The sequence below is a fragment of the Saccostrea cucullata genome, unplaced genomic scaffold (genome assembly GCF_032062105.1).
Source record: "Saccostrea cucullata isolate Sc308-1 unplaced genomic scaffold, CSIRO_AGI_Scuc_v1 ctg919, whole genome shotgun sequence".
Lineage (NCBI taxonomy): Eukaryota > Metazoa > Mollusca > Bivalvia > Ostreida > Ostreidae > Saccostrea > Saccostrea cuccullata.
In genome coordinates this window covers 124,933-196,294 of record NW_026922267.1, presented here as the reverse complement: position 1 = coordinate 196,294, position 71,362 = coordinate 124,933, and the positions used below count along the sequence as shown (strand labels likewise).

General features: G+C 32.6%; 5 protein-coding genes and 1 long non-coding RNA gene across 6 annotated transcripts; 5 read left to right on the top strand and 1 right to left on the bottom strand.

The window, feature by feature from the left end:
- Positions 1–6,555: 6,555 nt before the first annotated feature.
- Positions 6,556–9,224, bottom strand: LOC134261496 (uncharacterized). The gene is made up of 3 exons (XR_009990827.1): positions 9,183–9,224; positions 8,925–8,988; positions 6,556–6,796 (listed from the first exon to the last, which is right to left on the bottom strand). It is a non-coding gene; the product is annotated as an uncharacterized LOC134261496 (long non-coding RNA).
- Positions 9,225–10,625: 1,401 nt separating this feature from the next.
- LOC134261495 (uncharacterized) lies at positions 10,626–52,364 on the top strand. The gene is made up of 2 exons (XM_062743931.1): positions 10,626–10,678; positions 49,959–52,364. Exon 2 carries the CDS (start codon positions 50,261–50,263, stop codon positions 51,890–51,892), a length of 1,632 nt encoding a protein of 543 aa, XP_062599915.1. The 5' UTR covers positions 10,626–10,678; positions 49,959–50,260; the 3' UTR covers positions 51,893–52,364.
- Positions 13,396–14,304, top strand: LOC134261502 (putative ankyrin repeat protein RF_0381). The gene has a single exon (XM_062743938.1). The coding sequence runs from the start codon at positions 13,396–13,398 to the stop codon at positions 14,302–14,304; it is 909 nt and encodes a 302-aa protein (XP_062599922.1).
- LOC134261501 (uncharacterized) lies at positions 45,307–49,345 on the top strand. The gene is made up of 4 exons (XM_062743937.1): positions 45,307–45,517; positions 48,320–48,427; positions 48,952–49,027; positions 49,156–49,345. The coding sequence occupies exons 1-4, from the start codon at positions 45,316–45,318 to the stop codon at positions 49,343–49,345; spliced, it is 576 nt and encodes a 191-aa protein (XP_062599921.1). The 5' UTR covers positions 45,307–45,315.
- Positions 52,124–53,215, top strand: LOC134261500 (putative ankyrin repeat protein RF_0381). The gene has a single exon (XM_062743936.1). The coding sequence runs from the start codon at positions 52,124–52,126 to the stop codon at positions 53,213–53,215; it is 1,092 nt and encodes a 363-aa protein (XP_062599920.1).
- Positions 53,216–62,242: 9,027 nt separating this feature from the next.
- On the top strand, positions 62,243–62,755 carry LOC134261499 (putative ankyrin repeat protein RF_0381). Its single transcript, XM_062743935.1, has one exon. It carries the CDS (start codon positions 62,243–62,245, stop codon positions 62,753–62,755), a length of 513 nt encoding a protein of 170 aa, XP_062599919.1.
- Positions 62,756–71,362: the final 8,607 nt, after the last annotated feature.

Sequence of the window (71,362 nt, the reverse complement as noted above, 5' to 3'; positions counted from 1 at the left end):
TCACCACATAGCACTTGGACACACGTGGTCCACGACGATAGTCTATTTGGTCAGGGGAAATTTCAAAGGTGGAAAGCTTACTGGTATTTTGGTGGACTGAAAAAGTGCTTTTTTTCAAAAATAAATATTACTCTTGTCTGTATATGTAAATGTAAACAAAATTTTTAGACATGGCTTAATAAATTAAATTTATTTTACAGCATGCAAAATTACGAATCATTCATCCTTTGACGAGATTCTCCCGTTAAAGGGGGGGGGGGTTTAAAAAAAATGCATAACGTTCTCTGAAAAAGATCGGATTTTTTTTACGATCAAATATTTTCATTATGAATAATGTGTATTGGCTTTATTTATTTATTTTTTTAAATAAAGACCTCATATAACTTGATTTAAACTTATTTTCATAATTTTATACACAATAAACGAGTTTGATTCTATGGTACATGAATAATCAAAATAGAATTCATTGGCGGATCCAGAGGTGGAGTGGGGTTCCAGGGATTTGAACCCCCGGCCTTTAGTTTTGTACACACATAGAGAGAGAGAGAGAATGTTTTTTTTTCTGTAATATAGAGTATAGATATTTATACGTCTAATAATATGAATAATTTGAAAAAATAAAAAAAAATCTCTGTCCTTTCAGTTCTCTAGATCTGTAGATTTTCGCGGATTTGCTTTCCTCCGCGTACCTTCAATCATTTTTCTAATCAACTATTTGAATCTCTTCACCATTTTACAACAGTATACAAAAATCAAAAAATATATAGGTGATTTTATACATAACAGTAGATCTATAAAGCATGCGTGAATAAGAAACTAATCAAAAAAATTGTACGTTGCTATAAATGTGAAGTATGGGAATTTAGGCGGGGGGCATATTTTTTTTCTTTATAAACGAGCACAATTTTCTCAGGAAACAGTGTTTATTGTTATTCATAATGTGTTTAAAATTAATCACATTCTGAAATTTTATGCTTTTTTTCTGTTAAGCATAGCATTCTTTCTGAAAGTAGCGAGCTGCACTTTAGTATGTAATGAAACTCACCTCTGAGTTCTTTTAAATTACAGTGGGGACAGATTCTATCTTGTCTTGGTAACCCTGTCTAAGGGCTTCGACCACCCACAAGTAACATGCAAGGAAGATTCCAGCTAACTTTTTTTTTTTACCATTTTTGGACCATTTTCAGAAGTAACTAACTTTAAGAAGTATGCCTGAAATATTTCGATTCGGTAAAGATAAAGGTTTAAAATGTTCCCGTAGTATGCAGATGGAGGGGGGGGGGGCTCACTTTTTCTGAGGGTAATCTTTGCTGCAGTTTTAAATAAATTAAAATTTTGATTTGGAAGCTCCCTCCACATCTTTTGTTTGCAGGAAAATACGCAGATTCAAGCATTCAAAAGTAATGTACTGAACAGAAAAGTTACAGGAAGCCTACCCCTTTATCCCCTACCAAAAAGGATTGTATAGAGTGTGGTGCTTAGGTTTTTTTTGTTTTGGGGGGGGTGTTTGTTTTGTTTTGTTTTTTGTTTGTTTTTTTTTGCTTGTCAACTGATTTTGGAGGTCCCCCATCAATATAAATTGAAGTGGCTGTGTTGTGATTCTATGCATGAGTGCCATGCGCGGATCTAGAGGGGGTTAGGACCCCTCACCCCTCCCCTGGGATTTGCAAAGTTATTAAATTTATTTACTAAAGCAAGAAAAAAAGTTACGTAGGAACCCCCTCGGAAAACGCAGACTCCCTGGTAAACGCGAATTTGTGTTAAATTGGTATGAAAAGGCTAAGGTTTGAAGCATTAGAAGTCATCGGCTAACCCCCCCCCCTCCCCCGAAATAGGTTTTGAAGTTTGGGCGAGTTTACGGGGTTTTTTTTTTGCATGTCAAGAAATATCTGGGTTGAATATAAATTATTAATAGTCGAAGCATATAGGAAGGGAAAGCAACCTGCCGATGAGAGTTCCACATTCTACCAAAAATTAGCTTTTTTATACCTCTTGTCTAAACAATTTTTGTCCAGATCCCTTACCTGAGAAGGTACATGTATTTGAGAAAGTTCCCAATGTTCCCATTCCTATGATGTAGACTTCACGTTTACATGTATTTTCCTTTCAATTTCGGCGTTTAGGTTTATTTTCTTTTCAAAAGTAAAATTATTATTTAAATTTTTGAACAAGTTTCGACATCCCCGCCTGACAAAAAAATCTTTGATCTGTCCCAAGATCTAATAAATGGTACAGCACAAAATACATATGATTTTATATCTATTATTGCGCTTACAGATGGTTACAGGAGGAGAGAGAGCGAGAGAGTTCAATGAACAAGAGGCCCATGGGCCTTATAGGTCACCTGAGCATTATGCAACAACTTTCCTGCAGTGATTGAATCTGATCCATGTTTTAAGCCAGATGCTATTATAATAGCATTTACAATTTTGATCATCATAACTATACACTTAGCAGTTGCTTAGTTTGGTTACTTAATACCCATAGGCAGGGTAAGGGAACAAAAAATGCATTTCAACAAATCAGTAATACTCAGCAATAATCAGTAGTGACTCTACCACACATGAACCCTTGAATCTTGCACAATTTTTAAAAAGGCATCCTTGCTTTTCAAAAATATTTGATTAATACCAAGGAGCAGATTTCAAACAATTCATTCATTTTCAGTATATAAGTACAGCCCCCCCCCCCTCTATGGTACTGCTGACCCTGGGGCCTTGAAATTCACAATTCTTGAAGATAAGGGCCTTTGCTCATAACTATATAGGTAGTTCATCTGCTTAATACACAGCACAAGAAGAAAAATTCAAAGATTTAATGTTTTTTCACTATACATGTGTAATCAATAGAGCCCCGCCCTAACACCAGAACCCCTGACCCTTGGGCCATAAAATTCACAATTTGGTAGAGGTACTCTTGCTCATCATAACTATGTTCTTAGTTAGTTTATATAAAACATAGGAGCAGAGAAGAAGATTTTCAAAGAATTCATGTATTTTCACTATATGATCAATAGAGCCCAGCCCTAACACCAGAACCCCTGACCCTAGGGCCCTAAAATTCACAATTTTGGTAGAGGCACTCTTGCTCATCATAACTATGTACTTAGGTAGTTTATTTAATACCTAGGAGCAGAGAAGAAGATTTTCAAAGAATTCATGTATTTTCACTAGATAATCAATAGAGCCCCGCCCTAACAGCAGAACCCCTGACCCTGGGGCCATAAAATTCACAATTTTGGTAGAGGTACTCTTGCTCATCATAACTATGTTCTTAGTTAGTTTATTTAAAACATAGGAGCAGAGAAGAAGATTTTCAAAGAATTCATGTATTTTCACTATATAATCAATAGAGCCCAGCCCTAACACTAGAAACCCTGACCCTGGGGCCCTAAAATTCACAATTTTGGTAGAGGCACTCTTGCTCATCATAACTATGTACTTAGTTAGTTTATTTAATACACAGGAGCAGAGAAGAAGATTTTCAAAGAAATAATGCTTTTTCACTATATACTTATTTAGCCCCGCCCTAGCAAAAGAACCCCTGACCCCAGGGCCATGAATTTCACAATTTTGGTAGAGGACTCAATGCTAATTACAATCATGCAAACAGTTTGACTGCTTGATGTCCAGGAGTAAAGAAGAAGATTTTTAAAGATTGCATTAATTTTACTGGTTTTGGCCCCACCCCCCAGGCCCCAGGGGGGCAGGGATCATGAAATTCACAATTTTTGTTCCCCCTCACCCATAGATGCTTTGTGCCAAATTTGATTGAAATTGGTTCAGTGGTTGCAGAGAAGAAGCTGAAAATGTTCAAAAGTTTACGACCGATTGACGACGAACGACGTACGACGAACGACGTACGACGGACGACGACGGACGAAAACAGATAGCAATAGGTCACCTGAGTGACTCAGGTGACCTAATAAAAGAGTAATTAAAAATTATCTGTATTCCACCAGGTTTCAAGTTTCCCTACCAAGGTTTTTAAAAGTATCTCCCAAATATTGCAACAGAAATTATTTTTATTTTTAATAAAACTAGACTGTCAGACAGGGATACTGAAATCTCGAAAGACTTCCTGTAATAATTCTAAAACAGCCACATTCCGCAAAAATGTTTATACTTTGTGGTCGGAGTGAGACAATAAAAAATCTTCAAAAATGGAATTGGCAGAAATGTCTGTCTTCCAAGAATATTTAGGTAACGGCCATGTCAATTATTTCTGCCCCCCTCCCCACCCTTAAAATACAAATGCCTCAATATCAGTCCAAACGGGGGATGTTTTTTCCGCGTGTGTGTTAAAGAACGTACAGATGCACACATAAACTTTTGTATTCTGGTTAAATGTTTTTAAGTCTTGAACTAAATATTACCGTATATCAAATTACTTGGTTAAGATTTGAGATTAGTACTAAAATAATCAGTTGTAATTGACAAATGAATTTTGCGATGCAAAACAACTGCAGGTTTATTAAAACTAGACAGACAATTTTCAGTTATACCTTATGAAGCCGTTATAATTATACTTTAGACCCCCCCCCCCATTTCAGCCGCGCAAATACCACTCTTTACCACTTGTGATATTTTCCCTGACCAAAATCTGATCAGCACGGACTAAGTGTATCGACGCTCTAGACTGTACGGAGTAGATACAGTGTGTTTATTGAGTTTTTATGGAGTTTATTTCTTTTTGTGATGCATATTTCAATAAATGGAATTCAGGGTGTATATCACTTGACTTGTGCACATCTTCGAACCGATGCAGTGATCTTATTACCAGGTATGGGTGCGTTTACAGCGTTCGACGCGTTTTCTCGACATGCATCAAGGTCTGCATAAAACCTGCAAATCAAAGACGCTGATTGTTTTGTTCCATTCAAATAATAATAATTTCAAAGTGTGTTTACGGGTTTTAGTGCTTTTTATTTCATGTTTATTCTGCATAAATTGGCGCAGTGTAAAAATGCGTACTCGTGCAACTAAATCTTTCTTTCAAATTTGCATTTTCTTTCTTTTTTTATTACATTTGATTCAAATCTATAATTATTCAGAAATATGATTATTATGTTGTGTGGTTTTGAAATGTCTTGATCAACCCATGTGTTTTCAAATGTTTTACCATCGCAGATGTGCACAAGTCGATAGCCAAGCCAAAAAATCATTCAAGTGTAACGAGGGCATTCGGGTATATATCGTTACAATAAGACAAGGTATCTGAAAGAAATATGGCGGAATACGGCTATAGTTGGTATGAAACAAGTCGTACATAGATGAAAAAGTTGCGTTTTTAAGAATTCATGTCAGCTTTAACTTGTAATACTTTTCATTGGTGACTTGTGGGGAATATTTATCACTGCTGACTTGTGGGGAATATTTATCACTGTTAACTTGTAATACTTTTCATTGGTGACTTGTGGGGAATATTTATCACTGCTGACTTGTGGGGAATATTTCTCACGTAGGTTATATTTATCATTGCTGACTTGTGGGGAATATTTCTCACAGTTAACAATTTTAGGTAATATTTATCACTGCTGACTTGTGGGGAATATTTCTCACTGTTCACTTGTGAGGAATACACATGTATTGACCATTGCTTTACCCTTAAAACTTTGTTTCCATATAAATGTTGCCTTTGAACCCAACCAATAAATGTACACTTCAGTGTATATTGCTGACTTGTGGGAAACATTTATCACTTATTGGGAAATGCATTATTTTATTATACATGAACATTACAGATAAAAATTATTTTTCAACAAATAAAATAACTATCAAATCTTAAAAAAAAATCAATCATCAATATTAATAATTGTATTGAAACTACATGTATTACTAATCTAATGTTTACAAGTCTTTTAAATCAAAGCACATTAATTTTAAAAACATTTGTTTTCCTTCACTAGATTTAAAACAAATTGCAAATTTTAATTTTCTCAGGTAAAAAAAATGTTTTCAATTCAAAAATAATAAGTATGTTGAAAAGGATAAAAAGTCATAAAATAAGGAGACAGTATATATAAGTACTAATTTAATCATTGATGGATTTAATTGGCCAATGACTAATTATTATTAACCAAATTTTGATTATATTTTGTAAAATTTTCTGATTATTGTTACACAGTTAGCATGGTTAGCACACATGTATATTTTCTGACAACTTCTCAGCATGTTCATGAGGCTTTTTACCTACTTTGAAATCATGAACAAGGACCAAATTTTTTTTTTTATTTTAGATATAACGGTTTATATACTTCTATGTACATGTATTAGGCTTCATAACATACATGCTTTTTTTTTATTATTTCTGTTTTTAGAGCAACGGAAGTACTGTAAACCAACTTTTATTTGAGTGCAAGAAATATTTGCCAGTTTCATGACCTAGATTTACTAGTGAATAGTAAATTATTAATTGCCCTGAACTATTAATTTTGCTTTATATTTGTAGAGAATGTTTCCTTTCATTAGTCACAGAAATTAATCAACACAGATTAGATATGCAAATAAAAGATGACACAAATAGGGTACATGTGTACTACCTGGTAGTTGGTTTACAGTACTGCTCACATATAGAGTTCAAAATGAGATTTTACAGCTATCTTGACTTACCAATACTAAATCCTTCTGTTTCCATACACAAATCCAGACAAAATGCTTTCAGTTATAATACTCTAGTTCTTTACATCCTTCATGTCCATGCAAGCGTGTCTGTTGACTTTGACTCCAAGTCTCAGTCTCTAACATTTTCAAGAATAAAGTTGTATAATTTGCTCTTGTGGTGAAAACCCGAAAACCTGCAATGATAATTTTAAGTTCAGTTCAAAGATTTCATTGTATATATTTTTTAAAGTGTTCATATCTTTACCTATAATTACAAGACAGGTATATCTCCACATCACTCAATAGTAATTTTTGACCCCATGCGGCATGCCAAAATTAAGACTTAATGTATGCCCTTTCCTGAACCATATTGTTAACAGTGGGTAGGTAGGTATGAAAAATATTTTACTTTTTTCCTTCTTGTGACACAGAGAGCTTTCCCTTTTAAATCAACCGTACAATAACTGCGAAACAGAACACTTTCTCGTGGATGTTTGATGAGCAGAAACTGTTTTATATGCAAAAAATCAACGATACAGTACAACTTATTTTTAGGAATGACAGAAAACTGAATCAATACCTTAAATGATAGTCATTGAAATTGCATGATAGTGCTGTTAGTATTTATTTAAATTTAATTAAAATGAGAATAGAAATTTACAGCGTAAAGTTACCAGAGGCAGATTAAAAATTTTTAGAAAGGAGGAGTGGGTGCAGAAATCATGGTTTTCTCAAAAAAAAAATAAAAGACCAAAATCAGGAAGCATTATCAGACCCAAAACTTTGAGCGCGATCGTTATATGTAAATAAATTTAAAAAGGTATAAATTCAGTTAAGCAAATATAAATAATTATGAATAATAGATATTGAATCTTAAAATCTCAACATTACCTTTCAATTTTATAACCAATTTTAAATTTTAAATATGCTCGCTATCATAAAAGCTGATCTAATTGTTATTACTATGTTTCTCCATTTCCTCCAATTCGCATTATTTTGTATACCACGCCAAATCATAATTCAATAGTAATTGTGGTTTTGAAAAGGATTTTTAGTTATTTTTTACATATGATTTTGTTTCTTATTTATTCCATCAGCATCTAAACCCCAAGGCCAAGGTTTGAATTGTAACAAATTTTAAAAATAAAAGGTGATCTTTAATTAACAATAAGTATTTAATTAAAATGAATTTATTAGACATTTTAATTGGGCCTAAATAAATAAGTAGTGTGTTTTCAGCATGTTTAGTTCCCCGCCTAACTCTAAGAAGTATAGGAGCCGACCCTCAATATTTTTTCTGCTAATATCTTTCCATGAGTAAACTACTGTATGTATACTTTAAAATGCAGGCTTCATATTTTAGCGGCTTTGGTGCAGACAACAATGCACTAATTCATGAATACTGCTAAGAAATCATTTACATATTGATATATACAATACACCGCACATACATGTGTAGCGCTAATTTATGATTATGCCAACCCAGTGATTATGCTAAATTTTGAAAGCACCAAATTATATACACATATTACAGTATTCGGAATTCCAGTTTACAATTAGAAATGAAATCCCAATCTTGATCACTTCCATGTTTGAGAAATGCATATCAGATTATCTTACACATATTAATCAGAAATATTTTGACAGTGAAATCCTGGGGGAAAGTGGCAGCGTGCCTGCCAATAAAATGTTAAAATAAAATAAAAATGTTTTTCCTACCTACCTACCCTATCTTTTCTAAGGTTAAAATAGGAAACACTATCTATTTATCTTGGCCTTAGCAAAATAAAAAAAGATACTTATGATACATCGATAATGATGGTCTAAAATCATGAAAATATTTTCAGTAGGGCAATCAGGATGAATGTAGAACAGGGTGCAGGTGAAAGATAATGAAGGCAAATGGACACTATGCAAACCAACGCATGCGAAGTAATATATACAAGTAGGAAGAATGACTTGATAAAAAAACGATAACTAAATCAAGCTTTTTTTGGAAGAATTAAACATGTTAAATAATCTAACCAAGCTAAGAAATTTTAGCTACGTAAATCTATAAATGTACTGATTTCAATGGACCTTTTGAAAAGGTGGAGTTCTCTGTGATACATTTCTGACACTGAGTCAGTGTGTGACTGACATCGTTTATAAATACACGTACAGTTTAAGTCAGATTAACTTTTACAATTAATTCGCCCACACAGGCCTCACTAAACAGCTAAAGACCAGACAGTCGCACCGTCTAGCATAATTTGTATGGGCATGAGGAGGATAGTCGCGTTTCACTTTCACAAAAAAGGGGGACAAGCCTTAAACGCTTACCATATCCCGGGGGTGCTGAATTCATATAAATCCGTAGTTTGTTCTTACAGGATAGCCATTAGGCCTATAAACATGATACAATTAAAAAAAAATAACCGAGGTCTAGGTCGGGTCAAACTTTCCCAAAGTTTTACGTGCATTCATTATTAAATGTTACTTTACGAACGTCTGTAAGAAATAACTGCATGCATGATTTACGTAGTTAAATTAAGTTTTCAGCCTATAATATCTTTAAAATATGATAAAAAATCTACTTACCACATATTCTCGGAGCAGCCATTGCCCGCAATAAATTGGTATCATATGGCATGTATGGGGACCAGTTTAAATTCCGCAGCGTTCCGAATGAACATTTCCCAGCATCCTCAAACATTCGTTTTACGGTGCAGTGAGAAAATTACTGCGAGTCAATTTTACGGACTTATGGGGATTTTTTCAAAAATGACCACAAATCGAACAAGTTTGGCTTTCCAGAAAGCCTGAAATGTCATCTCTTTGGTATCAATAATGTCAAAGAAATAAAACAGAAAGGGATATATTTTAATGCAATGAATATATGGATTATTACACTTGAAGTTCCCAAATGACTTATATTCAGCAAACTCCACAGTAAAGTACGCAGTTTCTTTTGGCCGCAGTATATATATGGAAAGCATGGACGTCTGCGAGAGCACCCAAGGCGATTTTTAGTGAAATTTCATTCTACTTTCTAGCGGTCTTTGTGCTTCTGGGTGTTTACAATTTACTTAAATTATAATACTTTCCTTGAACTATATTTTCTTAACACAATACGGAATTATCAACAATAATTATCATTCATTTAAAAGCAGCTAATCATTAAAGTTTGACAGGAATTAATTTAATAAATCCAATTACAGACTAAAAAATTAACATAAAATTAGTGTTGACCACTCTTCGTTAATTTTTTGCAGAATCTAATTGTAAACTTGTTCTTTTGTGCGAGAACCAGTTTTCCCTTCGCGTCAACAAATCTATATATAGAAATCACGTCATTGTCAATTCTCCTTGTGTGGCTTACCAATTTAATAAGGCATAGTATTGACGATCAATATATATACGACACACCGAAACTATAGATATTTATAAGCATCGTACTTCTTTTCTAAATTTTCCTTGGCTTTCAAATAGGCCTAAACCGAAAGTAGATCACACACTCCTAAGCTAGTTCTTCTAAAAGAAAACCAGTTTACAGGCTACTTGGAACTCTGTAAAACATCGAGGACTTCCGAAAGATTAATGGAGGCTTACACTAGGACTTCACTTCCGGCATACAATCTTAATGTGTCATCTCCCGAGGGAGATGACAATAAATATTATCAGTAGAACACGTAGAATTCAAAAAACCCCATGACCATATTTGTGGGGAACGAGAGAGTTCCCCACAATTCTGAACTTTCCCCATAAGAAAGGTCCTTTGTCAGGTGTGAGTTCCCCACAAGTCGGTGAGCGCGAGTGCTCTCTCTCTCTCTCTCTCTCTCTCTCTCTCTCTCTCTCTCTCTCTCTCTCTCTCTCTCTCTCTCTCGTGTAATTTTTTTTATTTATGCATTTTTTTTACAGTAGCACAGATGTGTTTTCGTCAATACCAACAACTTTATTGGACTACATACCAATATTATTAGGAGTAATGTTACCAATCATTGGGATTTTCATTCTGTTGTGTGCTTTATTTATAAAACACAAGAAGAATTCAAGCAAGGAGGACAACATGGATCCAGAACAGGCGCATCTTCTCTGTAAGTAATTATGTTAATTGAAGCTATAATGGTACATATACCGAAAGAGGTAATTTGAATCATCATTATTTCAAACATATCTGCGAAAATTCTTCTCTGATTAGGAAACAGTACGTTTTTTTCTTTATTTGCATGTTAGCTATTCACAGTGTAAAAGAATGTAAACTCCGTTGTACTACTGATAAAGTAAAACCTTGTCAAAATTCACAGATATTGAAATAATTTTTTGAATTGTTTTCATTGTAATTACAATTTTATGATTTATGCATACAAACACATATGAGCCTGACTTGATTTGGAATAAAATCATTCAAAGAGAGTTGTAATAAAGTTTGCTAGCATAATATAAATGATAATGTTTATTAGTAGATGGTTTTTAAACAATTTATCTTGAAAATGTACATTTTGTAGTAAAAATATAATTAGAAAAAATTGATAAAAATCTAATATATTACCTTCCAAAGTATTTATATATTTAAGCAAAATGCAATTAAAATATTTATTGTATGTTTTTTAAAAATAAATTTAATATTATTTAGCGGTTTATAAAAAGCGTAATCTGTCCCAAGTTTTGTTATATTGTATAAAATAAGTTGAAATAAGTTTCATTCCTTGTAATTTAATTTCAGTGCAGACAATTAGACATCCCCCAGAATAAGGTTTCACATTGAATAATTCTTAAAAGTAACGTCAAGCGAAATAACACAATTTTTTACGTAACTCATTGTGACGTAGGCAAGTTATGTTATAAAAAATTGATAAAATCTTTATCCAATCAAATGACGTGTTATAAGTGAAATTATTGAAAAAAAAACATTTTTAAAAATAATTTTTAATCCTATTTTATTTTTGTTTTTTAATGAAATTTAGAGAATGGCAATCCAGGTGAGGTATTTATAGAAACTCGAGCGTACCAAAAAGCAAGAGATGTTTTGTTCGTCAAGAAATATGTGTTCGTAAAAGGAAACCCAGGAGACGGTAAAACGACAATAGCTAAATATCTCTTGAGAGAATTGAAAATATCCTTTAATAAACGTGTGAAGGTTGTCACTGGCCTTAAGGAATTGTGTGGAAAACATGATCAAACCAAAGATACCGTATTTTTTTTAGATAATATCTTCGGAGAATATGTTTTCAGGAGCTCAGAAATAGAACAATGGGAAACAACAACGATTTTTATGGAAAATGTTCTCTCCAATGAAATTGACAAGAAAGGAAACTTTTTAATTGTTACAATCAGCAATGATATGTATTCGGAAATTCGAGCTCAACTGCAGTTTAAAATGGACTTCATTAAAAATGCTTTAGTTGATATATCGGACACGGAGAACAAATTGACGAATGAAGAAATGAAAAAGATTTGTAATCTTTATGTAGGAATACCATTACCAAAAAAAAAATTACGCAAAGCACTCAATTGTGGACCCCCTTTAGGGTTTCCACAGTCTTGCAAGATGTTTGGAAACATCAAACCATTACAACGTAATGGACTAAATTTCTTTATAAACCCAACTAAATGTTTAAGCCAGTATGTCGAAGAAATGTATTGGCGCTCCATGCCCCAGTTTTCTGTTCTTGTTTATATTCTTATGAAAAATGGTAGTGTTTCTATGTCTTCTCTATGCGATATTAACTTTGACAGGGAGATAAAAATAAAAGCTAGGAAAGTATGTCCTGACAAAAACGTTACCCCTATATCTTTTGAGTTCATTAAATGCATCGATGAAATAATAGGTTCATTTTTGATTGAGGAAAATGGATCTTGTACATTTTCACATAGTTGTATTCAAAATGTTATTCAGAATACTCTGATAAAATTTGATCTTTCTTTCGTTATCCAGTGTTGCCACATGCCATTATTAATCAATCTCTATATTGCAGAAAATGGAGAAAAGACAACAAACTTACAAACAATTGACCGAAGTTTCTTTCCTGAGATCTTTCAAAAAATTGTTGAGAATCTCAAATGTTATAGATATGCTGACACTTTTCAAACCATATCCTGTTTACATTTTTGGAAAAACAAAACTTTTTGCACTGAGTTTAAAGACTTTCTGGGTAAAGATCAATCTGTTTTAACTGAATTTGACGAAAACGGTGCATCATTGCTGATTCATTTTGCAGGGGCAGGTCAAATTGAAATGGTTAAATTCTTATTGAAAATAATAAAAAATGACAAACAAAGGTATGACGCTCTGAATCAAGCAACGTTGATGAATCATAGCAATGTTGTCCAGATTATTTTAAATGAAGGAGTAACTCCCGACGCTAAAAGCTGTTTCTGTGCTATACAGAATGGTAATATGAATATAATAGAGCAACTTATCAATGCAGGACTTGATTTATTGGAGGTTTCTGAGTCTCACCACCCATTATATCACAACAAATATGTTTCAATATTAGTGGAATGTTGTTTATGGGAGAGAATGGAACTGATATATTTTCTATTGAAAATTTGTCCTGCTCTAAGCAATGTGAAAAATAACCAGGGAGAGTCTACCATTCATTTTGTTGCCCTTGCAGGTGCAACAGAGATCCTTAAAGCACTTATAACTGACCACAAATGTAACCCATATCTTAAGCTAAAAAAGGGGGGATCAATTTTACATTGTGCATGTGAGAATGGAAAATTAGAAACGGCAAAACACATAATAAGTCAATATCCTGATCTATTAAAAGAAGAACACGACTTATATAGTGACGGATCTATTCTACATATGGTTGCTGCTGGGGGTAACATTGAATTGTTACATATTTTAAGAAATCAGGAGCTAATTAATTCACCTGAGACAGGCGAGACTGTTTTACATATAGCCTGTTTTTTTGGAAGATTTGAGATGAGTAAGATGCTCCTAGACATTTTTCCGGAATTACTGGCTACTAAAGACTTTAATGGCACTGGTGTCTTACACTTTGCTGCTCTTGGAGGTAACATTGAAATGCTGGAGTTTCTGTTAGAGAAAGGTTTGAATATATATGAAAGGGCAAATAATGGAAAAACTGTGCTTCATTTTTGTTGTTCTAATGGTAAGACAGACATGAGCAAATACTTAGTCAACAAATATCCTTATTTACTCAGAATCGAAGACAATGATGGTCAGAATGCCTTACATCGTGCAGCCTGTAGTGGTAATGTTGCTCTTGTTATGTTTCTCTTAGAAAAAGATTTAGATATCAAACGCACTACAAATAACAGGAAAACTGTGCTACATCTGTGTTGCTTGAAAGGTAAGATAGATATGTGTAAATACTTGGTCAACGCATATCCTTTTTTACTCGATATCACTGACTATAATGGTGGGAATGCCTTACATCATGCAGCCTGTAGTGGTAATGTTGCTCTTGTTAAATTTCTCCTAGAGAAGGACTTAGATATCAAAAGCACTAAATATAACGGGCAAACTGTGCTACATCTGAGTTGTTTGAACAATAAGATGGATATGTGCAAATACTTGGTCAACACATATCCTTTTTTACTCGATGTCACCGACTATTATGGTCAAAATGCCTTACATGTTGCGGCGTGGAATGGTAACATTGAAATACTTAAGTTTCTCTTAGATAAAGACTTAGATATCAACAGCACTAGAAATGACAAAAGACTGTATTACATATGTGTTGTATGAGTAAGAAAAAAAAAATGTATAAGTATTTAGTCGACAAGTATCCAAACTTAGTGGATGTCAAAGACATATATGGCAACAAAGCTGTTCTTTATGGAAAATTAAAAGTAAAAATAGGCTTTTGAATTAATGATAGACATGTTACCGGGCTTTAGGAAAAGAAAAAAGTAAACCAAAGAGTCTCTCAGAGCCTTTGTTGTTGTGAAAGAAATAGACTTTGCTTAAATATTAATAAATGCCATGTATTTTTAAAGCAAAGAATTTTATGCAAGGACTAATGAAAACATCAAATCGGTTTGCGTTCTCTGCCTTCTCTTAATGTGGTTAAGTTTAAGTCGAAGACGTAGATATCTACTGAAGTGGAGTAAGCTATTAGTATTTGTTATAAATGTATCGGATATTCCACATTTATTACTTTACTTTCTACAGAGTAGTTTAAATTTACTTATTGATCTTGATGTATATATTGTAGTATTATTTCATGATGTATTTTGGAAACTACTAATCGTGAAATGGCAGTTATCTAGAGATTTTTATTCAAGCAATTGAAAAAGTTACATGTTGTAAATAATACTGGTGCATGCAAATTTTCATGATAATTTTCAAGAGAATATAAAATGAATGAATATTCATAGATATAATTATATTTATATAATAATGTTGTGTTTTGCGTGCACTACCGTAAATCTGGAATTTTTTACATCGATTTTATTTTGCGAATTTGGGTCAAGATGTTGTTGATTAATTTTTACGTTTCAAAATTTTGCAAATTACCACTGCTTTGTTTACATTTTCTTACTTGTTATCTATTTTTAATAAAAATATTTTTTGCGAATTCAATGAACTCGCAAATTTACTAAAAATTTCCAGATTTACGGTATGCCTAAATAGTACTCAGGGTTTGACACATGGTGCACTAGCCGGAGGCACTATGTATCAAACACTGACTACTATTAAGGCATAGTGCATGTAAAACACAATACTTTTGTTATTATTATGCTGACTATTATTACTGTATAAAAACGGAAATATTTTCTTCATTTCCCAGCGTTTTTTCATCACCTGTACCTTTAGTCTACTCTATTATGATGTCACCTTATGCAACATGTACGTCATAATCTTTTTCTTATATATAAATACTAAAATTACTGTGAATCTAATACATGAAGCAAAAATTCTTAAGTTACAAATCAAATCAAAATTGCCTTTTTATACAAATTTTAAATTAGCTGCTCAAATGAAATGAACATTGTAAATGTTAACCTTGCAGTACCTCCAACTCCAATCTCCAAGAAACACAAGCAAGGTCATACTTTGAAAGTGTGCTAAATGTCCATTTTTGTAGAACGTCTCGATTGAGGAACAACAATAAAAATACCGCCCAAAAAATCAATGCTATTCTCTAAAATCTTCATTAAAAAAGTTCAATGAGCAAAATGTAAATGTTTACTGTCCAATTTCTTACATTTGCTTTTACACTGTAAAATCAGAATCATATTTCATGTTGAATGTTTTTAAGGTTCATTGATACTCTGATGAGAGAGATATCTCTACAGAAAAGAAAGATAACTTTCTGCAGACATTTTGTCATGAAATTCAGTAAATTGTCATGCCAGAGTTTTACAAATCTCTATCAGAAGGATCATTTAATTTCTAAATCAAGCAACGTTCAGAGGTTGATTTCTAGTTCTATTGGTAGTATATTTATAAATTATTTTTAACAGTTTGCCTAAAAAAATTATACTCAGTTCCTTTAAACGGTGTAAATTGAAAAAAAAAAACCTATCTCTAAACGTGTAAGTCTTTTAATTGTAAAGAAATAACAGCTGCAGAATTGTTTATAAACATTTAACTGATATTTTTTTCATTAAAAAAGAAATTCAAGGATGATAATGGAACGATAACTCTTTTTTTATGGATGCATTTTATTTTACATGTAAAGCAAACAATTTGATATTCTGATTTAAAAAGCATCGCTCCAGTATGTTTTCTAAAGGGAATTAGATAGGTATGAGAGAAATTATTATTTTTATATATACCTCATATTTTTAATTTAATTGTGAGATTAAAAATAATTGATCTTTCTAATGACCATATCAAATTTTCATCAAATCATGATTTGACATATCATTCATTTCTGAAAAAGTAAGCAACGCTTTATGCTTCAAATCATTTTTATTTGAATTGAATGTTATAGTTGTTGATGAAAATCAATGTTTGGTTTAAAAAAAAAAGTCATGAAATGTGGAGCAGAGGGATATTGTCCCTTAATTTCTTATCGTCAGAATATCCTAAATAATTGTTGAATTTGTTTATGTATTCTTAACATTATTGGAAACTGTCTGTAAATGTTGTTTGTTGTTAACAATGGAATAATGAATGTCCTTACACTGAAATTGAAAGGCTTGTATGTTTCACGTTTTTCACATACATGTATGTAACAAATTAGGGTTGTCTTTTAAAGCCTTATTGATTGATGAAAATGGTTCCAATTTTTTTTATATAGAAAAAAAAGGTTAGATTAAAACTGTTGCCATCCCTAAAAAGCATATTAAGAGTCAATTATTTTTAAAATGCAACCCAGACATGTAACATGATATAATGCTTATATATATTATAATTTTGTTCTTGAATAAAATAAAGCTGTGAGATAATTTTGTTTGCTTTGTTTTATAAAGTTTCGTCTGTATTAAGTTTTAAGTTAAGCCACAATGTGGACCAAATTTATGAAGTTGAAATATAGAGTTAAGTTGGAAAGCATAATTTTAAGAACAGAAGGTCTAGATATAATCAAGTTATCGTTTAAATAATCAATCATTACTTGATCTGTGTAAATATGTTTGTTAAAAGCGTGCTCCCCCCCTATTTCTTAAGAATTAAGTATGAAAAACTTTTTAAACATGAAAGATTAACACTAATTTCGCTGTATTGTGATCTTAAAAACTTTGTCTGACATGTATAAATACTGTACATTTCTTGTCATAAAAATTGACATAATTGTTATTTTCTGTAAAAATCTTAAATATTTAGTCAAATATCTAGCCTCAGAGATGGTAAGATATAGTTTAAGACTTTATATGCTGATTTTCGGAGTTTCAAGCATCACCATATTTTGATCATTTTACACCTTTTCCTTTATTTTAGGCAATTAAATGAAATATAAATATATCAATAACAACAAACCAATAATATGGGATTTAAACGTTTTAATCTCTCAGTCGTAACCGATGCAGCATAAAAAAGATTATCCTCTCTTTTCCATAAGCAGTGCAAATGATTTCTGAAAATGACTTAAGCACGCATTTCAATTGCTTTAAACGGAATGTTTCTAAATAAATGTGATTTGGTTGCAATTGTAACTATGCACTACATTACATCTCGACTTGTTGCCCTAACGTATCATTAGCATGAATGACAGCCGTTGCTAGAAAAAAAAAACGGTCTTATCATCTGTAAAAAAAGGCATTTAAGAATGGCAAAGAATATTTCTTTTGCTAGGATCTCGAGATTGATGAAGCTTTTGCATTGTTTAATTCAAGCTGTAGTTTTAATGTGCTTGGCATTCTTGTCTGATAAAATTGAAAGACCGGATTGGGAATGTTTTAAAAGTCATGTATAATATTTTAAAGATAAAAGAAAAAAAAATTTTATTAACTTTCTGATGCTTTTGATTCCAGGTTCATCTTAGTATATACAATTTTGAAAATCAATAGATAAATAGAGGATATCTGTATTGTGTGAATTGACAATAGTTATTTTTGCGAGGCTTGCCGAGAGAATATACACCATTCCAACAAGTTAGATAAAGCCAATATCAAAACACAAAATCAAAGATGATCTATTTATCTCATACGAATTTCGTTTAATAAAATTTTTAGACTTCCCCTGTAAAAGTACATGAATGATTTCAAATTCAAATTGATGACGTAAAACTTGATGACGTAGCACCGTTGATGTTGACATGCCTCGAAAGGGAGTAGATCGGCTTCAAAATTTAGAAATTGTGTCATCTGTGTCTTTGAAAACACTATTTGACAATTGCTTAGGCCTTATATCAAGCAAACTTCTGAATTGAAGTTGTAAGGACCAAAGTATCGCGAAACCTAACTATTTGTACGATGGCAGTACAAAACGTGCTAGACAAGGCTAGGCTACTTGTAAGTTGTAGATTCAGTGTTAATCTATGTTATGGTACGTTACACCTACATTACGAGGTGGGCATAAGTTGTATAATATAAAAAAGCATTGTTGAAAATGGAATCTTATAACAACATCTTAACTGCTAGGCTTTACTTTCTTCGAATACGATTTAAGAGAAGGAGGGGGGGGGGTTACATCAGTTTTTAAGTAGCCAGTACAGCTCTTGTACATTGATAAAATCAGATTCAGGGTTCTCCATCATTTGAGATTTTACTGTGCGGCAGAGTTTACGCAATTCACTTATATTTTGCGGTATTTTCGCGAACAAATTTGCAACTGAATCAAAATTCATTATAATTCCAAAAATTATACACTTATTTAAAAATCTCTAATTCGTTACACAAAGGGTATGGTCGTACATACTGATAAAAGGAAAAAAAGCGTTCTGATAAGCAGGGGAAATTCTGACGGATAGTAGAACTACTTAACATTTTTGAAAATAGATTTACCGTGTTTATTTTTGAAGTTTCTTGATCGCATTACCGCATTACAAAAAAGGAACTTCAGAACAGTAAAATATTTTAAAGAGTTCCTTGAACATGCTGAAATTTCAAAATTTTTGGCAATTTATTTCCATCGATTAAATGACTTCGGTACGATGTTATGTTTGACTTACAGTGCTTACATGATTCTAGAGCCTTGGCTCTATAGTAAAGACATAATTAAAAAAAAATTTCATAAAAAATACAATGTATTTTATTGCAACTGCCAATTAACCGTACATTGAATTTGTCTTTGTTCTGTCATGCGTAAAGTCTGGCGCGGGTCTAGGAGATAATTGATTGATTACTCAAGGTAAAGCCCTAGTAATTATGTGTTATAACTTTTTGAATTGAAAGACGGTATAATTGTTTGATTAAAGTTTCAGTTAAAGAGAATTGGTGTGTTTAGATTTCTAATTATCTCAACTCTTACTGTGTCAGCAAAAGTTTTATTGTTTCGCATGCATGAAATTTGAATCGTTAATGTGTCGGAGAAAATTTTACTGTGTCGTGAGCTCATGAAGAACCCTGAGATACTTCTTTGACATATACGAGTCTTTTTCTTGCGTTTAAAGACATAATTGCTCTCTATCATTCATTTTATAAGGGAAAGACTGTTACAAATAAAAGTTTCAATAAAAAAATCTTGAAGCAAGGGATCGTGTCAAAACTGGAAGTGCTATTGATAAAGCATATATCCGTGTATAAAGCATTGGTATATCCAACGTGCTGTATCATCTACACACATGAGAAAAAAATCAAATATGTGTACATTGCTGCTTCTTTCGTTTCCTTTCTGTTTCAGTACAGTAACTTTGCATTTCCATTCAATTCTTAATGCTAAGTGTCAATATACTTGATTAGTCTATTATGATCAATTCCATTACAAAATGATTACAAAATTGTAGTTTATTGTACCATCATCAAAATCCAAATTTTCTTATAAGATTGGTCCATGGAATTAAAGTCCCTTTTCCGATTAAAAAGTCCCGGGATTAGGTACACGAATAATGTACATCATTAACTTATATTTCATAAGTCAATATTGCATTCATTATTATTGACTTATATAATTTTGCTATATATATACACATGTATTTCAAGGTAAAATGTTCAAATAATTTATCAAAACTAAACTGTATAGGTTCAAAGATGTGGAATGTTGACAGGATGGGCTCAGACATTGTGCAGTAGAATACGTCCTTCGCTCCGGAAAACTCGGTTATTTTTGTTGATAACTTGATATTTTAGTCAGTGTAAATGTATTTGACTGAATAAAATTTTAATTTTAAAATTGGATTCGTACTTTTTTAAAACTATCAAGATTCTATCATCAAATACGAAGGTAATGTACATTTGTCTAGAACGCATTATTTTTATAATAAATACCTTAAATAAAATATAAGATAAATCGTTAATTAAATAAAAACACTCTAGAACATGTTACTTAAATAATGATAAGGTAATAAATGCTAAATGTTTGTAACAATTATTTAGTTAAAAAAACGAGCCAAGGCAAGAGAAGCCTCTATGTATACCTTTAAATTTTGTCTTTCAGAAATTATGTCAAAGTCGTCAAATAAGTATATTTACATTTAATTTGTTTGACTCCAATAAAAAGCATTGTAATATTATAAGTGATAAATACACATAACACACAAGACCAAATCACCGAGACTGTCTGGCGTATGAATACAGGGACTACGCCATTACAGTTAAAACAAAGCGAAAACTTCATGTTTTTTATATTATTCATTTGTATTTCTTTGATGCAAAATATAGTTTATCATTTTAGATTGAGAAATTATGAAAACTTGTTTAAATGTGCACTATTTTTGTTTGCGGATTTTGGTTTGTGTGCACACAGACTCTGGCGGGAAACTTGGATAAAGCTGTTCCAAAAGCTGTTCTATCAATTGTTATCTACATGAAGGATAAGGCGGAATTTTATTAAAAAAATTTAAAATAGCAGAAAATAAAGGGGCTAAAAAATGTAAATATAAGCATTGAATTATCGTTTTTTGAAAGATGCAGTCTCATAACTGCAAAGGTGTGTGCAAACAAATTTTCATAACGCGCTAACGCGCGTTACTCAATTTGTTTGCACACACCATTGCAGTTATGAGACTGCATCTTTGAAAAAATGATAATTCAATGCTTAAATAACACACTCATGAATGAATATAACTGATATTTAAAACACATTATACTTTTGTTTGTTGAATCGCTAGTTTTAAATTGCCGACATATTACAAACCCGAAAGGTAGAAACCGAGAATATACCAGTATTGGCAGACATTTGAAGGTAAAAGAATTCTCTTTTGCATTTTTTTTTCAAAATATGCAATTTAAAATTTGCTTTATGTTTCATATTATTTTTGTATATCTTCTTTTTAATAATGATATTGGGTTTCCCTATAAATTCTTTAAGCCAATCTTGGTTGAAATATCACTGATAAGAACGAATAAGAGTAAATAATCAGAGCGAAAGAAGTGTGATGAAATTTTCCAAAGCGATTCATTTTTTTTAAAGATATTTTTAATCATTATCCAGGGAAAACGCTTCAATGGAGACGTAGTCATTTCGTCCTCCTGGTGAAAAGAATCAGGATAGAAGGATGAGTTCCTTTAATACTCCGCCTGAGGGTTTAAACAAATATGTCGACAATATGTATTGGCAGTTGAATCTACATTTTTCCGTTCTTGTTTATATTTTAATGAACAATGGCATTGTTGAAACGTCTGCTCTACGTGATGTTAATTTTGATAAGAAGAAGAAGGATATGGAAATAACGAACAGTATTCAATCTCAACGTCCATTAAACAAATATACAAAATAAGAGCAGAGCAAACACGGACCTCCGAAACATCAGAGGTGGGATCAGGTGCCATGGAGGAGTGAGCATCCCCTGCCGACCGGTCACACCCGCCGTGTGCTCGTTGTCATAATCAGGAAATAACGGAAAAAATCCGTGGTCAATTCAGTGTATAAATAATGGACTAACAATTGGTATGAAAAACTTCAGTCAGCATTTCATTCAATGATAAATTGTATTTGCTGACAAGGTCATTGTATCGACCATAGAATTTACGAAATGATGACTTTAAACGAGACTGTTGATATTCTTGTTTCATCAACTTGCTTGTCAATAATTTACCTCGTTTAAGAAATTGTTCATACGTAGAGCATGCTCTTGCGTATGGAATCAACTGAGATATAAATACTCCGTATGCAGGTGATGAAGGTATATTGCTACATAAGTAAGGGAAGTTGACGATAGAAAAGTTAAAGTCATCACGTTTATCATATAGCTTGGTTGTTAGATTACCATTAGTGTCTTTTTCAAGTAAAATATCCAAGTATGAGGCAGAAGTGTCGGACTCTGTGGTATCTTTTATCTCAAGCTCACCAGGATATATCGTGTCGACGTAGGAGTGGAAATTATCATTATTAATTGACAATACGTCGTCGATATATCTAAATGTCGAGTTGAAGGCCACAGCAAGTGTTTTTTTCTTTTCACGTAAAAAATTTTGCATAAATTCTGCTTCATATGAATATAAAAATAAGTCTGCTAATAACGGAGCGCAATTTGTACCCATGGGAATTCCAATAGATTGTTGGAATACCTGGTCTCCAAAAACCATATAGATATTGTCAATCAGAAACTCAAGCATCTTCTTGATGTCAACTTCAGAGTACTTATGTGTGCAATCAGAATCTGTATTAACAAAATATTTTTTCAAATGACCAATGACGAGGTAAGTAAACTTACGAGTTCCATTTTTGTTGAAGAAGCAGCTGTCAATGATATCAAAAAGCCTGGATTTTAATTTGTCGTGCGGAATTGTTGTGTATAAAGTTGAAAAGTCGGAAGTTTTTATGCTGTTGATTCTTGTAAAGTCTTGTGATTTCAAATTGTCCAAAAGTTCTTTAAAATTTTTAAGTATCCACATCTACGAAAGCCCAGAAGGCTCATTCGAGATTCGAGTTTCCAAATACGAGATTCGAAATTCGAGATTCAAAATTGGAAATTCGAGATTCAAAATTCGAGTTTCGAGATTCAATATCCAAACGAACCAATCAAAAGCGGGTTCAAGATTTGATTACTTCCCTTTATAATGTTTTTACTATCAAGAAATAGTTCAATATAATTATATCAAATGGTTCATTTGATTAAATTACAATGCAAGAAAAAGTGTTATATATATTAGAAGGAAATTTAAATAATTAATGGAATTTTGATCAGCAAAAAATATTTTAATTTATATTATAGATTCTTGAATATTAAATAGATTTCATATATCAGGAGGATATACATTTTTGAATTGTCTACTAAGCGTCAATTTTATGAAATTCTTCTGTTAGGAAAGATACAGGTACTTGTGGGCGGGACCCCCCCCCCCCGCACACTCTCTTTAAATTTAACCCATTATGGCTTATTTTTTCATAAGATATATTTATTTAACTTATTCATCAAGTATACAATAACAAAAAAAATGTAAAATCCCCAGAATAATCGCTCAACATCCCCCCAAATACCCACAATACATTATAAGAGAAAGATATGCCACTCCAGTCTGTTTACGTTGTACCCCCTCTGGTATTTAATGCATTTATTTTGTTTTAACTTTAAATGTCGATTCACACTGCAGGCGCAGATTCAGAAATTTTTCAAAGGGGGGGGGGGGTTGAAGTATTTTTCAAAAGCAGGGGTTGAAGGCGAAAACAGTTAAAACGTACGTTGTACACATACATATAGTTAAATAACTCAATAGAATATCGATACAGGGTGGAGTATGGTTTTTGAAAGTGGGACGTTGATCAATCTTGGAAAAAGTACTTGTATACATTACCAGAAAGTTTTTGAAAAAGAAAGGGAAATAAATCTCCAAACCTGAAAATCCTATTTTGTAAACGGGGGGAGGGTTTTATTTTGTTTATATATGTACATATGTACACGTCATTTTAAAAAAAATAGTACAACAAATCCCGTTTGAATGGAGAAAAAAAAATTGCGTAATATACATAACGCGGTCTTTGCTTTAGACTACGCCCAACACATGTCCTAATTTTCTCCGCACCTATGTTTAAATAGGATTGGATGAAATATTTACCTCATTCTTCATAATAATTTTTAATTTATGTTCATGTTGCGTTCTTCTTTAACCTTTAGACGCTCTTTTTAATATACTACTATATTAATGTTAAATATTTTTATTTAAATTGTTTTAACTCCGCAAAAACGCGCAACGACTTCGAACTTTCATATCATTGAGCCGACCATCTCCTAGCTAGTAATTAGTTGACGATACAAAAGTATATATACTCCTGATATATGTATGCTATTTAATATTTAAGAATCTATAATATAAATTGATATATTTTTTGCTGATCAAAAATCCATTAATTATTTAAATTTACGTCTAATATATATATAACACTTTTTCTTGCATTGTAATTTAATCAAATGACCCATTTGATATAATTATATTGAATTATTTCTTGATAGTAAAAACATAATAAAGGGGAGTAATCAAATGTTGAACTCGCTTTTGATTGGTTCGTTTGGATATTGAATCTCGAAACTCGAATTTTGAATCTCGAATTTCGAATTTTGAATCTCGAATTTCGAATCTCGTATTTGGAAACTCGAATCTCGAATGAGCCCTCTGGGCTTTCGTACACATCTGATTTACACCACTTCTTGAATATATAGTTGTACAGTACTCTTGAAGTTTTTCCTTCACTACTGTCAATATTTTAGTGAGAAGTAACGAAAGAGGCTTGGTTGAACATTTACTGGAACCTGCAATGTATCTTTGTTTGTAAGGATTCTTATGAAGTTTCGGAATCCAATATATATAAGGTAGTTCAAATTCATTTTGGCTCTGTGGAATATTAAAAGTATTTAAAACTGACAGGTGATTTTGAAGAATTTCTTCCTTAGAAAGAGTAGTATATGTATAAGTAGGATTACCACTTGTAGAATTAAATCCAAGTTCTTCTAAAATGCAATTTATATAATGAGCCTTACAAACGAAGACAATGTTGTTGCCTGCTTTGTCGGCAGGAACCAGTACGTACTGATCGTGTAATCTATCTAATTCTTTTTTTACTTTTGGTTTATTGAACACAGAAGGATAGATAGTTTTCATTTTGCCCCTCAATCTTTTAATACGTGACTTTAACATGGACCTGATACATTTAATCCATTCTGACAAGGTGTCAATGTCTTCTTTTTCATATTTAGCCCATCGTCTGGCGTAATTTTCAACAGAATCATAATATTTATAAAATTCCGAGGCCAATTGAAGGATCGGGGTTCCCTATATTTAGGCACTTTTTAAATAAATGACCCACAATTCAAATATAAACTATATTTACGTCACCTGTAATAACGTGTCCAGCAGGACTATAGTTATAGGGCGAAGAAGAACATGAACACGAAAGGGGATTATTTTTCAAATAGTCGATATCCAGGTCATGTAAAGTATTTTTGTAATTGAAAAGTTTGGAAGCAATGGTCGATGTATATTTGTAGGAAATACAAGGCGTGGTCTTTAACTTGAAATATGGTGGAATACAAGACTGGACCCTTTTGTGATTAAGAATATTACTAATATTTACCGCGTCAATCCCTTTATTGGCATATTGAAGTTTAAGGAAAAGACGGATTGTTTTAGCTGCATTTTCTTCCGTGAAACGTGCGGGTTTAAAAAGCCTATGATGTGCAATATCCATAATCACAGAACCGAGCCTATATTCAGGTGTCGAGGAATCTAAATTTGGATGTTTTTTGGTCTTTTCAAGAAGACTATTTAAAAGTTTCAAAGGGACAGAGTAAAGTTTGGTTCGAATATGATGTAGACCTAACTGTTGATTTACATAAGGTAGTAATGAATCAAAAGAGACGTCGTGTATTGCAGGTTTATTGTACGAACGATGTCCATGACTACGCTTACGTCTCTGAGTATTGTTAAAAAGTCCCATCACATTTACATTATTACACTGCGGGCTTGTAAGATTTCCAACACTATCGACATTGTCATTACATCCATAGGGAAAGGCTGTCACTAGTTTCCTAATCCAAACTTCTTCACGTTGTCTACGGAAAGGTGTACTCAAAGATGGACTATTTGTGTGGTGATAAATCTTTTCCAGAATTCTAACTTTCATTGATAAAATAGAATGATCAGGTGAATTAAAATGTTTATATAAAGAACAAAATCAGGGCATTGAAGGTAAATGCTAACGAACAAGATCCTCCTTCACTGAAGAGGTTCACAAAATGCATCTCTGAATTAATGGGTTCATTTTTAGGTGAAGAACATGGAGTGAGCGCGTTTTCAAATCGTTGTATTCAAGATGTTGTGGAGAATACACTTATGAAATATAATCTTGCTTTCGTAATCCAGCATTGTCACTTGTCACTATTAGTCAAACTGAATGTAAAAGGAAACGAAGAAAAAAACAAAAATCAACAGACAACACATAAAAACCTTTTTGTTATATATGAAAAAATACTTGAAAGTATGAAATTTAAGGCTAATTATAGTGAATTATTCAAAATAATATCAAGCTTACATTTTTGGAAGACGCACAATTTTGCACTGAGTTTCAAAACTTCATGGATAAAGAGCGAAATATTTTCAAAAAGTTGGACGAGAATGACTTATCATTGCTAGTATATTTTGCAGAAGCAGGGCAAATTGGAATGGTTAAATTCCTTTTAACTATTATTACTGAAAGAAATCAAAGGTACAATGCATTTAATCAAGCAACGTTGATGAATCGGGTAAATATCGTTCAGATTCTTTTAAATGAAAGAGTCACTCCGGACGCAGTGAGCTGTTTCTGTGCGATACAGAATGGGAATTTGGACATAGTCAAACAATTTATCATTGCAGGCCTTGATCTATTGGAGTATTCTGAATCTCGTCACCCCGATTTCAATGGTCGTGTTTCTATATTAGCTGAATGCTGTTTGTGGGAGAAACCAGAATTAATTGTTTTCCTTTAGGACAGATGCCCTGCCTTACGTCATGTTAAAAATAACAACGGAGAGCATACCATTCATTTCCTTGCTTATGCTGGCGCAACAGACATACTTAAAACACTGTTTAACACAAATATATGTGACCCTTACCTTAAGTCATATAGAGGTGAATCAATACTACACAGTGCATGCCAGAACGGCAATCTTGAAACTGCGATGTATATGATGAAACAATATCCTGGTCTATTAAATAAGCAACATGACTTATATAGAGATGGATCTATTTTACATATGGCAGCCAGTGGTGGCAACAATGAACTGTTTCAGATTTTGAAAAATCAGACACTCACTGTTTCACCTGAGGAGGAAAAAATGTAGTACACAGTGCCTGTCAACATGGCCGATTTGAGATGTGTCGGTTTCTTCTTGAAAGCTATACCCATTTACTGAAAGTCAGAAACTTTCATGGCGATAATGCCTTACATGCTACTGCTTTGGGAGGTAATTACATACAGTACCCGCATCGTTATTCTTCGCAATTCTATCGAGTTCTATCGTGCGTGTATCCTATCGTATCGTGCGTGTATCCTATCGTATCGTGCGTGTATCCTATCGTATCCTATCGTATCGTGTTTTCCGTTTATCGTGTTTTGCATTTATCGTGTAGATCGTTTATCAGGTTCTATCGTGTATCGTGTTTTGAGTTTATCGTGTAAATTCGGAAACCCTCGTATTTTACCATTACTATGTAAAGAAACTACCGAGCTATTCCAAGTTTCTTTTTCGTTTTGTTAATAAAAATAAGATTAATTCAACCGAAAAAGAGAAATAAAGATTTATCCCGTTCTTTTTCATCAATATAAGAAATATTAAAGCGTAGAAGGAAAACAATAATTAATAGCGTATTTCATAAATGAATAAATTAATTTATAAATGAATGATTTTCTCAAATGCATCGGAGATATCGGAGAAAGATTTTTGGTAAGCTATGATGTTCGTGTAGACAAAAAGCAAATAAATAAATAATAAGCAGGATATTGAAATGTATTTTTTTTCATGCAATATTCTGTTTTCCTTGTTTATCGTCTGATAACGTTAGAAATATGTTTACGCGTCTGACCTGCATGTATGCACAATTAATATTTAAAGTGCTGATGTTACAAATATAATATAACATAAGACAATTTATCCAGATGATTTTAACAACGATTTTGGCCGTATACATTCAAATTTTAATTTCCTTTAAAGCTAATTATAAATTCCTTGACATATGTCTAAATTAATAAAAGAAATCAAAATTATTTAATATAATCAATAAAAATATTTTACCCAATTTATCACACCATGGCTGTAACTATAAAATAGAAGATTTTCATTAATTTTATCTAGCATTAGATAACATAAATATTTTATACATGTACAGGGGAAAACATTGAGTTTATTAACAGCTTACCTTTTCGGTGTGGAAATAAACTCAAAATATAATCCATCGGAATGCCAGAAATCAAAATAAATCGAAAGCCTTTCCTTATAAGAAAACTGACAAGTATGTGTAGCTCTCTAATTAGCACACTGTCTTCCTATGCGGTCAACCGCCCCCTCCCCCTTCTCCCCTAACTGACACCTTGGCCCGTGTATGTGTGATCACCGTCACCGTACTGATTTCTTTCCCGGGGTCTATTACTAACCTCGAATGCTACCTGGTTCTAATCAAACGCATCTACTTATTTTCGGGATTTTGTTCCTAACTTGTTTGATCAATTCTATCAAAGATTTAATTCAAAATACTTTAAATAATTATACTATTTATGGATTAAAAAATTATCTTTAATGTTGAATAAAAATTCAAATAAATCAATTTAATGAAATGAAGTCCCATAACTCACTCTGTTCATTCTTTTTCATTTCGTACAATGTTTCCATTATGTTTATGTAAATAAGTCTTTAAATAAACATAAAAAAATATACACTGCATTTATAGTAAGTGCACTTTCGGATCATCGGATATTCTATACGTAAAACGGACAATATTAAATCTAAGAAACAATTTCATTGATCGTAGAAACGGATGAAATAGTTCTAACATTCTAAATTATGAAAATTAGCTCGCAATATTTTTTTAACGGTATCTTACTATAAGAATAAAACAAAAGGAGTCGACCGTGACCATGCAAGTAGAATAAGAATTCAATATTATATTTGGCTATTTGTTTAGATCTTGTTTATCTAATTTTAAATTGGTTGCTGACTATCAAAATACCGCCCTTCGAATATGCCTAACATGAGATTACCGTGTCAGTGTAAAATTATTTTTAAGGTATAATAATTAATTTGCCGAATGAAACCTATTTTTCGTTATTATAAGAAACAGTACACACAGTTTAATAGCAATGACTTATAATTATTTAGTTGGAAAAATTGCATTTCACTCTTTTAATATTTCTTAATTAATTTTTCTGTTTTGTATTTTAAAGAAAAAGAAAGTATTTAACCATTCAATGTTCGTTAATAAATACGAGGTTTTAAGTATCTAATATATAATGTTTACATGTACATAAGTCAGATCTTAGCGTAAACTTACGCACATGTGCAGTTGTAGCAGATTCATATTCTCATGTTTATCTCATGATTAATGCAGATCGCCATTATTTTAATAATTATTTAGATTTCTTTTCATAAAATTTAATTTTCTTGAACTGTTTCGTTCTTGATAGATCTATTATGTTAAATTTATAAATTTTGTTAAAGCCGTTTTTTTTTAATCTTTCTTTCGGCCAGTCTTCTACTGTTCGTTATTTCCATATCCTTCTTGTATTGTTTTCTAGGATATTAATATTTAATTGCGGTTTTTGGATGCATCGCAGATTGTAAGCTTTAGACATTAAATACATATATTTAATTTATTGCATAAATTTCTTCCGTGAAATAGCTTGGTACTTGTAGATAAATTTATTAGATAGAAAATTAAAATGTATATATATTTTTTTTTAAATAATAAATCTGTTCATAGAGTTTCAAAAGTCACACACTTGAGAAGAAATTAAAAAAAAAAAATTCAGTCTCCATTAAATAAAATCCAGTTAATCACTGTCAATTTTTTATATAACATTTGTAAAATTAATACAGAAATCTCAGGTTCTTTTTATGATAATTAAATGTACTTTATAGTTTAGATTTGAAGCTCTGCGAGTATTTAAATTAAAATATAATTTAATTAAAATAATCTTTAATCTTTAAATTTAATTCAAAATAATCTTTTCGTCTTGTCAAAAAACGTTCTGCATTTTGAAACAATCCTATCAGGTTTTGCGTTTATCCTATCGTGTAGATCGTTTATCAGGTCTATCGTGTTTTGCGTTTATCGTCTTTTGCGTTTATCGTCTTTTGCGTTTATCCTATCGTGCGTGTATCCTGTCCTATCGTGCGTGTATCCTATCGTATCGTGCATGTATCCTATCGTATCGTGCGTGTATCCTATCGTATCGTGTATCCTGTAAAGAATAACGATGCGGGTACTGTACAATTACTTACGTTTTTTGTTAGAGCAAGGTTTAGATATCAGAGATAGAAGCAATGACGGAAAAACTGTGCTGCATCTATGTTGTATGAAGGGTAAAATAGAAATGTGTAAGTACTTAGTAAACATGCATCATGAGCTATTGAATATCTCTGACAATAATGGTTACAATGTTTTACATGCTGCAGCTTGGGATGGAAACATCTATTTATTTAAGATTCTGCAAGAGAAAGATTTAGATATCATTGATAGAAGCAATAATGGAAAAAATGTTCTACATCTGTGCTGTATGAATGGTAAAATAGACATGTGTAGATAATTGATGAACATGTATCCTTATTTAATAGACACCAGAGACAAACATGGTGAAACTGCCTTACATAATGTTGTTTGGAGTGGTAACATTGATGTGCTTAAGTTTCTCGTAAAAAACGATATGATATCAATAGCAGAAGAAGTGATGGGAAAAGTATTGCACATCTCTGTTGTAGAATTGGTGAGATAGATTTGTTTGAATTCTTGATCAAAACATATCCTCATTTACTAGATGTGGCTGACAATGATTGTATGAATGTCTTACATGAAGTAGCTTGGAGTGGTACATGTAACATTGATTTGTTTGATTTTCTGTTAAAGAAAGGTTTTGATATAAATACCAAAGAAAGAAAAAATAGATATACTGTTTTACACCTGTGTTGTTTGAATGGCAGAATTGACATGTGTCAGTATCTCCTCAACACTTTTCCTCATTCACTTCGTATGACTGACAATGATGGTCACAATGTCCTAAATGCAGCGAAAGTGGGAGGAAACAATGAGCTGCTTAATTTTGTAATAAAGAAAGGCTCAGATATTAATAGCTCATGTTGGTAAAATAAACATGTGGAGTACTAAAGCAATTTCTTTCAATAGATACTAGACTGAACCGTTTTAGCAGTAAATAGGTTTAACTGACGTAGTTGGCGAAGAAGAAGTTCTGGATGCAATGTTTCGAGATAACAATGACAATTTCAATAAATAAAAGAGAGACATGTGCGTATGATAGCCACATGAAATAATAAAAGGAAAACAAAAATAATATTATATTTCATTATTTAATCTATAGAATAGACATAAATAAAAGTCATTAAATCACCTATATGAAAGGAATGAAAATATTTTGTAGTTGTGGGTTTTGATTTTATATTATTTTTTGGCGTCTCCATATGAGTGAAAAATTCTAGAGAGAGACGTTAAACAATGTACAATCAATCAATCAATCAATCGTGTCCGTTTCTATAATCATCTACACAATGCTTAATTAAACAGTGTTCAAGTTTATATACTATAGTAACTCAGAATGTATTTTAGCCACACTGAGCACTAGCAAAGTTGCAATTCGCCAAGAATTTCGCTATTTCCTTTGATATTAGAATGATAATTCCCATCCAATTATGTTATGCCCGCAATATTTAAAGTTCTATACGCGTGATTTTGTGAATCTTCATGCGCAATTCTATATGGAATTATTTTAAAGAGGTAATATTTTATACTTTTTTATCTATTGATTGGCTGATTACAGCATTCATATTACATTGGAAGAAAATATATACCAAGAAAATTAGTAAAAATATAAAAACATGAAATTGGTATAGAATTATTTTGTACCCTATTTTTTACATATGCATGTCAATTATTTTGTTTTAATAAAATATTGACGTCGTGAATTGTAAAGAAATATTTGTAAATTATTTCTTTGTGTGTTAAACCATGTTAAGGGACTAATGGCCTTTGAGAAGTGAGGGGTCTTTTTCTTGCCATCACCTTCTACAACCAAGGACCTCTCTTTATACTGCCTCATTCATGGAACCGGTCTTAAAGTTCTGCATGACGTAATGATCCTTTCACGGGCAATGTTTTTTCTCAGGGTTTTCTCAATTTATCCTACCGTTCACGGCATCTTTAGTTGGTAAGGCGCTCGCTCCGTGATCAGAAGAGAATGAATCTTCGCCATGCGCTCGTCAATTTTAAATGAAAATTTTTGGTTCATTGGATATGACCTTAGAAACCGAGGTCCTGTGTTTAGTCAGTCGTCGGCATGATAAATATCCCTCAAAACTTCATAGAATTTAACTTTTTTGTTTAATTTTTTTCCAAAAAAGAATAATTTTCAGCTAAAATATTATTGTTTCATTATATATCGCTTTTTCTGTAGAAGGCAAGCAAACTAACGAAAAAAGTGCGAAAAAAGATTTCTATGCTGTGAAAGTTTCAAAGTATTTGCCATATTGTTGTTTTTTGTTTAATCTATTAATCATTAATTATTCGATTTAAATTAATATTTTTATCCATATCTGTTACTCATTATTCATAGTGCAACTTATAATTGCAAAAAACAGTATTGTATTTTTTTAACATTCCTATAACACATTTAATTATATTGTATTTATTTGTAATCTTTCATAAAATAGATTTGTATAAAAGTTGAAAAAATATTTCTTGAAACTTTTGTATGTTCTGACAATTGAAAATTTCTCTCGAGATCAGAAGCCCTTAAAATGATTCTACATTCAGAGGGTTGTGCTCCATGTGCAACAGTTTTGTTTCTTAAGCGACATTAGCTCGATCTTACCATGCTTACGTTGAAAGGCAGGTTGGTGCGAGTAGAGTGTCGACAGTCTCTTTTGGTTACATAATTTTGCGGGTTTCTGCGGTCGAGGTAGTGTCCTTGACAGCAAATACAATATCATTTGGTCGAATACTTTAAGAAATTTTTCATCCTAATTGTTTGGAATTGTTTTAACCCTCAATTTTCTTCGGATAAGTCCATTGCCATGACAATGAACACACGCTTTGTCGGTATGTGCTTCACAATCCGTAGCATCTGATCCCAACTCTGATCTTTAATATATCCTTGTTTGCCCTGCTCCTGATCAGTGTTGTTTTAGTGATTTTTGAGATACCTAGATTATCTTTAAATACCATGTTACATGACTTTGTATTAAATACTCGACATAACCGAGTCATTCATTTGTTTTCTGGAGGATAATTTTTTGAATGACATTAACTCATGACAGGCCTTTAGCAAGATCTATGAAAAAAACTGAATCTAGACACAGATAAGAAAGTGTGTTGATTGTGATTTTATATAAGACTGACAAGATCTGCTTATTTTACACATATACAGATTATTCCACTATACCAGAGGCGGAGGCAAACGCTGATAGTCTACAAAAATAATATTGACATTATCAATATCACAGTTAAGTATACAAATAATACTGACATTATTAATATCACATTTAACTTTATAAATGATACTGGTATTATTAAGATCACTGTTAACTTTTAAAAAAGAATACATTAATAATATTACAGTTAACTATAAATATTATACTGTTTTTATTTATGTCACATTTAGCAACAAAATTTCTTCATTTTGAATAAGTGAAAAATCATTGATGGCAAAACTGATGCACTGCAAAATGCAGAGATCAATGTGAAAAACAAAAGGATAATTGCAAAGGGTCAAAGGAATGTTAATGACTCACGGTTTTTCACAGATGTAGCCGGGCAGGTTGTGAGAGTGATGTCCGTGATGAGTATTGGGGGCACATACGTCATCAGACCAGTCGATGATGGTGTGGTTGAAGAACTTGTAGGACATACAGTTGGCTGTGTTGTTACTGTCCGGCTGTCCTGGGCCCCACCCGTTGTAGGATCCCACGGTTCCTCCCGCGATCCACTGCCAGGTTCCCTCCACGACGAAGTCACTCCCACCAATCCACCAGTGGGTCAGCTTCTCACATATGGAATTAAAATAGCTGAATTTTTTTCATCAGTTCAGTGAAATCGAAAAAGAAATCTAAATATTAGTAAATATGATCTTAAACGAATTTACTGTTTATATTGTAAATGTTGACAATGAATATTCGAATATGTTTAAATCACTAATATTCATGAGAGTTAACTTTTGAATTTTTCGAGATGTGGATAGCCCCACGAATTTATCTCCATCACAAAATGTTAAATTTCATATACGTTATTACGAAAGATTCAAATTCCCACAAACAATATTTTCCCTAAACCTCGAGAATTTAACTACAAGAAAATATGTGATTTAGGAGTACTAACTGTATTCGATAACTAAATAAGTCTTACATTATACAATATATTACTAAAGCTAGTAAATATTTAATGCCCTTGTTTTAGAATTAGAATTCGGTAGGAGGTGCTCACTCTTCCATGGAATCTGGTCCCACTCCGATGTCTTGGAGGTCCGTGTTTGCTCTGCTGCTTTTTTTGAATTGTTTTGTGAACTTAAGGTGTTGAACCTGTTTGTTATCGCCATATTTTTATGTAGAGTTTTGTAAATATATATCAAGTATTGTATATTAATTTTGAAAATATTTCTTAATATTTGTTGCAATGTTTCTGAATATTTGTTCTATATAATGATAGTAAAGCGTATATATATCCAACATATGATTTTTGGGGGAAAAAATTTTAAAGACTATTTGATCGTGTTATCGAAGAGAGTACACTGATAACTACTATAAATGTATATAGTGGAGACCAATGCTGAAAAAATAGTTTTGATTGAGATATTATGATTTGAAAATAAAACAATTATTTTCTTCTACTTTCTTGATAATTTTTTTCAGAATAAGTACTTAATAACAACTCCAAGTGTTTACTATAAAAGAAAAAGTTTTGACCATCTTTACCACAATACAGAATGAAGTAAGCCTTTTATGTACATTTGAAGATGACTCAAATTCTTAGCCAAATTATTCGATATAACCTGTTTTTTGTCAGTTAACGCTTTAAAGTCCGCGAAGCTGACCAAAGCCAGCTTGTGTTCGATTAATTTGGCCAGGAATTAGATTTAGAAATAGATTCATTCCTTATAATTTATATTAATTTCAAAACAATTAAACAACTGTGTATGTAAAGTTGTGCTGAGTTTAATGAGTCCAAATTTGCCGCTCAATAATACAACCAAAGTAAAGGAAGTGATGGGAAATGGGGGGAGGTAATAACTGGTACACAAACCTAGCAGCCATAATATTTGTTTAGATGAGGTAAGAGCACGCTACACTGCTACTGTTTGACGTTAAAGGTACATTTATTAAATCTGGAATTTTCCATGATCCCGGAGGACGGGTAATGAGGGGATTGCATGGATAAAGATAATTAAGCTGGTTGTCAGGGGGATGTGTCCTAATATCAAACCATATTATGCAAAATAATTCGCGTTTCCTTCTAGAAATCAACCAATGAGAGAATAGAAAACAAAATTAAAGTGTGTGTTCATGTTATATGTTATGAAGTTTATAATTATGTTCTTCTGAGGAATAGAACTAACATGTTTATTTTATATTCAGTTTTTAAAAGTTAAAATGTATTGTTTTGTAGCTGTTTTAATCTTTAGAATAATACTAGTACATTACAAAGTCTTCTTTTCCTCAAGTACTCAAAGTTGTGCATTCAAGGATTTTAGTTTAAAGTAACTAACATTTACTGGACATATACGCAAAAAATCATTCAATTGGAATGATAATTAAGTTCAAAATTGGCCATCACTACCTGAAGAATCTTTTGGTATACCATTACATTTTAACACGTCCAAAATTCGCTTAAATTTTCTAATGACGTGTAAACATATAAATTATAAAAGTGTTTTCCTTCAAGCTTCATCACATTGATGACCTTATCTGTCAAATTTATTTTCTTTGACATATCGACCAAAGAAAAATATATTACATACATTCCTTAATTGAAAAATTGGGTTCGCATTCATAAAACATACTTAGGTCTGAGAATGCTCTCAAATAAAGACTCGGCGGCCGTCATAAAAAATGAGAAAAAAATCCTTGAACTCTTTTATTCTCAAATTCTCAGTTGAGTAATTCTCAAGAGCTGAGTTGAGAATCTTTTTTTTCAAAATTCCCAAAGTTTTATGTCGGTGGACCCTGGAGGATTAAGTTTGTTCTTTTAAAGTAATAAACATACATGTACAATAACTTGGTTAAACGTTATCTGTAGATATTGGACCAATATACAAACATCAGTGCCCATAAATTTCAATGCAGCAGTGGTCCAATTACTATGTATGATTTTAAAATCTTTTATTGCACCTCTATCAAAATCATGACTAAGCCTAATATTTTAAGGTAGAACTCCACTTTTCTTAACCACGTGTACAAATTTATGACGTTTTATAAACCCGACTGGAAGTAATGCATTCACAGGTAAAACTAGAACAGGTAAACAATTGATTAATTATAACATGTAAAAAGTTTTAACATTTTCTTTTCAAACAATATATTCAAGGGTTTGTTTGTTTTGTTTTGTTTTTTTTTTTTTGGTGTTTCGTTTGTTTTATATTCGATTATGCCATATTTGTGTGCACACTAGAACAATTTAACACCTTTTTCGAACTTTTCCAGATCCATATTTGTTTATCTAATAATAATAATAACCTTTTAGAACTGAAAGAGAGCTCACGTTTCTTTCTCATACAGGCACTGTATTTCTTTTTCAACAGGAGGATCCAGATCCATGTACATATACAAACCACTGTGAAATAAAACAACAGAATCCTGGGTTCGGATAAGCATTGTAAGTTTTTTGCATTCTTTGCATTCTTCCTGATCTAAAATATCTGTTTAGTTCAAGTTCGTTTTGATGTTCAATTCATAATCAGTGTTTGCTACTTTATAAAAATTTACATTTTATCTAAAATTATAGAAAACAGGTGAAGCTTTCTTTTAAATAAGCGCTTATGTATGGTATTTGGAGACTTCCAACTTTATCTACGAAAATACAATACTGATTTACTACATGTTCCTTAGTTCTCCTATCTGACAACTGAGTTAAAATTGTGTTAAGATAGGAAAAACAAACAACATTGGTAAAGTGAGAAAATGTAATTTTTTGAAGTAAATGACGTAAAAGTAGTAAAACATATTTCCAATGCAAGAAAGGAAAGGGGACTTAAATATAAAATATTGTCATTGATTGAAGTGAATGACGTAAAGGTAGTAAAACATTTCTACAATACAAGAAAGAGGGCCAGGAAAGGGGACTTCAATATAAAATATTACAAAATATGGCACAATCGGACCCCAACACCATAATGTCATTCTAAATGATATACAGAGAAAAAAGGGGATCGACCAGCAATCTAATTAAGAATGCAAAACCTTAAAAAAGTTCAATACGAAATTTCTTAGATTTCATGCAAGGGTATGTCCTATGATTTGCAATGCTTTCTTTTATACCTAAATATAGGTACATTTATTAATGGAACGTCGTATTTTTGCTGGAGAAAAATAAATAAATGAAACGGGATTTCCCCAAAAATCTGAAAATATTTAAATAGAAAACGAACTACTGTAAATTGGTTTAATTCCACGGTGTAAAAATTTCACGATATCTCAAAAAGTACCATTTGCGATGGTTTTAATTTCACGCTGCAAGAAATTAATTTAAATTTTCCTATAGCAATTTAACATTATTAAAAACTAAAACTAACATTCACGATGGATTTAATTTCACGGAAAATTAATAATTCGCGAAAATAGCGAAATTTAAACAATCGTGAATATTTCCCAAAATACAGTATAATTCTACTTTAAAGAGAGAAAACATTAGCACAACTGTCAAAAATAGACCTAAAAGAATGAAAACCTGTTATAAATATTGAAAGTTTATTAGCTAAACATGAAAAGGGTAAAACATAGAACATGAATGCAATTATGAAATTCTTTTAAAAGACCAATTGGCAGTAGATCATAAAGCCAACAGTATAATATGCCTTGAAAATGATTTGTACATACTCTCTGTTATGATAATTGATTTATTTAAATATTTATTCTACGAGCGCATAAATATTCATAAATAAATTTTATTTTTTTTCTTAATTAAAACAAAATTCTGATAAATTACAGTTATAATTATCATAATAAACCTTACAATAAGACCTTACAAAAAAAAAAACTTAAAAAGTGTTACCAGCCGTTTATTGATTGATTAATAGTTTATTGTTTAACGTTCCTCTCGAGAAATTTTATTGCATATGAAGACGCCATCTATTGTCGTTAAAATTTGTCCTATACTTGGCACTCAGGGCCATCGAGGAGGGAGGGATCTTGTTTTCCAGCAACTACTACAACACGGGACCTCAGTTATACTGTCTCATCCGAAGGACGATGTCCATGTAACTCATGGTATTCGAACCTGAAATTTGAGAATCATCTCCTACTTTACAACTCTAGTAGAGCAAACGTTCTAACCATGGGCCCAGGAAAAAGGCTACCAACAGTTTATATAATGTTTCTAATTCCTTTATCATTTATCTTCTTGATTTAAAACAAAAAAAAATAGATTGCAAATTGCTCCTAAATTACATGTACGAAGGTTGTAAGAAATGTTTGCGGACACATTGTTTTGCAGAAAACCTATTGTATACTGTGAGATATGACCTTTGTCTTATTAAATTCCCACTTTTGTGTATTATTATGTAAAAATTAGGTCTAATAACTAAAACTTAGAAAATTTACAAAGATTTTTACTGTGCGGTCATGCGATTCACGGAGCATTTGCTTGACGTTCAGTGACGTGACAATCGCATTTCAAAGCCGATAAGCTTTTTAAATAGTTCTAAATATCTTTCGATCTTTACACTTTCCTTTCTTTTTTTTCTACTTGAAAATTAATTATCTATATCGAGGCATGTTCATTCTCTTGTATAATGTCTTCTGTGCTCAGCACCGCTTGCTTGTCGTTAAAGGCAACTAAATTGGGCGGTCCTTCGGATGAGACCGTATAAACCGAAGCCCCGTGTCACAGCAGGTGTGGCATCCTTTATTTCAAAGGAGCTAAGTGTCAACATAGCCTACAACTTTATAGTCTACAAGATATACTTTAGCATGTTAAAGTATACATCATACACCTATTTACTGGCTATGAGGACAGTCAAGTTATGGTCATGGCTGATAATTAAAATAATGTTATAACATGTCAGAAACAGAAAAAATGTAGTGATGCCAAAAAAATCACACAAACAAACAAACGAAAATCGTAAAATAAAAAATTAATAAAAAAGAAAGAATATTGGAAGAGTTAAACATGATTGTTATGCATTTAAAACTAAGAAAATCTTAGTTTTATAGCAAGAAACATTAGTGAGAGACAAGTTTACCTACATGGGTATCCATCAGCAAAATCCTGCTCATGAGCATAACACAGAGGGGGTCTGCTGACATCATATCATGGCAACAGTAGAGTACCTCTTCTTGCATGGTTTTTGGAACCAAAAAGGAAAGCGAAAGCTTCCGGGGTTTTTTTGTTTTGCATTTCGCCAGGGATAGAGAAAGTATCCTGTCTTTTATGACCAACTTGTTTTTGCATGACCAATATGACCTTGAGGCAAGGCTACTCAGAAGAAGGGCATGTGATGTAGGAGGTTTTCCTAGCCACTGACTGGAATAATACTGATACGTCTGTATTTTCATGTTGTAGTTTATTCAGTAGATGACTGCATTGGTCCTACATGTAACTCAAATGGTGAATGAGACCTAATACTAGTCATCATGTGTCCTCTTTCCATGATGCGTTGTCCAGGTTCTACGCACAAAGAGGTCAGAAGCGGTGTGATCGGTTCATGCTTAATTCCTGCCCTGTCGAAAAGGTGTCTGTGGATTACTCAGTGAAAAGTTTGGTATATTCCCGGATGTTTGTTTATCTAGCTCTTCTCTAAGTTCAAAAATTTGTGCTTCTTTTTCCTTAAGGGCCAAGTCTTTTCTATGAAGTTCCTCTACTTGCATTTGCATTCTGTACTGCTGCATATTTAATCTGTGGCGCAGTTCCTCCTTTTCAAAATATCAGACTTCCAATTTCTGGCTAGTATTTGTAAGTTTGCGACTTAGATCTTCCCTACCTGCAACTTACTTGGTCGTCCGATATATTATCGCCATCTAATTCAGTGCGATCTTCATTGATCCACTGCTGCAATACTCCTTCCTTGATTGTTGATGAATTAGCCAGAAGTTGAATGGAAATAGAAAATTCGGCATTTCTTGTAAATGAATGATAGATTATTTGAGCTCTCTTTTCTCAAATGTTCCCTTAATTTTAAAGTTCTTCCTCAGTAACAAATTGCAGTTTGAATACACGCACGTTTAATGTTTGTGATATTCATTGAGAACAGCAGTACAAACTTTAATTTTAATGTTAAACGATAGATAGAAAGAAAGGCAGTAGAAAGATTAGGCAATTTAATTAAAGCAAATAACCATACATAAATTGCTAGTGAGAAATTGTTAAGTTTAACAGTATTCGTTGTTTGATGAAATCAAAAATTAACACAGGTGGTAAAACATAAGCAATTGCAGTGCAGTGCGTAACCACCCTAAGGAATAGGAGGGGTGGTTTACAATTATAAATCATATTTTGAATGAATACATTTGTTCCTAACAATTTTGTTATTCATTATGGTAACATGACTTTAAAATTAGTAAGGCAATTAACCATGGTGTATTTGAATGGCAAATATATGATTGCCTACATGGAATAACAAGTATAACTGTAGGTCTATGCAGAACTTGGCTACCTTTACATGCTGTAAATTAAGGGACAATATCCCTCTGCTCCAAATTTCCCGACCTTTTTTTAAAAAAATCCAGACAGTGATTTTCAGCAAGAACTATAGCATTAAATTCAAATGGAAAATAGTTTGAAGTATGAAGCGTTGCTTACTTTTTCAGAAATTAATAATATGTCAAATCATGATGTGAAGAAAATTTGATATGGTAAATAGAAAGATTTATTATTTTTTATCTCACAATTGAATTAGAAATATGAGGTATATATAAAAATAATATTTACTCTCATACCTATCTAATTCCCGTTAGAAAACATACTGAAGCGCTGCTTTTTAAACCACAATTACAAATTGTTTTCTGTGCATGTAAAATAACACACATCCATAAACAAGAGTTATCCTTCCATTATCGCCCTTGAAAATATTTTTTTAATGAAACAAAATATTAATTAAATGATTGTAAACAATACTGCATCTGAAATTTCTGTACAATTGAAAGAATTATACTTTAAGAGGTAGAGATTTCTCAATTTACACTGTTTAAAGGAACTGAGTATAAATGTTTTAAGTAAATTATTATAAATCATTAATGTATATACAAGCAATAGAAACTATAAATCACAATTTGTACCTTGGAATAAGTTTGATTGAGTTGACTATGAAATGGTCGGCATGAATGAAACTTGTAAACTCTGACATTGCAATTCACTGAATTTCATGACAAAATGCTAAGGAAAGTTAACTTTCTTATAAGAAGTGTTATCTCTCTTATCAGAGGGATGATCCACCTTATGCTACGTTTACACTATGTTCCCGGCAGCCACGGCAGCCCCGTTTGCCCGAAACGTAGTGCGCCGTGAGATTTTAATTATTTTCCCCTCTATATCCAAGTCTTGACAAGTTCTTTTGCGGTCTTCTACGGAATCCGTGATGGGCCGTAGGAAAAAGTTGCCGTGGAGTGCCAGAGGCTTCACGGCGCACTACGGTTCTGCCACGTATGCCAGCACGTTCCCCCCAGGCCTCTTACGTTCTGATAGGTCCCCTCTCGTATCTCGCGTTCTTATTAAGTTCTTATACGTTTCTCACGTTCTGTCAAGTCTTTCTACGTCTGAAACATGGACGCCGGGAAATTTTGGATCACGTTTGTACCAGAGAAGGTCTCCTAAGCAGAAACAATCATTGTATCGTGACCCTTCGAAGATAAAACATCATGAATTCCCAAGACGAAGATTTTATTTTCGCGTGTTTGATGGGCGCATACCTAAAATCACTTCGTCAAAATGAAGAGAACCAGCAGCAGTTACAGAGAGGGAAGGCAGGAGTGTAGCAACTAGGAATGAGACGAATAAGACGGATGAGAAGGCGGAGATCCATATGGATCCATAATGAAACTTCTCTGCAGTGCCCGGCTCTTATATGCTTCCTCTCAGACTGCGTGCGCCGTGTCAGACCGTAGTAGAACGCAACGCACTGGAACCATAAACCGTAACATGCCGGGACGAACCGCGATTGAACGCGAGGAAACGGCTATCATACACCCTAGTTTGCCGAGAGGACCGTGATGAAACGTGGCAGAACGTGATAAAACGGACACCAACCATGAACTAGCCGTGTCAGAACGTGGTCTAAACTCGGCAAAACCTCTCAAAACGTGAATGGACCGTGAGATGAATGGAAATATACCTTCTCCCGTCCCACTGCGGACTGCCTCTAAGTTCTATTAGGGTCTATTACGTGCTGTCGCGTTTTGTTGCGTTTATTCCGTTTTACTACGACCTACTAAGTTTCACATCTGGAACGTGGCCGCCGTGGCAAATTTTTTGACAGTTTAAAAATCTGACACGTCATCCACGGCACTCGCGATGAGTTACGTTTGCCACTCCCGTTGCCCCAAGTTTTCTCACGCCTGTCCCGTTTTTTCCACGGTGGCCTGAAACGTGATTGCCGTGGCTGCCGGGAACATAGTGTAAACGTAGCATTAACCCTTATCTTCGCAAAACAAACTCTGTGTGTGAATTAACCTATCCAACACACTATCACATATTCAAATGTATGAGTTCTGAATCGTTATCAGAAGTTTAGTAGAGTTTGATGTTTTTCAAAAGCACATGACCTTGTGTTTCGCTCCGTTTATCATTGTATTGATCTAATGCCATTTATAACATACACAATACAGTTAACAAATACACAAATATACAGAATTCTACCACGATTATTAAAAACATGAATGGAAGCCGCCGGACATTATTCTCCAATAAATCACGAACGTCATCAAAATATTATCAGCTCAGAAACATGCACCAAATTAATAAAAATCAAATGCATGTTTGGCTGTAGAATGAAATACTTGTTTAGACCGCATCGAAGTGTCGTCTTCATAAGAAATAAACACTGTAAATTTCATAAAGTTGCTGATAAAGTCGGTTTTAAAGCTAAGCGGGGCTATTCCATGGACCTCCCTACACATTAAACAACGTGATTTTGTCAGTAAAACAGGAACATGATTTTGTTATTGTATATTCGTTTTAACTGATCAATACATATAACGAACAAATTTTTTATTTAAAAAAGGCTATTTTCAATGTTACGAAAGATCAGTTCGTCTGCATTCCTAACACAGGTAAGCAAACAAATTGTACCTCTGGTGTTAAAAAAACAGCGTAATCGAGACATGGTAAACTAATTCGTTTTTCTATAGAGGAAACGATCAGCCGTATTTATCGGTCTTAGTAGAATTGAAATAATGTCCTTGTTGTCGTGAATGATGCAGAATAACCTCCTCATTCTCGAAATGTTGTTTGAAATATAAAAGCCTCGGCTAACGCCTCGGCTTTTATCTTTCAAACAACATTTCTCGACCTCGGAGGTTATTCTGCAACATTCACGAAAACGCGGACTTTATTTCTTAAATAACGAGCACACAAAGCAACAAGTTATTATGTATGTGAGGCGCACACAGCAGTCCCTGACTGCACACAACAAGTCGATAAAGTTCACAAATGTTACCCGTGGGTATTTACACAGAATGGCGTCTTCTTCAAACACAAGCATGACGTCATACGAATACATACACAAAAGAGGTACATCATGGGGATATATACACGGGCTCAGCACAGGTTACATTCAACGAATTGTACTACCATGGTTCTAAATTTTACTTCAGTAGAAAAATTGCAACAAAAATGCTGTTTAATTACCTAAATATCAGATAAAAAAGATTTTTTATACAATTCGGTGCTAAAAACATTATGTCGTTCAACAATTTAAACATATTTTAGAACATGGATATGGATTTAACGAACAATATTCAATCTCAAAGTCAATTTTTGTAATAGCTTTTAATTGATTATCAAATATTAAACAATGTATCTGTTACGCTCTGCAAAAAAGTTCAGAATTGTTAAATTATAGCTAAAATGCATAAATGATGTAAGTTAAGATAAGTTTTAAGCAATTTTAAAAATTCGTTTGGTGATCATATTTTCTTACTAGTAGTTAACCCATGTATCGGTTCTTATATACTTTAGGTATATGAAAAAAATATAATCTTGATGAATTATTAAGCGTTATTTTCTCATAACGAATTTGTCATACTTTTTAAACATTTCCATGTGAAGTGTTTGAAGACCAGACAAATTGCAATAATGTGCGCATGCCCTGATTCTATTCTTGGCATCTTTTACAATTCTCATTTCTTATTTCTGTTAACTCTATTTTGGAGTTTGTTTAGAGTGTTTTTTGTCAGAAGTCGACATGTGGAGAAATACTGTACACTTCATTGATTATATGATCGTTATAATTCATATGTGTAAAATTCATAAATATTGTGATTTTTCAAAAAAATCCTCACAATTTGATTATCAAAATTCTGTTTTGAAATTAAATATCTAATATAAATTTAATCGTAGTTGCCCCATTTTATGTCAAAAAAGGATGTGTAATAAATCAAAAAATCCTCACAATTTATCTATCACCATTCTTTTCTGAAATTAAATATTTAATATAAATTTTATCGTATTTCCCTCAGATTATGTCAAAAATCGGAAAAATCCTGTGTTTCTTCTCCTTGAGGTTCATTTACTTTGTCTCTATTCAAGCCAAAGAAATTAACCGCTTTATTATCCTTAAAGTATTGATTAATTTATTCTATTTATTCTTTTCTATTTAAACAAATTATTGTGGATTTCATTTTGTGAATCTCATTTTCTCTCAAGGGGTCCTGTAAATATGTCAGATTTACAATATCCATTCCTTGCCTTCGCTGTTGAGCAATGTCCAAGAGACAAGACGTCATGGAACGCTTCATCAACATCTCGACGGTGTCTTGATGACGTCAACGGTAGGAGTACATACCATTGTGTCCCTAACCAGCAGAAGTCAGCGTTGTTTGAGTTTTGCTACAACAGACGGATTGGACTGTATGAAAGTGGTATGTTTTTTTTCTAAAAATCAACGTGCTCAGAAAACAGAGACTCAGGCCTATTTATTGAGCAATAACGGTTGAACAGCTTTGCATTTAATCTGCTATTGTAATAGAAGTATTAAACGATATCACATTTAATGCATTATAAAACATATTAAGATTACTTTTCGTTAAATATGTATAATTATAATCTCAGTTAAGAGCTTTAAATTATGCCTATTTTAAATCCAGCGATAGTTTTGATATGAAGCTTACACAGAGGCCAAAAGAAGATGTCATATTTTACCGAACGCCTCATCTCTGGTGGAATTTCATTAAATATAAGATACTTTTCACTTCGGCGAAGAAAGGGCACAAGTTTGCCTATCTGAGATTTTTATACACAAGATGCATCTCGTACTAGTGCACGAAATATGTAAATTTGGTAGAAAGGCAACCTTGTTCTCTATGTTTTCTGAAACAAAACACCGTATAAGTAGAATTTTTAGCGAGGATTTAATGTTCGCATTCTTAGCGAGGGTGCCGAGATGGCTAAAATTGAATATCGCTAAAAATTCATTGCATTTTATTTATTATTACCTCTTTAACGTGCATCTTAAAATAGCTGAATAACATCTCGCTAAAAATAAATTACCAGTTTTTCAGGACAAATCGGTAAATTTGCGTATCACTAAAATTTCCACTTAAACGGTATGCTTTGAAATTGATGAAACTTCCCATACAAATTAATAAAATCGGAAATTGACATATTTTGTGACCTTTGTGTGTCTAATAACATTGAATCAGTTACTTATTCTGTAACAATGATGCCAACATGTTTTCAATAAAAAAAGTTTTGAATCGGTCATAAAGACCTAAACAAGGGCCAAAAGGGGTCTTAACCTCTCTTGTCCTTTGTTTCAATGAAGGACAACTCACTCATAATTAAGAATTAGCGAACTTTGGTGTCATTTATTGAAAATCTTATCAAGAACCATTCGGCCAAAAATGTATACAGTGGCTGGAACGTTATTGTTGACAAACCAATCGTGTAGAATCCTTCGTGCATCGTGCGTGAACGTTCGTGTAACGTGCGAGATCGTGCGTGTAACAGACTCAATCGTTTGCGGTTTTAATCTTGCGTGAACATTGTGAACGTGCGTGTGAATTTCGTTTTGTAAGTTTTTATCGGAATGTTATCTGTGAAACAAGTATTTCGTTTATATTTTATTTTTTTATTGAAACGCAGTTTACATAATTGAATGCAGAACGAACTAACTATTGCTTGTAAACAAGCAATATAATAAGTCGTACAATATTATGTTCTTGTATAGCATGACTTATTGTGATAAACCGTACTAAGACGTTTTACTATATTTTTCTGAAGTTCATTCTTGTTTGCTGCTAATTGTGGTAAGATATTTTTTTTTATATTTTCAAATAATCTAAAAGAAATATTTTTACAAATAAATATATATTTTTCATACTTACAAAAATGTTTAGTCGGCGAATGTAGATGCACGTCACGGACATGATTTTCGGGGTTTTGTTTAACAGTGTTTATCTCTGTAGCTTACTTTTGATTAATTTTCAAAGTAAAACAATAATTTACAATGTCGTTTTTCATGTTTTAGAGATTCAAAAACATTTTGAAGTAATTAAAACATATAGATATAACTTTTTAAGTGAAGTCATTTGATGCTGTCATTGTTTTCCCAATCGTATCCCCCATTCTACATATTATGAAATCCAATTCAATCAAATTTTACGGTCCACCTACTACTATCTTCTGATAGAACAAAAAAAAATCCGTTTTCTTTTGCGGAGAATAATCTAAATAATTATTTATTATCTAAAATAATATTTAAAAAATCTTGCATGTATTTAGTACCAGAAATACCCATTTCCGTTTTTTGTTTTGTTTTTTTTTCAAAGTCGATGAAATGATATATTTATTGATAATTCTTTGAATCTAAAATCAATATAAAGCCGTATTTCGTTTTGGAAATATCGATTCCTAAATAATTTGAACTATTTTGCGTTTGCAACCGTGTAAGATCGTGTAACGTGTAGAATCGTAAAAGGTGAAGGATCGTTCGTGTATCAGATATAATCATGCGTTAATCGTGCGAAATCGTGCATGTAACGTGATCGTTCGTTTAACTTGTCAACAATAACGTTCCAGCCACTGTAAGCTCGCGTGAATCCGATATTACATAGGGTATAATCAAATTTGATCAAATCGTGGACCCCAGAGGTAGGGTGATAGGAAACATCTTTAAAAATCTCTTTTAAAACAACAGAGCCACAATTAGTAGTTGATATGAAAACATCCTTGGTAAAGCTTAAGATATCATGATCCCGGGGTTGGCCCACTTTCTTCATTCTGTACATAGAAGTAATCTTGGATAACGTTGTGTTTCTCAAGTGGCTTGTGTGTACAGATGGAAGCAATGGTTGCAAATGCGTACACTCTCATACATGTACTAGTATTTCTTAAAAACTTTTCTGAGGTAAAAAAATTCAAAATTCGAAGAAAGAGTTTTGTCGAGCGCCATCAGCAGGAAATTTCCGAGAACGAAATTGAACCAGTTTGAAAAGCGTGATCTAAACATTGGTGGTTCTTGGGTTACCATCCGGTGATTATTCCGCCCAAATCAGCAATATCGTAAAACTTTAACATAAGATAACATTGCTAAAATGGAAACGCGTTTAAGGTTATGCATCTATATAACGATTCGTCAATTGACATACATATATCTCGTGATATAACATGAATGTAATTGGTTTTAATTACTTTACTTAAACACGTCCTATTCTCTCTTTAAGGTACCTGTTTATACCTCACTAATTCTGGCTATCTTAACCAAGTAAGCTGCGCAGACTTCACCCATGGTTGTCCCGAAAAACCATATTTCAGCAATGAAATATTCAAACGTATGTATAATTTTGTAGCTTCTTAACTCTTTACAACTTACTGAACTGTTATGCAACATACACTTAATGTCCACATCATAGAAATAGAAATTTACCATTTTCCTGCAAACACCTTTTACGTTTCTATAAAGTTTAGCGTTAATAGTATTCTGACGTTATATTTTAGTACAAAAATAACTTTTCTTATTTCATGAGATTTTTGCGAGTATAAAATAGAAGGAAATTGGCATTAAATTTAAGATTAAATGAATTTTTTAAAGTGCGTGAAAATGCGTGATTGCGGGGAAACGGTGTATGCGTAATTTTGCGTTAGAAATAGGAAATGGTATATGCGTTAAAATGCGTGACTGCAGGGAAGGGGGTTAATCAAGCATTGGGTTTAGAATGTAATAAATTACATTCCATAAAAAATGTAAAGTTATACGTAATAATTATTAATGTAACATTGCATGCATATTTTTTATTTCGAATTCTTAAAGATTGGTTGATTTAAAAAATTAAAATACCATTTGTTGATTTCTTAGATCAGAAATGTTTAGCTATTGACAAACAAAGCCATTGCTACGAAGCAGCAGAGTCGTGTCGGAATAAAACAACAAAGTAAATATTCTTCCCTCCCTCTCTCTCTCTCTCTCTCTCTCTCTCTCTCTCTCTCTCTCTCTCTCTCTCTCTCTTCCTCTCTCTCTCTCTCGTGTGTTATATTTGGAATTCATGGTTTTTCATTACAGTAGCACAGATGAGTTTACCTTAATACCACCAATAACATCAGATTATCTACCGATCTTACTGGGTTTCATGGTACCAATCCTTTTGATTGTCATTCTGTTATATGCCTTATTTATTAAACTTCGATGCAAGATGAATTTAAGGTACGAGGACAATCTGGATCCAGAACAGGATCATCTTCTCCGTAAGTAATTCTGATAAATGAAGTCGCTAAGGTAAATACACCAATATAAATCGTCTTTTTTGCAAGCATATCTACGAAAATTCTTCTCTGTTTAGGAAACATATCTGTTACTTATGTTCTTAGCTGCATAGCTATCCACGGTGTAAAAGAATGTGAACTCCTTTGTGCTACTGGTTAAGAAATACCTTATCAAAATTGTACAAAATTAAAATTATGTTTCGAATGTTTTCATTCTAGTTACAATTTTATGATTTATGCATACAAATTAATGAGAAAAACCTTATTTGAAATAAAATCAAACAAAGAAAGTCGTATTAATGTTTTTTTGTAAAATATGAATTATGATTTTTTTGTTATTAATAGAGAATTTTTTGAATAATGTATCTAGTATATGTACCCGGCACAATTTCTAGTAATCAGTAACTGACGAAATTTTTAAATATTACATTTCTACATATTTATATTTATTAAGCAATCTAAAAAATATCAGAGCAGATGCAATTGAAATATTCTTAATACATTTGTATTTAAAAAAAACGGTTGAATGATAATGTATTTATAAAAATTATCCTGAAAAATAACTTTTAATCCTAATTTATCTGTACTTCTTATGATATTTAGAGAATGGTAATCCAGGTGAAGTATTTATAGAAACTCGAGCCTACCGGAAAGCAAGAGACGTTTTGTTAGAAAAGAAGTATGTTTTTATAAAAGGAAACCCCGGGGATGGTAAAACGGCGATAGCTAAACACCTCTTGAAAGAATTGAAAAAGTCATATAATAAGCATGAGAAGGTTGTCACGGGTCTTAAGGAATTGTGTGGAAAACACGTTCAAACCAAAGATACCGTATTTTTTGTAGATAATCTATTCGGAGAATATGCTTTCAGGAAATCAGAGATAGGACAATGGGAAACAACAATAATGTCTGTAGAAAACGTTTTGTCTGCTGAAATTGACAAGAAAGGAAATCTTTTGGTTGTAACGATCCGCAATGATATGTATTCAAAAGTTGTAAGTGAACTTGAATTTAAAATCGATTTCATTAAGAAAGCTTTGGTTGATATTTCAGATTCGTCAAACAAGTTAACAAGAGAAGAAATGAAACAAATTTATGATCTTTATGTCGACATTCCATTTCAAACAGATGAATTGCACAAGACATTCAGTTGTATACCCCCTTTAGGATTTCCGCAGTCATGTAAATTATTTGGAAATGACAAAATATTACAGAAAAAAGGATTGAATTTCTTTCAAAATCCCACAGAATGTTTAAAAAAGTACGTAAATGGTATGTTCCGTTGCTCGAAACTTCAGTTTTCCGTTCTTGTTTATATTCTAATGAATAATGGCAGTGTGGCAAATTCTTCTCTACGAAATAATAATGTTGATAGGGAGAAAAAAATAAAAGCAATGGAGGTATGTCTCAAAACGAAAGATTCTCCAAAACTTTGGAAGTTTACTCAATGCATCGACGGATTAATTGATTCTTTTTTAGTTGCCGAACAAAATTTTTGCAAGTTTTCACATAGTTGTATTCAAAATGTTGTTAAAAATACACTAATGGAAAACGACATTCCTTTTGTAATTGAGAATTGTCACATGTCATTATTAATTAATCTCCATGTACAGGGAACAGAAGAAATGGAAACGAACCTACAAGCAATTGACCAAAGCTTTTTTGCATATATTTATAATAGAATTATCGAATGTCTTAAATGTAATACAAAGAGTGAACTTTTAAAAATCATATCCTGTTTTCAACTTTGGAAGGACGAGTCATTTTGCATCGGATTTCAAGACTTCATGGATGAAGAAAAATATTTGCTAACTAAAGTGGACGAGAATTATGCATCATTGCTTGTTTATTTTTCAGAAGCAGGGCAAATTAAAATGGTTAAGTTCCTATTGAATATTATAACTGATAACAATCAAAAGTATAAAGCATTAAACCAAGCAACATTGATGAATCATGAAAACATTGTTCAGATTCTTTTGGATAGCGGAATTTCACCCGATGCTAAAATCTGTTTCTGTGCAATACAGAATGGGAACTTGGACATAGTCAAACAATTTATCACTGCGGGCCTTGATCTTTTAGAGATATCCGAGTCTAGGCACCCATTTTACGAAGGATCTGTGTCTTTGTTAGTGGAAGCATGTCTATGGGAAAAATTGGAATTGATTTTCTCTTTACTGAAACAATGTCCTGATCTATGTAATGTGAAAACGTCCATTGAAGAGCCAGCCCCTCATATTCTAGCCTACGCTGGTGCAACCGATGCACTTAAGTTTGTAATTGAAGAGTGCAAATACAATCCATTCCTTAAGACAAAAAAGGGCGTATCAATTCTACATTATGCATGTCTTAACGGGAAATTAGAAACTGCAAAATACATAATCAGTAATTATCCTGATCTATTAAGAGAAGAACATGACCTTATTGATGATGGATCTATTTTACATACGGTAGCTGCTGGAGGAAACGTTGATTTGTTTCAGATTTTAAAAAATAAAACACCCACAATTTCATCTGAGACAGGTCAAACTGTTTAACACATTGCTTGTCAGTACGGCACATTTGAGATGATTAGATTTATTGTTTATCGTTTTCCGAAATTACTGTTTGTCAGAAACTTTTGGGGCGAAAATGCTTTACATAGTACCTGTTTAGAAGGGAATATAGATTTTCTTAAGTTCCTCTTAGAGCAAGGTCTAGATATCAAAAGCACTAGAAATGACGGGAGAACTGTGCTACATTTGTGTTGTATGAACGGTAAGAAAGACATGTGCAAATACTTGGTCAACACTTATCCGTTTTTACTCCATGTCATTGACAATGATGGTGAGAATGTTTTACATGATGCAGCCTGGGGTGGTAACGTTGATCAAGTTATGTTCCTCTTGGGAAAAGGCTTAGATATTAACAACACTACAAATGATGGGAAAACTGTGCTTCATATGTGTTGTATGAACGGAAAGATAGATATATGCATATACTTGGTCAACAAATATCCTTACTTACTCCATGTCACTGATAATGATGGTGGGAATGTCTTACATGCTGCAGCATTGAGTGGTAACGTTGATATTGCTATTTTCCTTTTGGAGAAAGGCTTAGATATTAACACTTCTACAAATGATGGGAAATCTGTGATCCATCTGTGTTGTTTGTATGGTAAGATAAATATGTGCAAATATTTGCTCGAAACTTATTCTGACTTACTTCATGTCACTGATAAAGATGACCATAATCTATTACATGTTGCAGCAAACGGGGGAAACGTTGATCTTGTTATATTTCTTTTAAAAAAAGGCCTAGATATCGAAAACACGAATAATGCAGGGAAAACTGTGCTTCATATGTGTTGTATGAACGGAAACATAGACTTGTGCAAATACTTGGTCAACAATTATCCTGAATTACTATCTGTCACTGACAATGATGGTGAAAATGTCTTACATGATGCAGCCTTGGTTGGTTATGTTGATCTTGCTAAGTTTCTTTTAGAGAAAGGGTTAGATATCAATCGCTCTAGAAATGATGGGAAAACTGTGCTACATCTGTGTTGTATGAACGGCAAGATAGACATATGCAAATACTTTGCTAACTCATATCCTTTCTTACTCGATGTCACTGACAAAATCGGTGAGAATGTTTTACATGATGCAGCCTGGGGTGGTCACGTTGAAATACTTAAGTTCCTCTTAGATATGGACTTAGATATAAATAGCACTAGAAATGACGGGAAAACTGTATTACATCAATGTTGCATGAACAAGAAAGTAGAAATGTACAGGTATTTGGTCAACACGTATCCTAACTTAGTGGATGTCGAAGACAAATATGGCAACAAAGCATTTCTTAATGTAATTTAAAGGTAAAAGTAGCCTCTTCTATTAATGATATTACCGCGCTTCAAAAATAAAAAAAAATATAAAAAAGTCTTAGAGCCTCTGTGGCTGTGAAAGTAATAGACCTCACTTAGATATTTATAAATGCCATGTATTTTAAAGCAAACAATTTTATGCAAGAAATAATGAAAAGATGAAATCGGTTTGCATACTTGCAATGCTAATGTGGTAAAGTTTAAGTTGAAGACGTAGATATCTAATGAAGTGGAGTAAGTTATGAATATTTGATTTAAATGTATCGGATGCTCCTTATCTTTTACTTCACTGTTTCAGTTGATTCGATACGCAAGAGCATGCTCTACGTATGAACAATTTCTTAAATGAGGTAAATTATTGACAAGCAAGTTAATGAAACAAGAATATATGGCAAGCCCTTTTACTATTTATTCGTGAACGAAAAATTTTCTCTCAATAAGAGAGATATCTCTAGCATATAGAGATATCTCTTAAGCTTATAGAGATATCTCTTTGACTAAAAGAGATATCTTTATACCCTAGAGAGATATCTCTTTAAACAAAAGAGATATCTCTTTTTGTGTGAGAGATATCTCTTTTACTTTGAGAGATATCTTTATAAGCTAGAGAGATATCTCTTTAAGCGAGAGAGATATCTCTTAAAGTTAGAGAGATATCTCTTAAACAAGGTTAAAAGAGATATCTTTCTTAGTTAGAGAGATATCTCTTTAGATTTTCAAAAAGAGATATCTTTATAAGCTTAAGAGATATCTCTTTTAATGAAAGAGATATCTCTTTTCTAGTGATGGTTAAAATAGAATAATTAATTCTCCACTTTAAAACGAAATTAAGTGAAACAGGAAGTAAAGTCTCTGGAATAGTTTCGATGTTATAAGAAAAAAGACTGAGCAATTATATATAGCAATAACCCAGAATAGGGTGTTGCTAAAACGCGGAACGGAAAACGGAACGGAAAACGGAACGGAACGGAAAACGGAATGTACTATTTTGGATTAAATCACTTAAAATATACAGATTTTATCATAAACGATCTATCTTTTACTTATTCAATCCCCCACTATTAAAAACAAGTTGATTTTATCATGCTCAGTCTCTTATTTACGAAAATCACTAACATAGCAGTCACCTAGAATCGAATTTGAAAAGGGAGGGTACTCAGTAAACGAAATTGAAAAGTATTTGACAAGCAAAAACACAAAAAGAAGACAATTGTTTGGTCCGGGAAGGGGGGGGGGTAAGACAAAAAGAAAACAATTGTTTGATTCGGGTGGGGGGGATAAGTTCCAACTCCAACATCTTTCAGTACTATTTTTTTTTACACTAACTTTAATACTACCAGGGATCTTTATACTAACTTACTATACATATACATGTAGGCCCCTGATACTACATTAATTCACAAAAAGTGTGAGGATGTCAACTTGTCTGAACATTTCCGTAGTTATTTGGTTTTGAATTGGGGTGGGGGCAAATATTTGATATCTAGATGAACCATGGAAAGAGAAATAAAATATAAAAAAATATTAAGATTACGTTTAGGACAAACCTTAACGGCAAGCTCGAATAAACATCTCTTATACACACTGGTTATTAAAATTTTATTCAAAATAGAGTCGCTTTCTATATATTTAAATTCTGGATGGAAAACTTCAATGTGGTAGATATAATACAAAATCTTTGCATTCAATGAAGTTAAATTTTGTTTGTTTGCGGTACATATGTGTGTATTTTTTTTTTTTTGGGGGGGGGGAGGTTTATATGAATGACCCGTAAACAATGAGTTTTCCCGCTCATCGGAAAGGTCTGAAAAGTTATAATGTAATAGGTATGAACTCTTTTTGTGTCCAAAATATATATAAGGTTTAATAAACCATTTTTTAATGTGGCTTTGTGCTACACAGACCCGAAACTGCCACTCCCCCTTTCATGATTTGCGAATTCGACACTTCGTGCATAATATGAATATCATAACTAATTTTAACAGACATTGACACTGGAAACAAATTGAAAGAGGGGGGGGGGGCAACATACAACAAATTTGACAAGCCAAAATAAGGGGCACAAGTTTGCCCAAACTCGAAAATCCTATTTCGTGGGTGGGGGGGGGGGGGCGAATTTCTTTCAATACCATTTTTTCCACGGAGGGTGAATATATGAATATGAATATATAATAGTTTACAATAAATTTTTATCAGAAATGATTTTTACAACTAGAATATTGCTCTTTAATGTGATTTATATCGAATTTATGTTATTTGTTTGACAAAAATTTTCCGTTTTCAGTTCCGTTCCGCTTTCCGTTCCGTTTTCCGTTCCGCGTTTTAGCAACACCCCCCAGAATAATACATGTACTGTAGACAAAAATGCTATAAATCCTTTACTTAAAACAAATAATAATGGTAGCTTCGTTGACAAAATGCTAAAAGTTTAATATTCAGGAAAACGAAAGTAAGCATATATATAATCTAAAATGCAACGGACCGAATTTTCTCAGCTTATGAAATAATCATCTATTTCTATATTTCCGTCAATAAAAAGCTTACTTCCGGTAAGGGAGAGGTCATTTGAAATGGAAATTAAATAAAAATAATTGAAGAGAGATATCTCTTTGCAACAAAGAGATATCTCTTTTTGCTTGAGAGATATCTCTTTTAGACACTTTCGAAAGATATCTCTTTCTCTTTAAGAGATATCTCTTAAGATAAACGGAGAAAGATATCTCTATTACTTAAAGAGATATCTCTTTAGTAAAAGAGATATCTCCAAAACTAAAAAAGATATCTCTCTAGGTGAAAGAGATATCTCTTTAACGTTTAGAGATATCTCTTTTCACGAAAGAGATATCTCTAAAGGAGAAAGAGATATCTTTCCAAGTGAAAGAGATATCTCTCTAATAAAAAGAGATATCTCTCTGAGTATAAGAGATATCTCTCTAAGTTTAAGAGATATCTCTTTCTCATAGAGATATCTCTTAAAATTGAGAGATATCTCTTTAAGTTGAGAGATATCTTTATTTTTTAAGAGATATCTCCCTAAAATGAGAGATATCTCTGTAATTTTAAGATAAATTTTTATTTTCCGAATAAATAGTAAAAGGGCTTGCCATAAGAATATCAACAGTCTCGTTTAAAGTCATCATTTCGTAAATTCTATGGTCGATACAATGACCTTGTCAGCAAATACAATTTATCATTGAATGAAATGCTGACTGACGTTTTTCATACCAATTGTTAGTCCAGTATTTATACACTGAATTGTCGACAGATTTTTTCCGTTATTTCCTGATTATGACAACCAGCACACGGCGGGTGTGACCGGTCGGCAGGGGATGCTCACTCCTCCATGGCACCTGATCCCACCTCTGATAGTTCGGAAGTCCTTGTTTGCTCTGCTCTTGTTTTGTATGTTGTTTGATGGACGTTGAGATTGAATACTGTTCGTTATTTCCATATCCTTCATTTATTGTAATATTATATCATGATGTATATTGGAAACTACTGATCGTGAATGACAGTAATTTATAGATTTTTATTAAAGCAATTGAAAAAGTTCCATGTTGTAAATAATACTGATGCAAATTTACATAATAATTTTCAAGGGATTATTAAATGAATAAATATTCATAGATATTTTGATATTATTTTCACAATTTTTCGGGCCAATACCTCTTAAACATTTTATTAAAAGTTCAGTCACTAGTGATAACTTTTAGATCGATATATATGAACCTTTAAAACAGATTATATCATAAGTAGAACAGGATCAATTTACATGTATTCATTAAATGTATTTATCTGTATAATTCATGATTATTTGTACAGGCATTTACATTTTCTTTCCTATATATAAATACTAAAATTGCTGTTAATCTAATACATGAGGCCAATATTCTAATATTAGGAATAAAATCAAAATTGGCCGACTATAGTTTTATTGTGTGAAAACTACAATAGCGAAACTCTTCATTTTAATACCAAATGTAACTTACATTAAGTTCAGTGTAAATGCAAAGTTTGTGGGAAATCTACCGTCCAGGGGCCCGTTTTACAAAAGAACTTACGACTAAGACTAAAAACTTCAAATTATTGTAAAATTTGGCAAAATTAATAATTCTCTTTGAAATTGTCTGTGTAAAAGTATCTTGCACATCTTTTTAAAAAGTTTAAAATAATTTTCGATATAATGTTAATTAAAAAGTTATATGATTAATTAAAATTGGTCTTAAGTCGTAAGTCCTTTTGTAAAACGGGCACCAGGTATTTTTGAGGGACCGTCTCAAAGTACAGGTTCGTTTACTATAGGATTTTATAGGAAAATGCCAATTTTTAGCACTTTAAAGCAAATTATACAAATACTACAATAGACATTTTGTTCAAATTATAATATTTGATGATAAATACTATATTATACAATATATGTAAGAAACACAAAATTCTACCGTCTTGTTACCAGAGGGGGCATCTCAAATTACAAAAATTAGCAAATTTTACTATTTTATAGAATATTAAAAAATATGACGCACACAATGGATTCACATCAAAACATAATAAAAAATATTGGAGATATTCTCAAATTTCTATGCTTTAAATTTCAAGAGCGTATGTTTATTACTTTTTCTTTAATAATATTTTTATTACCCCTTTCTTTAAGAGCTACAGATTATCAAAAAAAACATTGCAACGACGTCAACCTACCTATCAATTGCAAAATCGGTTAAAAATTCAGTTATATCAAATTGTAATTACATTTGTATACCAATAATTTCTTAATTTTGTTTAATTTTAATATTTAAGCGAAAAAAGTTGCATTAAAACCGTAAATACGCTTCATTTTACTATGATGCGCGAAATATTGCGCAATGGAAACTATAGTCGGCCCCCTTAAGACTTTATATGCTGATTTTCGGAGTTTCAAGCATCACCATATTTTGAAATAGTCTCCGATATGATTGACTGTTACTGACATCCTTTCCTTTACTTTAGGCAAATAAATAAGATATAAATATATCAATAACAACAAAACCAATAATGTGGTATTTAAAGGCTTTTATCTCTCAGTCGTAACCGATTCATCATTCAATAAATTCTCCTCTCTTTTCCGTAGGCGATGCAAATGATTTCTGAAAATTGACTTACGCACGCATTTCCATTGCTTTAACCAAAATATTTCTAAATAAAGGTGATTTGGAGCTGCAAATGCAACTATGCACTACATCACGTCTCGACTTGTTCCCCTCACGTATCATTAGCATGGAAGACAGTCCTTGGACCGGATGTCCGAAAGTTACCACTCTGCGCTAAGCTAGAGAAAAAACGGTCTTATCATCTGAAAAAAAGGCATTTAAAAATGGCAAAGAATATTTCTTTCGCTGAGATCTCAAGATTCATGAACCTTTTGCATTGTAAAATTCAAGCTGCAATTATAATGTGCTTAGCATTCTAGCCCGCTGAAATTGAATGACCGAGTTGGGGATATTTCAAAAGTCATGTATAATTTTTTAAAGAAAAAAGAAACATTTTTATTAAATTTATGATGCTTTTAAATCATGTTTCACCATAGTGTACGCAATTTTGAAAATCAGTAGATAAATCGAGGATATCTATATTGTGTGAATTGATATTGGCTTTATCCAACGAGTTGAAATGGTGTTTATTTTCGCGAGGCTTGCCGAGCGAATATACACCATTTCAACGGGTTGGATAAAGCTAATATCAATTCACAAAATTAAAGATGATTTATTTATCTCATACGACTTTCGTTTAATAAACCTTTAAGACTTCCCCTCTAAAATTACATCAATGATTTCAAATTCAAATTGATGACGTAAAACTTGATGACGTAGCACCGTTGATGTTGATATGCCTCGAAAGGAAGGAGATCGTCTTCAAAATTTAAAAATTTTGTCATCTGTGTCTTTGAAATCACTATAATGTGACAATTGCTGGGGCTTTACATCAAGCGAACTTCTGAATGAAAGTTGTAAGGACCAAGGGATTGTGAAAATTAACTATTTGTACGATGGCAGTACAAAACGTGCTAGACAAGGCCAGGCTACTTGTAAGTTGTAGATTCAGTGTTGATAAACGGTAAGTTACACCTACATTACTAGGTGGGTATAAGCTTTATGATATAAGAAAGCAGTGTTCAAAATGTTAAAGGAATCTTATAACAGCTACTTAACTGCTAGGCTTTACTTTCTCCGAATACAATTTCAGAGAAGGACGGGGGGAGTTACATCCGTCTTCAAGTAGCCAGTACAGCTCCTGTACCTTGATAAATTAAGACACTTCTTTGACATATACGAGTCTTTTTCTTGCGTTCAAAGACATTATTGCTCTCTATCATTCATTTTATAAGGGAAAAATTGTTACAAATAAAAGTTTCAATAAGATAAAATCTTGAAGCGAGGGATCATGTCAAAACCGGACGCATTATTGATAAGGCATATACCCGTGGATAAAGCTTAGTTTTAATTGACGTGCTGTATCATCTACACGTATGAGATAAAAAAAAATCAAATATGTGTACACTGCTGCTTGTCTCGTTTCCTTTCTGTTTCAGTAACTTTGCATTTCCATTCAATTCTTAATGCTAGAATCAATATACTTGATTAGTCTATTATGATCAATTCCATTACAAAATGATTACAAAATTGTAGTTTATTGTACCATCATCAAAATCCAAATTTTCTTATAAGATTAGTTCATGGAATTAAATTCCCTTTTCCAGTTAAAAAGTCCCGGGATTTGGTACACGAATAATGTACATCCTGAACTTATATTTCATAAGTCAATATTGCGTTCATTATTATTGACTTATATAATTATGTTATGAATATATTCCAAGGTAAAATGTTCAAATAATATATCAAAACTAAACTGTATAGGTTTAAAGATGTGGAATGTTGACAGGATGGGCTCAGACAATTCGCAGTAGAATACGTCCTTCGCTCCGATAAACTCGGTTATTTTTGTTGATCACTTGATATTTTAGTCAGTGTAAATGTATATGACTGAATATAAACATTTATTTAAAATTGGATTCGTACTTTTTTAAAACGATCGAGATTCTATCATCAAATACGAAGGTAATGTACAGTTGTCTAGAACGCATTATTGTTATAATAAATAGCTTAAATAAAATATAAGATAAATCGTAAATTAAATTTAAACACTCTAGAACATGTTACTTAAAACATGATAAGGTAATAAATGCTAAATGTTTGTAACAATTATTTAGTTAAAAAATGAGCCAAGGTATCAGAAGCCTCTATGTATACCTTTAAATTTTGTCTTTCAGAAATTATGTCAAAGTCGTCAAATAAGTATAACACACGCTTGAATGAATATAACTGATATTTAAAACACAATATACTTTTGTTTGTTGAATCGCTACTTTTAAATTGCCGACATTTTACAAACCCGGAAGGTAGAAACCGAGGACATACCAGTATTAGCAGACATTTGAAGGTAAAAGAATTCTCTTTTGCATTTGTTTTCAAAATATGCAATTTTAGAATGATTAAAAATTTGTTTTATGTTTCATATTATCTTTGTATATCTCCTTTTTAATAATGTTATTGGGTTTCCCTATAAATTCTTCCAGCCAATCTTGATTGAAATACCACTGATACGAACGAATAAGAGTAAATAATCAGAGCGAAAGAAGTGTGATGAAATTTTGCAAAGCGATTCATTTTTTAAAAGATATTTTTAATCATTATCCAGGGAAAACGCTTCAATGGAGGCGCAGTCATTTCGTCCTCCTGGTGGAAAGAATCATGATAGAAGGATGAGTTTCTTTAAAACTCCGTCTGATGGTTTAAACCAATATGTCGACAATATGTACTGGCACTCGAATTTACATTTTTCCGTTCTTGTTTATATTTTAATGAACAATGGCATTGTTGAAACGTCTGCTCTACGTGATGTTAATTTTGATAAAAAGAACAAAATCAGGGCATTGAATGTAAATCCTAACGAACAAGATCCTCCTTTATTGAAGAGGTTCACAAAATGCATCTCTGAATTAATGGGTTCATTTTTAGGTGAAGAACATGGAGTGAGCGCGTTTTCAAATCGTTGTATTCAAGATGTTGTAGAGAAAACACTTATGAAATATAATCTTGCTTTCGTAATCCAGCATTGTCACATGTCACTATTAGTCAAACTGAATGTAAAAGGAAACGAAGAAAAAAACAAAAATCAACAGACAACACATAAAAGCCTTTTTGTTCTGATATATGAAAAAATAATTGAAAGTATGAAATTTAAGGCTAATAGTGAATTATTCAAAATAATATCAAGCTTACATTTTTGGAATGAGGCCCAATTTTGCACTGAGTTTCAAAACTTCATGGATAAAGAGCGAAATATTTTCAAAAAGTTGGACGAGAATGACTTATCATTGCTAGTATATTTTGCAGAAGCAGGGTAAATTGGAATGGTCAAATTCCTTTTGACTATTATTACTGATAAAAATCAAAGGTACAATGCATTGAATCAAGCAACGTTGATGAATCAGGTAAATATCGTTCAGATTCTTTTAAATGAAAGAGTCATTCCGGACGCAGTGAGCTGTTTCTGTGCGATACAGAAAAGGAATTTGGACATAGTCAAATAACTTATCATTAGAGGCCTTGATCTACTGGAGTGTTCTGAGTCTCGTCACCACGATTTCAATGGCCGTGTTTCTATTTTAGCTGAATGCTGTTTGTGGGAGAAACTAGAATTAATTGTTTTCCTTTTGGACAGATGTCCTGCCTTACGTCATGTTAAAAATAACAACGGATAGCATACCATTCATTTCCTTGCTTATGCTGGCGCAACAGACGCACTAAAAACACTGTTTAACAAAAATATATGTGACCCTTACCTTAAGTCGTTTAGAGGTGAATCAATACTGCACAGTGCATGCCAGAACGGCAAACTTGAAACTGCGATGTATTTGATGAAACAATATCCCGGTCTATTAAATAAGGAACATGGCTTATATAGAGATGGATCTGTTTTACACATGGCAGCCAGTGGTGGTAACATTGAACTGTTTCAGATTTTGAAAAATCAAACACTCACTGTTTCACTTGAGGAGGGAAAAACTGTAGTACACAGTGCTTGTCAACATGGCCGATTAGAGCTGTGTTGGTTTCTTCTTGAAAGTTATCCCCATTTACTGAAGGTCAGAAACTTTCATGGCGATAATACTTTACATGCTATTGCTTTGGGAGGTAACATACAATTACTGACGTTTCAGTTAGAGCAAGGTTTAGATATCAGAGAAAGAAGCAGTGACGGAAAAACTGTGCTGCATCTATGTTGTATGAAGGGTAAAATAGAAATGTGTAAGTACTTAGTAACCATGCATCTTGAGCTATTGAATATCACTGACAATGATGGTTACAATGTTTTACATGCTGCAGCTTGGGGTGGAAACATCGATCTGTTTAAGGGTCTGCAAGAGAAAGGTTTAGATATCAACGACAGAAGCAATAATGGGAAAACTTCTACATCTGTGCTGTATGAATGGTAAAATAGACATGTGTAGATATTTGATGAACATGTATCGTTATCTAATAGACGCCAGAGACAAACATGGTGAAACTGCCTTACATGATGTTGTTTGGAGTGGTAACATTGATCTGCTTAAGTTTCTCGTAAAAAAAGGATATGATATCAATAGCAGAGGAAATTATGGGAAAATGTAGCACATCTTTGTTGTTGTACAATTGGTGAGATATATTTGTTTGAATTCTTGATCAAAACATATCCTCACTTACAAGATGTCACTGACAATAATGGTTTGAATGCCTTACATGAAGCAGCTTGGAGTGGTAACGTCGATTTGTTTGAGTTTCTAGATCTATTAAAGAAAGGTTTAGATATCAATACTAAAGAAAGAAAAATGGATATACTGTCTTACACCTGTGTTGTTGTATACTTATAGCTTCATGATTTACAAAGAAACACTCGCCAATTTAGAAGTGTCCTTCAGTGAAATAAATATCAGCACAAAGAAAACATGGAAAAACTAGTAAATGTCAAACTGGTAAAAACTGCGGCACCAAGTCCTGTCGCGTTCTGTCATAATGTCACGGGCTGTACACAAGAAAATACGTGCCCCAAAAGCGATGACGTCACATCACAACTAGTGACCCCAAAAAGTATAATAACCGAAATAGTGGTAACAATAATCATTCACTTTGAGTGTAGATAGGGCGAAAGAAAGCTCAAAGTTTTAAAAATGAAAAGAAAAAAAACTCCTCTCAAGATCAATTTATAGAGGAATCAACCCTATCAAGTACTAAAGTAAACTTAAGTTAATTATAGTTTACTAAAGTTAACTATAGTACCGAAAAAAACTTTGAAACTTTGATTGCACTAATTAAAAAGCTTTGAAACTTTTGTTTACTATAGTGACAACTTTGGAACTTTGGTTTACCATTACATGTAATGAAAACTTTGAAACTTTGATTTAATATGGTATGAAAATTGGAACTTTGATTAACTATGGAAAAAAATTGAGACCTTGATGTAATTATGATTTTGATTTCCATTCTTGTATTTTAATACATTAATGTAAAGGTTGTCTCTAATACCGATAAAAAAGCAATACTTATTTAAATCTAATTTCTTTAAATGTAATTCAGATGCAGCGATAGTCTTTTGTATCGAGGAAAAATTATATGCTATGAAATAGCATTTGTGTCATTTAGACAAAAAACCTATATGGACCTAAAAATGGCTAGATAAACCGATTGTGTTGGTTTTTCCTCAGAAATACATACCTTGTCAAGCTGATGAATAAACTTTTCAAACTTTGATAAAGAATTGTAAAGACCTTAAAACTTGCATTTACTTCAGTTAAAACTTCGCAAATTTGATTTACTCATGTAATAATTTTGTAACTTTTATTTACTTTAGTGAAAACTTTGGAATTATGATTTACTATAGTGAAAACTTTGGAATTACGATTTCCTATAGTTTACTATAGTTGAATAGAGTTTTACCATAGTATTTTTTCCTAGGGAAATAATTATACACACACCATGTGCAAGAAGTTTTTGAAGAGAGGCACGCTCTTAGAAGGCGGGTTGTTGAGGCATGTCGGCACTCTTATTTGGAGTCATTATTTCTCGCATGTAGTTCGATTAAGTGACTATCAGCAAAAAGAATCTACTTTTCAGTTGAATACTGACCAATGGTTTTTTTTTTTCATTCTAGTTGCTAGTCAATTATTTAAACAATTCTCTTCGGATATTTTATTTCGCCCATTTATGACAAAGAGCACACAGGTACGATTAAGGTTCCCAGAGAATATTTCAGTGTACTGTGTGCATGCACACCTCTGAACTACAAATGTATGATGTAACAAGTAAAAATAACGTCAAGTCACTGAAAACTTGAGCTGTAATGGTGGCGGGTGTCATAAACTTTACATCGTATTTTAATCTTCCTTTTAAGTTTCAAATAGCTAGTGTAAAATAAACGTGCCTTAATCCTTTTAAAAAAATCCAATATATCCGAATATTTAATTTAGATAAATTTGTTTTCTCTCGTTTAAAAAACAGCGTATTCAAAATATGTTTAAAAATGAACGTATGATATTTGTCCGTTTTTATACACTTCTAAAAGGTGAAAATGACCGTCTCGTAATCAACAAGGTCATTTGATATCGTAGCAAATATATTTCTATATAGCCTAGGGAACTCTCTAAATGAAGTTGTCGTTTTAAGGTACAAAACTTAGAAATAAAACTTAGAATCGACCTTGCAATGCAGTGTTACGTTTAGAACGCATTTAAAGGTATGAGAAGCCTTAATAGTACAACGCACACGTCGGTAGTAACCGGTCGACAGGGAATGTTTTGTTTTCTGTAGTCATTTCATTTAATAGTGATGACAAATTAAACCTGTCTATTCGGTAAGAATTAATTTACCACCGTTGCTCTGAATAATTATATTAAATACCCTATCTATTGATTATCTAATTAAAGAGAACAGTTAAACTAATTTAAAATAATTAAATGTGTGAGTGTTAAATTACACCGTTGGGCGCTATTGTCACAGCCTCACTATATTTGTTATTCCATATAATTATAACAAAAGAGCTGTTGGTGGGTTCATTTGTTTATCTGTATTTCAGTTGTAATAAGAAGGATAACAAGTAACAAAAGGTGACCTGTAAAATAAATGAATACACTAGTACACTAAACACTCACACATTTAAAAGTCCAGGTTGGCATCCATTTTCTCCAATGTCAAAGTTACTCAATACAATGGGTGATTCCAAAAACCTTGGTAATGTCTCCATGTTACAAGGTAATCAATATCCCATCCCTAAATTACCAACATTTAGTGGAACAGATGAGCCACAGAAAGGGGAAGTTAGGTATGAGGTTTGGAAATTTGAAGTAAAGTGCTTACTAAATTCAAATCAGTACCCAGAACATATTCTACTTCAAGCCGTGAGAAATTTTCTGAAAGGTTTAGCTATAAGTATGTTAGTGTCAGTTGGGGATAAAGCTTCTATCCAAGACACTTTGAGAAAATTAGATGGATTTTTTGGCAATGTCGCCTCAGGCGAAACGCTTATGCAGTCATTTTACAATGATTGCCAAAAAGAGGGGGAATCCATTGTTGTATTTGCTTCTAGATTAGGAGACACATTATCAAAAGCGATCAAATTTGGTCATATTGGTAATGAAGCCAGAGATAGGATGTTAAGAAGTAAATTTTGGACCGGGTTAGGTAGTCAACATTTAAAACAAAGTACGAGACATCTGTTTGACTCTATTAAAAATTTTGAATCTTTACTCAGGGAAATTAGGAAGGTGCAAGAGGAGATAACATCACAAAGGAGTACTGGAACAACAAAGTCAGAAAGACAGGCATTTCAACAGGCAGAGAGAGCAGAGACTACTACATCATCAACAGACCTACAGAAAGAAATACAGACAATGGTAAGGACAATGGAAAGGTTAGAACGGAAAATTGACAGTAATGCAAAAAGTTTCCAACAATTGAACAAGAGAGTTTATGAATTAGAAATAATACATACGGATAACAAAGTTTTTATTCAAATAGAGGTTCATCTACAAGAGGTAGATTCAACTACTCAAACAGAGGTTTTGGTCGAGGTCGTGGTCAAAATCAAGGTCAAAATCAGGGTCAGAGCCAAGGTCAAAGCCAAGGTCAGAGTCAGGGTCAAAGTCAATACAAACCATCCCAAGTTGGACAGAATTCAAAATAATACTAACCTCTTCTATTGAAGGGCAGATGGAGGAGGAAAACAAGGTTCAGAAAAGCCCTATTAGAAACACAAACTCTGAATCTAATGACTTGTTATCAAGAATGGTTGGACATCAGAATGAAAGTATCATATTTGTAAATAGTGTAGAAACAAAAGCTTTGATTGATACTGGATCAATGGTCACTTGTATGTCTGAAAGTTTTTACCAATCTTTACAAAACAAACCAGAGTTGCATAATATAGAAGACTTTGAGCTCAAAGTTTATAGTGCAGAAGGCAATTCTTTACCATTTTCAGGATATATAGAAGTTGAATTACAAATTCCTTCTTTGTCTTTGAATCCTTTTTATGTACCAGTTCTAGTCACAAAAGGAACTGAATACAACAGTAAAGTTCCTGTTATTGTAGGTACGAATGTTATAAGGTTGTGTAAAGATTATGCAAACTCAGAACATACAGATGTTCCAGAGGAATGGAAATTAGCATTTGCAAATCTTAGTGTTAACAATGATATTCCTGTAAAGACCACTAACAAGTATTCCATTACAGTAGGTCCTTATGAGGTAAAAACTATCTCAGGGATAGTCAAGTCTTGCAACAGCATGCAGGTAAGTGCCGCCATTACAGAACAAATTGAAAACCAATCAAATAACAACAGTCTTTTAGTATGTCCAAGAGTAGTATCAGTCAAAAATGGTAAGACCTCACGAATTCCAATACGGGTATGTAACATGTCAGCGCGACCAGTCAAAGTGTCACCAAAGTCCCGTATTTGTAAATTAAGTTCTGTAAAAGTAGTAGATGCCTGGGAACCTTCAACATCAAATGATTCTAGAAATAAATCAGAATTAGACTTGTTAGAGTTAGGGGTGAAAATTAATGAAAACAAATTATCCCCTGATCAAGTTGAGATTTGTCACCAATATTTGAACAAATGGAAACATATTTTCTCTACTTCTTTGAAAGATATAGGTAGAACAGACTTAGTGGAGCATGAAATTAACTTATCAGATAATACTCCATTTAAGGAACCCTATAGACGTATACCTCCAGGAATGTATGAAGAGGTAAGACAACACCTTAAAGAAATGTTAGAGGCAGATGCCATAAGAGAGTCAAAAAGTCCATATTGTTCAAATGTTGTACTTGCTAAAAAGTCAGATGGTTCTTTGAGATTTTGCATTGATTTAAGAAAATTAAATAACAAAACCATCAAGGATGCTTACAATCTCCCAAGAGTTGAGGAAACCATAGATACTCTGATTGGTAGTAAGTATTTTACAAAGTTATATCTTAGGTCAGGATACTGGCAGGTGGAAATCAAGGAAGAAGATAAACACAAAACAGCATTTTCATTAGGTCCCCTTGGATTTTATGAGTGTAACCGCATGGCTTTTGGTTTAACAAATGCTCCCGCCACTTTTCAGCGGTTAATGGAGAATTGTATGGGGGAAATGAATTTAAAACAGTGTTTAATATTTTTAGATGACATCCTTGTTTTTTCTTCAACATTTGAAGAACATTTAGAAAGATTAGAAGGTGTATTTAAGAGACTAGAAAAACACAATTTAAAGTTGAAACCTTCAAAATGTGAATTTTTTATGTCTGAAGTGAAATATTTAGGACATGTTGTGTCAGAAAAGGGAATACAAACAGATCCCGACAAAATATTAGCATTAAAAACATGGCCAGTTCCTAAAGATATAAAATCTCTACGTTCTTTTCTAGGATTTACAGGCTACTACCGGAGATTTGTCAAAGATTATGCCAGATTAGTAAGAACTCTCAATGACTTATTAGGTGGACATCCGACTAATAAGAAGTCCAAGGCTTGTAAGAAAAAGAAGACTCCTTGGGTATGGGGTAAGAAAGAACAACAGTCATTTGAAACATTGATACAGAAACTTACCTCACCTCCAATATTAGCATTTGCAGACTTTTCAAAGCCATTTATTGTTAATATTGATGCTTCAAAGGAAGGTTTAGGAGCAGTATTATACCAAAATCAGGGAGGTTTAGATAGAGTTATTGCGTATGCCAGTAGAGGACTACGGTCAAGTGAGCAAAATTACCCTGCCCACAAATTGGAATTTTTATGTTTAAAATGGTCCTTATGTGACAAATTTCATGACTACTTATATGGCAATACATTTGATGTATTTACGGATAATAATCCATTAACATATGTATCTACCACAGCCAAATTAGATGCAATGTCGCACAGGTGGTTGGCATCTCTTTCCAATTACAATTTTAAATTACATTACAAAACAGGTAAATCAAACAGAGATGCAGATGGATTATCTCGTAGACCTACAGAAATTTGTCCTAATGTTATCAAGGCTTTAACTTCAGCTGTGCTATTAGAAAAGGAAGAACTTCCTTTGGCTGAAAGTTTAGTTTTGTCAAAAATGCTACACTACAAAGTAGTAGTGAGGATAACGAACTGCAAGAGTTTAGCAATATTAACTGGGCTATAGAACAGAGAAAAGATACATCTATTAACAGACTTATAGAGTTGTTAGAAACAGGTTTGAAACCGGAGAGTAGAGAGTTAAGAAATGAAAGCTTAGAGGTAAGAGAATACCTGAGAGAGTGGAGAAATTATGAAATACATAAGAATGTTCTTTATCGTCACACTATGATTGATGGCAAAAACATTAAACAACTAGTTTTACCATCACATTACAGAGATGATGCTTTTAAGGGTATTCATAATGATGTTGGCCACCAGGGCATAGACAAAACTTTATGGTTGGCAAAACATAGATTTTACTGGAATGGTATGGAAAAAGAAATTAAACAAAGAGTTGAGACTTGTGGTAGATGTGTTCGTAGAAAAACAGCAGAAAGCCCCAGAGCTAATCTTGTAAATATACAAACTACTAAACCTTTAGAAATACTATGTATTGATTTTTAACATTAGAAAAGTCTAAAGGTGGGTTTGAGAACATTTTGGTAATAACCTACCATTTTACGAAATATGCTATGGCAGTTCCAACTAAGAATCAGCTAGCAAAAACAACAGCTAAAGCTCTGTTCGAGAATTTTATTTGTCATTACAGTTTTCCAGAAAGACTTCACTCTGATCAAGGTCGAAATTTTGAGAGTAAGGTAATTAAAGAACTTTGTGCAATTAGTGGGATTAGTAAAAGTAGAACAACACCTTACCACCCAATGGGAAATGGTCTTGTAGAAAGGTTTAATCAGACTTTAATCAAAATGCTAGGCACTTTGGAAAATTATAAAAAAGAGGATTGGAAATCATATATACTTCCTTAAGTTCATGCGTACAATGCAACCAAACAAGACACTACAGGATTCAGCCCTCATTATTTGATGTTTGGTTGGCATCCAAGGTTAGCTATTGATGCCTTTTTAAATTTAGATGATTCAGAATCTACAGTAAAACCTAAAAGTCATCTGAACTATGCTGAACAGTTAAAGAAAAGATTACAATTTGCCTACAAAATAGCAAGATCAAATAGTGATAAGAACAGTTCTCGGCACAAAGAAAATTATGACAATAAAGTTCGTTTTTCTAACTTAGAGATTGGCGACAGAGTTTTAGTACGGTTATTACCAAAAACAGGAAAATGTAAACTCTCAGATAAGTGGGAGAAAGACCCTTATGTGGTATTAGACAAACCAAATGTAGACATTCCTGTGTACAAGGTACAAAGGGCATCAGGAAAGGGACCTACAAGGTTACTGCACAGAAATTTATTATTACCTTTTATGTTTCTTGCAGATGAAGAAGAGATTGAAGAGACACCCCAACAGTTATCAAGAGAAGGACTAGACAAAGTAAGAAGAGGAAAGATGAAGTAAGTGAAGAAGAGTCTGATTCCAGTGAATCAGATTCAGAACAGGAAATATATGTATCAAGACCTTTTAACTCTAAAAGAAAGAACAATGTCTTAAACACTTCAGGTGTAAATCACAATATTGACCTCAATAGTTCAAGTGAACATATTGGATCAAGTGGTTCTAGGGCAATGTCCACTTTCAATTTGAGTCCAAGTCAAAATACTTTCAATGTGAGTAATGATGTTTCTGGTAGACCATATCATCATACTTTCAATGTTAGTAATAATGTCGGTAGACCTTTGCAACAGTTAGATTCATTTTCTTCTGTTGATCCTGAATCTTATATTCAAGATAATAACTCGAACACAACTTCTGGCTTAGATTACACAAATGTTAATCGAAATCAGCCACGTGAACGTGAAACGAGTCTGTCTACTGCACAACCGAGACGCTCTACTCGTGTGAAAAATGCACCAGATAGATACGGTGAATGGGTAGTTGGGGAGCAGTGTGCTCAGGTTTGGTATGAGTAGGGGGAGAATGTCACAGGGTTATGATATACGTATTATAGTTTATGATCTTAAATTTAGTAATTTGCATAGAAGAGTTACTAAATTAGTTTTAGTGATGATCTGAAATATGAAATACAGTAGCTGTGTATTGTAGTTTTATGACAGCTAGTAGATTTCACAGTAGCTCAGAGTAGTTACTTAGTTTATTTTATGATACTTAATCAGGTATTGTTTTTCAGAGTAGTGTATTTGATTTTACTTTGATTATACTTGTTCTTTTGATTGATTATTAGCATTATAACTTATGTTACTAATGCCTTACAGATCTTCTTGTTTACAGGAGAAGACATCTACAATGATCAAGTATCAAGTATTAAGCATTCTTGTTTTAAATTAACTGATTATTTTATTTCAGATGTGATGTTTCATATTTGAAATGACAGGAGACATTTTTCTCTAAGAGGGGGAGAATATCACAGGGTGAATAGATTAAAATTATAATAAATACTATATTATTTATGTATTAATGATTTGTGACCTAATATACTAATCATTTCATTACCATC

What these genes read in the sequence shown, in the direction of transcription:
- LOC134261502 (XM_062743938.1), top strand. Translation starts at nt 13,396, where the DNA reads ATGGTTGCTGCTGGGGGTAACATTGAATTGTTACATATTTTAAGAAAT.
- LOC134261501 (XM_062743937.1), top strand. Translation starts at nt 45,316, where the DNA reads ATGTCAGATTTACAATATCCATTCCTTGCCTTCGCTGTTGAGCAATGT. An exon ending in GATTGGACTGTATGAAAGTG is followed by an intron (nt 45,518 to 48,319) that starts GTATGTTTTTTT and finishes TCTCTCTTTAAG; the next exon opens with GTACCTGTTTATACCTCACT. An exon ending in CAGCAATGAAATATTCAAAC is followed by an intron (nt 48,428 to 48,951) that starts GTATGTATAATT and finishes TTGATTTCTTAG; the next exon opens with ATCAGAAATGTTTAGCTATT.
- LOC134261495 (XM_062743931.1), top strand. Translation starts at nt 50,261, where the DNA reads ATGTCTGTAGAAAACGTTTTGTCTGCTGAAATTGACAAGAAAGGAAAT.
- LOC134261500 (XM_062743936.1), top strand. Translation starts at nt 52,124, where the DNA reads ATGTGCAAATACTTGGTCAACACTTATCCGTTTTTACTCCATGTCATT.
- LOC134261499 (XM_062743935.1), top strand. Translation starts at nt 62,243, where the DNA reads ATGGCAGCCAGTGGTGGTAACATTGAACTGTTTCAGATTTTGAAAAAT.